This window comes from Talpa europaea (assembly GCF_964194135.1).
Source record: "Talpa europaea genome assembly, chromosome: 8".
Classification (NCBI taxonomy): Eukaryota; Metazoa; Chordata; class Mammalia; order Eulipotyphla; family Talpidae; genus Talpa; species Talpa europaea.
This window is the reverse complement of record NC_140075.1, coordinates 10,508,899-10,580,987: the sequence shown is the minus strand read 5'-3', so window position 1 is coordinate 10,580,987 and position 72,089 is coordinate 10,508,899. Positions and strand designations below refer to the sequence as shown.

Genomic DNA, 72,089 nt, shown 5'->3' with positions numbered 1-72,089 from the left:
CATCGGATGCCCCCTCATCAATGACTGGATCAAGAAGTTGTGGTCTATACACATAATGGAATATTACTCAGCAATCAAAAAGATAAACTAATGCCATTCACAGCAACACGGATGGAGCTGGAAGGGATCATGCTCATTGAAATAAGCCAGACAGAAAAAGAAAAATATCAGATGGTCTCACTCATAGTAGGAACGTAGAGGATCCAAATAAGAGAACAGGAAAAAAAAAGTAATTATAATAAAGTAAAAATCAACACCAACAGGCGACTATAAACCAGACTCACTACAATGGGGACAAGGGAGCAGGATCAAACTGGGTGGGAAGGGCACAGGGGACGGCAGTGATGCTCGCAGTTGAGTGGGTGCTGGGATCTCACAGGGACTACACCTGAGATGAGAAAGCATACATTGTGCAAAAAATGAAGAATGATGTAAAAATATATAAAAAATTACTAAAAATAGAAAAGAATCGGAGTCTATGATTGAAACCTCTATTTCATGGTCATTTACATGTTGTTGTTGTTCTGCTTTGATTAGAGTCCATTATAAGCATGTTTTTAAAAAAATGTGAACTATTTTTGAAGAACTATGTTTTGTCAATTAAGTTTTATAATTTTTAATACACTTGTTGCTCTTGTGTTTATTTTTAGGAGTCCGCATGTGAGGGGTTCACAAGGTTGGTGTTGATGTCCTGCACCAGGTCATCTTCCCCACTTTCTGGTATGTTTGCAATTATGTCACTTTTTATATTATGAAAAGTAAAGCAGGCAATACTTGTAACTTTTATTTTCCAGCAGCTTCTGTGCTGTAAACCCGGGGCCTCACGGCTGCTCACCCACCCTGAGAACATGAGCTGGGGGAGGCTCCTCCCTCACGTGTCCTCTCTGCTGCGGGACACGGTGTCTCCAAATACGCCTGATGGATCATAACAGACTCAGGCCAGACAATATTTCTCTTATAACATGCATGTTAATGACCAGACCGAGTCCATTGAGATTTCAGAGTAGAATCTGTGTGGGGAAGTCCCCCAAGTTGCTCATCTTTCCATGAACGACCCTAATGACAGGTGTCTCCCTCCTGGGCCTCCATCACTCTCAGGCCACAGCCTTTACACACTTTCTGTCTTGGCTTTGAGTGAAGCCTCTAGACTCTGTTGAGAAGAGGATTTGACCTCCCAAGTGGAGCAATGTGGGGTCATTGTAATAATCGCCATTTGTCATGTCTTTGCCGTCTTGTTTTGGGGTTCCATTTCTGCCCCTCTATGTGTGCAGTGCCCCATGCACACTCCACGGAACACCCATGTGAACACCCTCCTGCCTCCACAATTCAAGGACAGGGAACCCCATGGGTAATAAACAAGCTGCCCCTCCACATTAGAGCACTCCTGGGCCTCAGAAACCGCTTGAGCACAGGCCCTATGCGGGGAGAAGCCACGTGCACCCCACACTCCTGACAAGGGCAAGGGTCCATCCACACACGTGTGTCCCCATCACAACAGGGAGCAGCACCCCAGTCCAGACAATGGCCAGGCCTAGGCGGACACTCTCTAGGGAGGACACCCAGTGCCTGCAGAGTCGCGGGCAGGTGGATTCAGGTCCAGACCCTGCTCCGAGCTAGCTGGCACATCCTGACCCCCACATGGATGTGTTTGTTCCTGTCCCAGGATGGGTTCATCCTGAGGGGCCAGCAGAGTCCAGGGCGTGAACGTGTCATTATTCAGTTCTAAGGTCTAATAAGCTGGGCAGACCCGGTTCTGCTGCTTCCTGGGACCTCTGAGAGCTGCCGGTGATGACACGCCAGCTCCTCACACTCAGCCCACACTTTCCACCATATACCCTTCCCTCAGCGGGTGCTGGACACTGGGGTCCACACAGTGGACAGACTCGAATCTGTGTCTGGAGAGATTAAATGTGGGATGTGTTCCTGGGCTGAGAAGCTTTCTCAGCCAGGGTGAGCAGGAAGGACTGACCATTCTCTTCATGGGCTGAGGTGTTTCAACCAGAAGAGTTTATGTGAGTACGTGGGATCCCCCACAACCCGCGTGAGCAGCACCCCAGTCCCTCAAGCCCCCACAACCTTCTCCCTGAGGCCTAAAGGACTCCCCGCCCAGTGCTGACCCCGCCTGCCCCTACCACGCAGGCAGAGCAGGAAGAAGTGAGTGTTGACTCCCGGGTGGTCTAGGACATCCAGAGCATCAGTGGTCACAGTGCCCAGAGGCAGGATCCCCCAGGGGTAGGCATGTGTCATCTGCAAGGCCAAGGCTGGGGGACATGTGGGCACATGAGCGGGCAGACGTGGCATGGCGTCTGTCCCCCTAAATGGCACACACGGGGATCCCCAGAGTTGGGTGGCACAGGCAGAGCCAGACACCCGCCCCCCAGGGGACCCTAACCCAGTCGTGTCCACCCCATGCCAGGCGGGCAGGACTGTCCACGTGAAGGCGATGTTCATGCGAGGTCAGTAGCAAGTCAGACTCTCAGGCACTAGAGGGGCCGGCGGGAGCATCAGGACAGGGAGAGTAGCTGCGGCGCCAACACTCGCACTTCAGGGCATCAAGCCTCTGCCCCGTCTCCTCCCAGTTCGGGGTGTCTGCTCATTGTCCTGCTCTCCCTGTCCCCCACTTGGCCCCTCCCACCCGCAGCACATCACCCAACACCTGCCAGGCCCAGGAGGTGCTCGTGGGTGGCAGCGACTTTCCTGCTCCCTGTAGCTGGGCTCATCCTGGCTCTGACCATGGGGCCACAACAGTCCCTGTGGAGGTCAGGGGGTGATGGGCCTGAGGAGGGACCAGGTCCTGTCCTCACTGGGGTAAAAACTAAGGAAATGGCTTCTGACACACTCAGGGCACTAATGATCACTGGGATGAGCCATAAGGTGACACCAATTAAGACAGTGACCTGCAGAAGTGCTCTTGTCCCTCTGGAGGAAAGTCACTTGATGGATGGATCTTGGACAGTGTCCAACACACGGACACCAGCTGCAGAGCTCAAATAGCCCAGCCCTGAGGCCCTGTTCTGTCCATGAGGTGGCACAGGATGGGGTGGAACATCCTGTGAGTGCTAAGAGGCTCCCAACGAGCCCCGACCATGGAGTGAAAGGCCGGGACGCCCTCTGTCCTGCCATGGGGACAACCTCAGGACACAGACTCAACATGGCAGCGGGAACTTCCCCCCAGACTGCAGGTATCTGCCCCTAGCTGTTTGCAGGGGAGAATCCACTCATACTTGAGGGTTTTCAGATCAAGCTTCATTTTAGATATGAGAATGTGCCACAGTTAAACTATTCACTTTGTAAATCACGACAACTGATGCTGACGGGGCCCAAGTCATCATGTCCCTCTGCCCTGTCAGCCTGGGTGAGGCTCGGTGAGAGAAAACACATTCTCTTGTAATTTACGATGCTCAAAGATACTGACTTTTTTTGAGGCCTTAAAAATAGACAATATACTACATTTAAAACAAGATTGCACTGAATATATCAGAATTGCATTATTATTTCATAAATTGTTCTTTTACTAAACATGCTGCCATGTCCAGCTATCCCCGGATGTGAGTGAGTGTGTTTTTCTTTTTGGTATTCAAATTTAAGGAAGAAAATCATGGTCCTTTGGGTTAGCATCTATGTTTTCCACCTTAATTAACTAGATCTTTGAAAATGGAAATGGAAACCTTCTCTGACAGCAGAATTTATCTGGCGGAAGGATAAATAATTCTCCAGAGTGAAGTGTTGCTAGTCTATTAGGAGACGTGCCAGGTGTGACCTCACGCATGGCTCCTCCGCCGGCCCGTGACCACCGTCTGCCGCTCCTCCGCCCCCCCGGGCCTCCCCTGAGCGCGAGGACCCTCGGCGGGGACCGGCTCCGCCCCTGGGAGCTGCCTTCTGCACGCGCCGCTCTGGGCTCCTCAGGGGTCGGGCAGGTCCGAAGTATCCACTATGACTTTAATAAAAATGGTGTCGTCTTTGATATAGGTCCCGTTCTCCAGCACGGTCTGGGCCACGAAGACTGGGCAGCCGGAGGCGATGTTCATCTCCCCGGTGGGCTTCTTGAAGCTGCTGCTGTTGGGATCTGGCTTGAAGGCGTCGCCCAGGTGGCGCCGGGAGGAGCCCTGGTCCATCAGCATGAGCGTCACCTTCTGCTTGAAGGGCCAGGGCAGCAGTGCGTCGTACTCGCCGCACATGATGACGAAGAAGAGCGACAGGTGCGTGCTCATGACGGCCTCCTGCTTCCACCGCTTGTAGTCGCGGATCTTCCAGATGAGCACGCCATTGTAGCTGGCGGTCTCCAGCACCTGGAAGCGCAGGTCCATGTCGGCCAGGCAGATGTCGTGCACGCTCAGCATCTGGTCGTGCCGGCTCAGCTGGGACTCCAGCAGGCCTGTGTTCCTGGCAGCCTGCCCTGCAGTCTTGTCCACGCTCTCCAGCTCGGTCACCCGGTTCTGCAGGGACTCCACTCTGCTCTTCATGCTGTCGGCTTCCTCCCAGTTCTGCCGGAAGGGGCGGATCTCCTTGTCCAGCTCTTTCAGCTTTTCCCCCTGGCTGTCTATCACTCGCTGTAGGTGAAGTATTTTGGCCTCGTTGTTGCGCAGCGTCTCCTTCTGCCTCTCGATCTCGACCTCAAAGCTGCAGATCTGGTTGTGCAGGCTCTGGATGCTCTTATTCTTCTCCGCACTCTCGTTCTGCAGCAGGGAGACCTTCTTCTCCAGGGAGCTGCTCCACTCCTTCAGCAGGTTGACGTGCTGCACGGCAGAGCTGGCCTCATGGGCCTTGATCTGCTGGTTGGTCCCCTGAAAAACGCAGCCATAGCGCTTAAAACTACAGGTGCTGGGGGCATTGACGCACTCTGACAAGTGTGCACTCAACTCGCGCTTCAGGAGCGTCTGGACGCTGCACTTGTGAGGGCAGGACACCACCATGCAGGGACACTCGGTGTCCTCGTGTTTCTGCAGCGTGACCTTGGGGACCTGGCTTTTGCAGTGCGTGCACGTGGCCTCTCAGTAATTGCAGGCCTTGTCCACGTGGTCGCGCGGGTCTCTCCGCAGCACCCTCTCCTTGCAGTCTGCACGGACAAAAGGAAGCTCTTCAAACTGGCAGTGGTTCTTTAAATGCACCAGCAGCTGTCCCAGCGTGAGCTGCTCTGTGCAGCCTCGACTCTCGTTCATGCAAAATATCTGAAGCGCCAGAATCACTCTCTTGCAGCAATTATCAAAGATACTGACTTTTAATACAATGAGCATATTAGAAGATTGTGACTTATGGGAGACGTGACAATTTCTGCTGCACACCTGGGATGAGCACCAGCACACTCAGTGTGTTCTGGGCGCTGAATAAAATAACAAGAATTAACAGAATTGGATGGTGAGGAAGACATTCCAGAGGGAATTAAAAATTACACTATTGTTCGATTCAGAATGTTATGCCTTTTCTCCTGAACATGATAACAGATGAGTCAGGTAGAAATTGAATAACTTGTCAGCGACACTGTTGACGTCTTCATGGCTCTGGCACTAACATCGGTCTATTTGTGGACGTAAATTTGGGATTTTTCCCCAAATCCACACTCAGGGATTGTCGGTGTAATTGTAAAATGAGTCACAGTATTTAATCAGGGCTGGGAGGAGATATGTCAAGTTATTTTATCCATTTTAAAGATGTATTTAAGGTCACTTGACAGATGTCAACATTTTTCACCACCACGTACCCTGATTTATTTTTGTGTATTCATGAAATTTCTGGAATTATCCCCACCAATGTGTGGCAATAATTTTATATTACTATATTCTCCTAAAAATCCTGCCTCCACAGGGCCTGCCCCTGCGTCACCCACAAAGTGAGGAGAGGGTGAGATTGTGGGGAGGGGAGTGGGCAGGACTGTCCCGTGTCCAGACGTCCCCACACACGCACGGGCCTGGGGGGAGGAACAAACCTGCACCCGGGGGACCCGGGGCCCTGGACCAGCAGGCACAGCCACATGCACAGACCGTCCAGCTTGGCCCAGGAGCGGCCTCCTCCCTGCAGAAATGTGCATGGATCTGAGGGGGACAGAGGGGACAGGCGGGGCCCTGGACACTCCCCCGAGGAAAGGGGGCGAGGCCGGCATCTGTGGGCAGCGGTACAGGCTGAGGCAGGTCCAGGCTCTGAGCTGGGCCCGGGCGCAGGAGGATCTGGCCGGACCCGGGGCATCAGGCGGTGTCCGGAACCCCTGAACCCCTTTCCTGGAGCTGCCCACGTTGGGGGTTCGTGGCCTCCCTCCTAGGCTCCCCCACCACGAGCTGCTCCTGCCCTGGCGCCTCAGGGCCCTTTTATGGAGAGCCGCACTTCCAGGGCGGGGCTTGGACCAATCAGGCGCCTGGGCAGACGGACCCGGCCCAATCAGACACAGGGTTGCGACGTGGTCCTATGGGGCTGGGGGCGGGGCAGCCCGAGCGGCTCCGCCCCGGCGGCTGAGGGGAGGAGCCCGGGAGGGGGCGGGGATGCGGCCTGAGGCTGGAGCCGGCGCCGGTGAGGAGAACAGGACAGGCTCTGAGGAGAGAGGGGGGACCTGGACGGGGATGCTGAGGCTGAGGGAAAGAGGCGCCGTTGGCACTGCAGTGGCAGGCAGAGAATCCGACGCCCGTCCAGGCGCAGGCTCGGGTCCATCCTGCGTCCCTGCTGGCCGAGGCGGCCCGAGGCCCGGCCCGCACCTCAGAGCGGGGCGCAGTCCGGGGCCGGAGCGGGGGACACTCCGGCTCGGATGCCGCCCCGGGCCAGGAGGGACCCCGCACGAGCGCCCCTGACCCGTGCGCCCAGCCGCCAGGTGACCGGGGGTGACCACGACCGCTGGCCGGAGCTGCCCGGCGCCTGGGGCAGCGCCCGCTTCTGGGCGCCATCGGGCGAGACCCTGGCGCCTGCACGGCAGCCGCTGGCCGGCGGGGCGGGTGGACGCGGGGCCAGGGAGGCGCCGAAGCCCGAGCGGCCTGTGGACAGGCCAGACTGACCCCGCCGGGCACACGGGGCCGAGTGTGGCCCTCGGGTCTGGAACCGGGTGTCTCCAGCGGCCCCGGGGTGGGCGGGTCCTCGACGGGGTTGGAGACTTTGGGGGTCAGGAGCCGGTGGCAGCGGGGCCTGGAGCGGCGCCTCTGAGCACAGCACAGCCCGGGCTGCGTCTCCCTCCCCCCACCCCAGGGTGTCCAGCTCAGCCCACCCCCGGGGCGGGCACCATCTTGCTGAAGCAGCCGTAGGCTGGGCCTGGCGGACACCGGGCCCGGGGCAAGACGGGGCATGTGGCCCAGGACCGCCCCGTCTCCCTCCCAAATAGCCCCTTGTCCGTGCACCCTGCCCCGGTGGGTGTGAGCATGCGGGGGACACCCCTGGGAGAGGGTCCCCCCAATGCTGTCTCAGAGCCCAAGACACAGACCAGGAAGTGGACAAGAGAAAGACAGTAGCCCTCGGGAGGCGCCCAAATTGTAAGATAAACACAAGATTTAGTAAAACACGAGGACTCAGGTTGTATCACATTTATAGGTGCGGAGAATAAAATGGCATTTAAATAAAAATATTTAGTAACATGAACATATTCACATTTTTCTTGGTTTTCCTCCCCCCACTCCTGCCTCCACATTTCTCCATCCCCCTCACACCCATCTCCCAGGTCTCCCCATGGAGGGCACACAGTGGGTGACAGTGACTTTCCAGAACCCTTTGGACGTGGCTCATCACAAGGCCCACACCCGGGTCCCCCTGGACTGGTCAGTGGAGGGTGATGGAGGCTGGAGGAGGAGGAGCTGCGTCCTGTCCACAGAGGTGTGAACAACTAAGGAAATTCCTCTGACAACCTCAGTGCAGTAATTGCTCCCTGAGATGTGGTACTGGATGATGTCCATTAACACGGTCAACTCAAAGAGGGCACTTGTCCCTCTTGAGGAAGGTCCCTGAAGACTGGAATCTGGACAGTGTCCAACATGCGGACGCCAGCTCCAGAGCTCAAATAGCCCAGCCCCGAGGCCCTGCTCTGCACTTGAGGCGGCATAGGACAGGGTGGAACGTGCTGTGAGTGCTCAGAGGTGGCCCCATGAGCCCCGACCATGGAGTGAGACGCCGGGATGCCCTCTGCCCTGCCATGGGGACAACCTCAGGAGAGAGACTCAATACAACAGCAGGATGGTTCCTCCCAGACTGCAGGTATCTTCCCCCAGCCGTTTGCAGGGGAGAATCCACTCACACTTCAGAGTTTTCAGATGTCAAGGCTCATGTTAGACTTGAGAAAGTGCCGTAGTTAAACTATTCATTTTCTGAATCATGACAACTAATGCTGATGGTCCCCAAGTTGCTCATGTCCCACTGCCCTGTCAGCCTGGGTGAGACTCAGTGAGAGAAAACTTAAGTTATTTGAGGATCTTCCACAAATTATGCCATTTTAATGCAGTCATCATAGGGTTACATTTTTATGATTATGTGACAGTAATATTACATACTGATTTTAGTGTTCACTCAGTATGTATTAAATATTGTATGAAATCATTATAATTAATGATTATTTTGTAACTAAGATGAAATTTCAAAATCCTTATTGTTAAATTTCAATTTATTTGTTTTTGTTCCTAATATTATGACAGATATGAAGTAAAAATTCAACAACTTTTATAATGATATTTTTGACTATCTCAGGACTCTCACACTGAAGAGAGGCTGCCATGGACATCTGACTATTTGTGGAAATGAACTTGGGATTTCCCCAGTTCCACAGATCTAGGACTGCTAGAGAATTGGAAAATAAAGTCACAGTAGTTAAATATGGAAGAATATATATCAAAACTTACATCATTGTTACAATATGTACTTTGAATCTCACAAAAGATGTCTACAAATTTGACAATGTGATCCTTATTTTTTTTATTAAACTATTTGGAATTATTTCTACTAATGCATTTCTATCAATTTATTTCCTACATTTTCCATTAAAACTTACTGTCACAAGGACTGTCATCCTAAGGGAGTGAGGTAAGCATGAGATTGGTGGGGAGAGAAGAGAGGGTAGGGCTGCCCCGTGTCCAGACATCTCCACTCACACAGGGACCTGGGGGGAGGAACAAACCTGCACCCCGAGGGACCCAGGGCCCTGGGACTGGCAGGGACAGTCACACACACAGACCGTCAGGCTCAGCACCGGAGCAGCCTCCTCCCTACACAGATGTGCATGAGTCTGAGGGGGACAGAGGGGCCAGGAGGGACCCGGGGTGGAAGAGCCCATCCTGCAGGAGGGATGTGTGTGTGTGACCCAGGAGGAGACTCTGCAGGAAACGTGGTTTCTGAGTCCTCAGATGTGGGGAGTCAGGGGCAGGGAGATGAGGAGATGAGGGGACGGACCAGGAGGCAGCAGTGAGGCCACAGGGGCAGGAATCTGACAGAGGAGGCATCAGGAAACACCGCATGGGGACGCCGAGCCCAGATCATTCAGTTCCAGGACAGTGTCGGGTCCTGGGGAGCAGGAAAACAGGGACGTGCACACCCCATCTCACTGCAAACCCGTCCCTGTGGGGTCTCCTCAGACCGGGGCTGTGCTGGAAGAGCAGGGACAGGCTCTCCAGGGTGGGGAAGGGCTGGGCATGTTCACGTGTCCTCTGGGGCTGTGCCCTGGACAACCTCTGGGAGGTGTGCTGGGCAGAGACGCTGGGCATGGGCAGGAGCTGGGAGCTGCGGGACTGGAATGTTGTGGGGGAGGGCTGTCAGTCGGGTTTGTTGACACATGGGAGATTCTAATTTGTTAAAGTTGTAGGGGAGAGATGAAATTTGTAGTCTTTATAAATTTCATAGACAAGTTGGACTGCATAATAATGACACAAGAGATGGAAAAGAAAAAGGTTGAAACAGCAGGACACCCAGATGAGGATATTAGACTCTGTAGGACCTAGGAGTAATTACCCAGTAAATAGAATGAAATATTATACTATGCTGATAACCCATTTTATGCTCAGTACTTGAAGATTTGACAATGTTTTTTAATCCTCTTATTTTTTTTTAAACAAACGATGGCTCCAGGGGTGACCAATCTCACAGCCGTGAGAGAATTCGTGCTCCTGGGGTTCCCCACCCAGGGGACCATGGGCTTCTTGCACCCGCTGCTTTTCTCCCTGGTCTACCTTTGTGCCCTGCTGGGGAACGGGCTCATCGTCCTCATCACCACCCTGGACCGGCATCTCCACACCCCCATGTACTTCTTCCTGAGGAGTCTGTCCTTCACAGACCTCTGCCTCATCTCAGCCATGGTCCCCAAATCCATTGCCAACTCTCTGAGGCACAGCAGCTCCATCTCCTTACCGGGCTGTGTCCTCCAGGTCTTCATGATGATTATGTCAGCAGGTACAGAGATGCACCTGCTCACGGTGATGAGCCTTGACCGCTATGCTGCCATCTGCCACCCCCTGCACTATGATGTCATCATGAGCAGGGACAGGTGTGTGCAGCTGACAGCTGTGTCCTGGGTGGGTGGGGGTCTCTATGCTGCGATGCTCACAGCTGGAACCTTCTCCTTGTCCTACTGTGGGTCCAACGTGGTCCACCAGTTCTTCTGTGATATCCCCCAGTTATTGGCTATTTCCTGCTCAGGAAATTTGATGAATGAACTTGTCCCCATGCTCATTTGTGTGGTGTTGAGTATCTGCTATTTTATTTTCATCATCATTTCCTATGTCCACATCTTCTCTGCTGTCAGGAAGATCCCATCCACAGAAGGGAAGGCCAAAGTCTACCCCACCTGCCTTCCCCACCTGCTGGTTGTGGTGCTATTTCTCTTCATGGCATCCTTTGCTTATATGAAGCCAACGTCAGTAACTCCATGCACGTCTGACCTAATCATTTCTATGTTCTACACGGTGGTGCCCCCCACCTTTAATCCCATCATATACAGTCTGAGGAACCAAGCCATGAAGATGGCTGTGGGGAGAATGATGAAGGGCTATTTCACCAGCAAGTAACACTCACCCTTTTTTAATTGATTTATTTATTAATACAAGCACTGGGTACAGTCAGAAGCGTGGGAGGGTGAGAGGATTCACCAGAGACAGAGCTGGGAACAGAACAGGCAGACTGAAAAAATACAATGCTGAGGGGTGCAGCGGGCACGGTAGGAGATGTCTGTAGCGCCCTGTGTGACCCTCTCTGCTGGCCGGGGATCGAACTGGCACTGCAGAGGCTGCGGGCACCTTCAAAGCCCAGCACTCTACAGCTGCGCCACCAGGGGAGGCCCAAACTCACCCTTCTTTTCATCAGCCACAGAGACTGTTTACAAGTGCATGCCGGTGTCCTGCTGCCAGACACATGTGTTTGTGCCACAGGGACACCAGACCCTCTTTGTCCCCTGTCCCCTCCCCTCCCTTCTCAGAGACCTCAGGATGTTGTTCCCCAAGTCTATTAATGTGTTTCCCTTCTCAAATGCCTGTTCTCTTTCCCCACACCCCCTTCCACCCCCTTGTGTGTGTCCAAGTCTGACCTGCTTTGCTGCGTGTATTTTTCACACCCTCTCCTTTCACAGGACTCTGTCCCAGGTGAAGGGTGTCTCCTTATCTCAATCCACCTGTCTGTCTCCTGTGTGTAGTGGGGCAACTTGTTACCCCATAAACTCAAGGTTCTACAGGGGGAGCCGCCCTTCCCACGGGCAGCCCAGTCCAGGCAGGTTGGAGGGCTGATGTCCTGGGTGGCCTGTCTGGGTCAAGCACTATCCTTTGTCAAAATCCCAGGGGGGTCCATCATCAGACCTGGATGAGTGACTGTGGCCTGGGCTCCGGCTTCCTTGATGGCCCAGGGCCCAGCTGAGCAGCCCGGCCTCTCGCCACACAGAAGCTGTGTCCCAGGCACTCGGGTACAGTTTGTTGGGGATTTAAGGAACAAGAGAGAGCAGTCAGGGAGGTCTGGGACACGGGTCAGGTGGGTCTACTCTCAGACTCGCACACAGCGGAGCTTCCCGCCCTCCTCAACGGACACAGGACTGGGGTGGACGCTGCATCCTGGATTGGGTTGGATCGGCCCAGGTCGACCCCAGGACCCTCATGGGTGTGGGTGCACACCCCATCAGGAAACTGTTTTTGGTTTGTGATTTCAGGGAGGACGGGCCTGGAAGAGGGTGAGGCTGTCAGAGGGTCCAGGGGCAGGGGCTGTGGCAGGGCCTTGGGAGCAGTGCCCCCGAGCACCCCAAGCCTGAATGGGCCCCCCAACCCGCCTACCGGGGGCTCCAGCTCCACTTCCCTCAGGATGGGGCCATATTTCTTGGCAGTTATTGGCATGTCCTGGCACACGCTGCAGAGAGTGGCAGAACAGTGGGTGGGCCCTGGGACTGTCCTGCCTCTCCTTCACCAATAACCCCCGTTGTGTGCACCTGAACTGGTGAGGCCTGTGAGCAAACATGTAGTGCCACACCCGGGAGAGGTTCCCCCCACTCTGCTGTGTCAGACCACCCCGTGGACATGCCAGAGACCCCCCTCAGGACGGACCCGCATTGGAAGATAAACACAAGCTTCTGTCATGAACACAACTGTTCAAATATAGTGACAGATTTATAGGTGCTGAAAATAAATGGTGTTTTTAAATAAACAAATTCTGAGACATGAACAAATTCTCGTGCCCAAGATCCAGGGGCTTCCCCTTCTCACTCCTAGGGAATTTCTTCCTAGTTTTTCTCCCTCCTCCTCTCCTGCCTCCACCACTGCCCCATCCTCCTGACCCACCTCCCACCTCCCCCATGAATGGTGAACAGGGGGTGACAGTGACTTTCCAGATCCCTGTGGACGTGGCTCATCCGTGGCTCTGACCACAGGCCACACCTGTCCCGGCGGCGGTCAGGGGATGGGATGGGGCCTGAGGGGGGACCAGGTCCAGTCCTCCCTGGTTAAAAACTAAGAAAATCGCCTCTGGCACACTCGGTGCCCTAATTGCTCAGTGGTTGTTATTTGAGGTTGAGGCCAAGTAAGCAGATGAGCGGGAGGGAGCATGGCCCTCCTCCCCGGGGATGACCTGGGTGGGTCTAGCGGATGGAGAGCACCTGTGAGACCAGCAGGAAGGTCAAAGCTCCTCAGGCCCCTGCCCTGGATTCAGACTCGTGCTGAGTTTTCTGAGGCCTCAGAGCCTGTGTCACTGCCGCGCAGCTGGAAACTGGCACCTCCTCTGTGGATGCCACTTGCTGGCTTCGCAGGAAGCAAAATTTAAAAGACAACTTGCCTCACAGGCTGCGGGGGCTGTGCTGGCGTGTGTCCCGGAGAGTCACTTGGGTTAAGTAGATGGTGCTAAGTCACGGAAGCCAGAGTTGGAAGAGACCCAGAGGCCCTCCGTGGGGGGCCCAGACCCGAACGCGAAACTGACCCAGTCACCGACATGCCGGGCAGGACCACAGGCTCAGGGCATGGGGCAGCGGCCGAGGTGGGTGAGGCCTGTGGTGCTGGGGTGGTGGGTATGGAGACACTGCAGCTGGGGGGCTACCCCCTAGGTCGTGTGCACCCCGTCATGCAATGTTACCTTAGCGATGAAAAGACCACAATTTAAAAAAATCCATAGATTTAAAAAATTCTAGATTTGAGAACAAAGTAGAAATTGTTCATTTCATGATAAAAGTGGTGATAGCTAAAGGGGTATTTTATTGTCTGGCGCAGCAATTGTGCAGTTTTCACAGCCAACGTTCGGAGCAGTTTCAGTGGAGAAAATGTTTTTTTCCCTTTAATTGAAGGTGTAGCTCTGATTGTGGTTTTAATAGATTTGCCCCTTTCCTGCTACATGTGACAACTATCTGGTTCCAGGGCTGCCCACTATGTGTTCAGCCCATGAGCACACTAAGGGACTTTGTGTTCAATTCTCAGTGAAATCATAAGAATGAATGACAAGACATTAAACTCAGTGAAACGGACAAACAAGGCTAAAGCTAAAACGTTAACACTGTACTTCCCAGTCCCCAGTTGATCAATGACATATCTGATTCGGATGGAAATTCAGGAGCATGGAGGCAATGCCTGACGAGTTGAGACCTTTCATGTTGTGGTGAATATTGACTCTGTGAATGAGTCGAGCACAGCCAGGTCAGTGTCTCCTTAATCTCCTAGCAAAAGCCCAGATGGTAGAGCCCCTGTGTGGGGGTTTTGTAGACAGCAGGTGGAGACCTGTCACATGGGGAGTGTTGAGCAGGTTGTAGAACAGGGTGCTGCTCACCAGGCCTTGCTTACATTGGATTCCCGGATGGTGTGCACACAGACTGGCTTGGCAGGGCCCGGGAGGAAGGGACAGACACAGGCGGGCCTGGTCCACTGGTCGTTCTTTCCACTGACTGGACAACATGAGAGGGTTTCCCAGGTCTTGTTAGTATAAGATGAAATTTCAAATATTTGTGTCTTTCATATGAAAAGCATGGAAAATGTAACAGGGCACAGTCAGGGTGAAAATGCAATTCTTTGACAGGATGAAGCTACTTGGAGAATGACTGGGGATGAGACCGGGGAGGACCAGGAGTGTGGGTGGTGAGAAGCTGCTGTGATTGTTTTACGAGGCACCCAGTTACTCTCAGTCTGGGGAGACTGGACAGCACTGATTTCTTCCTCACAACATTTTCATACAGTGATGTCTCCAGAGGTGACCAATCTGAACATCGTGACAGAATTCATCCTCCTGGGGTTCCCCACCCAGGGGACCATGGGCTTCTTGCATCCGCTGCCCTTCTCCCTGGTCTACCTGTGTGCCCTGCTGGGGAACGAGCTTATAGTCCTCATCACCACCCTGGACCGGCACCTCCACAGCCCCATGTACTTCTTCCTGAGGGGTCTGTCATTCTCGAACCTCTGCCTCATGTCAGCCACGGTCCCCAAGTCCATTGCCAACTCTCTGAGGCACAACAGCTCCATCTCCTACCCGGGCTGTGTAATCCAGGTCTTCATGATGGTTATGTCAACAGCTACGGAGATGCACCTGCTCACGGTGATGAGCCTCGACCACTGTGCTGCCATCTGCCACCCCCTGCACTATGACATCCTTATGAGCAGGGGCAGGTTTGTGCAGCTGACAGCTGTGTCCTGGGTGGGTGGGGGTCTCCATGCTGTGATGCACACAGCTGGAACCTTCTCCTTGTCCTACTGTGGGTCCAACATGTTCCACCAGTTCTTCTGTGACATCCCCCAGTTATTGGCTATTTCCTGCTCTGGAAATTTGATGAGCAAATTTGTTCCCATTCTCATTAGGGTGGTCTGGAGTATCTGCTGTCTTATTTTCATCGTCATTTCCTATGTCCACATCTTCTCTGCTGTCAGGAAGATCCCATCCACAGAAGGGAAGGCCAAGGCCTACTCCACCTGCCTTCCCCACCTGCCGGTTGTGGTGCTGTTTGTCTCCACTGCATGCTTTGCTTCTCTGAAGCCAACTTCAGAGACTGCGTCCATGTCTGTCCTGGTAATTTCTACATGATGGTGCCCCTCGCCTTTAATCCCGTCATATACAGTCTGAGGAATAAAGCCTTGACGTCGGCTGTGGGGAGACTGATCAATGGCCAGTAATCAAAGATGTGAGATATCAAAAGCTAAAATTATAACCTCTCATTAATTAAGGTTTTCCCCCATAACTCTTAACATGCTATTCATAAAGCACAGATTTCTTGAATTAGGATTATTTTTGTTCCAAATTCATATTCTCATATTCTTCAATAAAATCTGTTTCCTAAAGTTTCCTGAAATCCTTTGCCAACCGTCTCCCTGTGTTTTGTTCATAAACTGAATCAGCTTATGATTAAAACCATGAATTTGCTGTGGAAAGAATGTTCTGGAACTCACATATCACCAACCTTTACATGAAATGAAGCAGTGTAAATGGGGGTCTGTTCTTGGGTGCACAAGGTCATGGGACCCCAGTCCTGGGCACTCAGTACCCACAGCCTGTTTGTGTCTCCACTGGGGGGGTCCCATCCCTGTGGAGGGGAGGGGAGCACAGCTTAGTGTTGGACCCCCATCCCTCATGATTCCTAATGGGGTGTCTTCCTCTAGGAGAAGGTCATGTTTCTGCTCACAGGACAAAGGGAAACCACACTTGACTCTGCCAGAGGTGGAAGGATGGAACCTTCCTTGGTTCGTAGGAATCTATGACTGAATCCTGGAATTGATAGAATATCAATTTCTATGATGCCTGTTTTGATGCCAATATGACTGCATCCCCTCGATGTGGCATTTCCAAAAGTAAAGTTTTATGAATTATTTTTGAAGAACGACATTTTCACTTAAAAATTTTTAATTTGTTATTGTTTAATTTGTTATTGTGTTTTAATTCCTTTAGTTTTCCATATTTTAGCTTGATCCTATACTAGGTCTTCTTCTCAATTTTCTTATAGATTATACTTAAGTTCACTTTTTTTATACTTGGGAACTATGTTTTTTTTATTATGTAAAACATCATGCAAACTAAAGCCTGGTGATATTTGCTGATTTTTTTTTTATAATCCTACACATCTGCACAGCATGTATGGAAGTTCTCACATTGTTCCCTAACACTGAGAACGTGAGCTGGGGTGACGACCCTCCTCTCCGGAGCAGCTCACTGTGTCCCCAACTCTCCTGGCCGATGAGCACATATTATTCATGAAACTATTTGTGATAATAAAATGTAGTTAATCACAATACATGCCTTGTCCATTCAAATTTCAGAATGAAACCTGCGCTAGAAAATCACTCACAGTAATAGTCATTTCAGTCATAGTATGAGGTCAGAGTCCCCATCCCTTGGGATATGACTTTGTTCCCTGGTCAGATTCCTGTTAATTTTCTATTTTTCCTTTGAATGAATGCACTGAGTGTCTGCTGAGAAGGGATCTTTACCATGAGTGTTTCATCACACCGTAACGTTAATTTGTTATTTGTTCTTATAAAAAGAGGACACACATTTACACTTTTTACTGTTTTCACTGTTTACTGTGGGTCACTTTTCACTCCCCCACCTTTACAAGTGTCCACTCAGAAGCTACTAAGTGCCTTGCAGTGCCTGCCCTGTACATCCACACACCTATCTCCTCCCCATTCCCTCTCCCTGTTCTCTCTGATAATGAGCGAAGCGTTGCACTCAGTCCAACATTTCCTTTTGCTGTTTGCCACTATATTTTCTCAGTTATTGGCCTTTTTATATTGTAATCCACAGATGGGTGAGACCAGCCAATATATTTCACTTTTTGACTTATTTCACTTGCATAAGAACCTCAAGGTTCACTTTTGGTCCCTAAGGGCACTAGTTCACCTTTTTAATAGCTGTGTAGTATTCCATTGTCTGTGGACCCACGTTATTTATATATTCACTCCACTGTGCATAGCAATTGGGTTGAGACCATGGCCAGTAACAGTGGTCAGCGCTGCTGTGAACACTGGTGTGCATGGTGCATCAGAGAGTCTGCACATCTGGGACAAACACCTGCAGAGGTTTTTCCAACCTGTGGTGGTTCTGTTTTCATTGTCTGAAAACATCTCCAAGCTGTTTTCCCATCAGAGGTGAGAGGCCCTTTCTCTCTCTCCTCACCTCCTTGCTGTGTCTAGTCTCCAGCTTGGTCCCTTCTCACGGGTGACAATACATTACAGTTTGGATTTCTATTTTCCTTATTATTAGTGCAGTTGAACAATTTGGAATGGATTAAAATCTGCATTGACGAGGGCTTTAAATACCAGAAAGAACACCTGGGTGTTGCTCACTGCACATCCACCCCACAGATGAACTTGGGGACACACGCCAAGGACCAGGGAACAAGGGCACATAGGAACAAGTGGCCCCCCCACACTAGAGAGCTTCTGTGCCTCAGAAAAGCCATCCCCAAAATGGGCCCCTGAGCTGGGAGAAAACTGTGCACATCACACACCTAACAAGGCGAGTGTCCAAAGTACACAAAACCTATAAACCCAGCACAAAAAGAGACACCCCAATCCAACACGCCTCAGACACCCAGAGACATTTTCTAGGAGAAATGCTCAGTGGCCCTGCAGAGTCATTTGCAGATTTTATTCAGGGTCTAAACCTTCCCTGCTCCGGAGCTTGTCTTCATGTCTGAAGTGACATGAACGTGCTTCCACGAAGGCTCAGGTGTTGGTGTGCACTACTTTCAATCTCTCACCTCCTCTCTGCTTCTTTATCATTTCATCATGCGAGTATAGTCTATCCCGAATTAGTTCTGCCTGGTCATTTCCTGCGGCTCTGATGGTGACAAGCTCTTCCTTTCCATCCCGCCTACCAGCTGTGCCCTGTGCCCCCTGGGCCTCCGGGGCGACGCCCCCCCGAGTCTGTTCTCTGAGCCGCACCCACGGGCGCCGGGGTGGACACCGAGTGCTGGGACCGCGGGAGGGACGGACACACCCTCGTTGGTCAAGACACGACCCAGTTTCTGCACCAAGCGGGTTCTCCGAGACCCCGCAGGCAGCGCCCCAATCCTGCCCCTGGGCCGGACCCCCTGGGCCGGGCAGGGTCATGCTCCAGGCCGAGGGCAGACAGGGTCGCGGCGTCCATCCCCCAAACACGCCCGCAGGGATCCCCAGAGTTGGGAGAAGCGCCAGGCGCCCTCCCGGCCGCGGCCTGGGCCCGTCCCCTGGGCAGCGCGTGTCCCCCCCGGCCTCGGCCAGTCCCAGGATCCGCGTGGACCCCCCTGACCCCGCCTGCCCTTGGGGCCGCGTCAGCCTCGCGGAACCCTTGGGGCGCAAATACCCAAGTTTCAACCAAAGGCGCACACGATGGGGGGCTCTGGACTGTCCTGTGTGACCTCCCGGCCCGCGGGCCCAGCCGGGACCCCACATGAAGGGGTTGCCCCATCAGGGAGGACGCGGACTTCGGTCACGCCGTGTCCTGCCCCGGCCTCACGGTCAGCGTCGCCACCCTGGGTGGCCAGTGCCACGCTGACCCCTGCCCGGCCGTGGGGGACACCGCGGGGGACCCGCTCGGCAGCCTGTCCGGGAGGAGCCCCTGCCCCGGGGTTGGCACGGTCAGCCCGGGTAACCTCATACCTCCGCGGCCACCCCCCCCACGGCTGCCGACCCAGGCTCGGGAGGCCGAGGAGGGATCTGGTCGACCTGGCGGACCCCGACCCCCGGCTCCCCGGGCCGCGCCCTCGGCCATGTCCACCCCGGGCGGGACTGTCCCCGTGAAGGCGACGACCACGGAGTCAGCAGCAAGTCAGACTCGCAGGCGCCGGAGGGGCCGGCGGGAGGTCGGGACAGGGAGAGGTGTCGGGACCCCGCAACTCGCGCTTCGGGGATCCGGTTCTGCCGTTCTGGCCCCGGCCCAGGCCGACACACTGACAAGTGAGATAGCACAGTCTCAGTTACAAGCCCTGCTTTACTCAGGTTTCCCTCTAACTCTCACATGTCCTCATTTCCAGATAGACTTTTCTCTTAATGTTATTGCTTTGTCTGAAATTTATATTCTCATATTTTCCTTAAAGTTTGTTCTTTAAGTTAATACAATCTTTTTTTTTAAGATATATTTATTTATTTATACAAGCACTGGGTACAGTCAGAAGTGCGGGAGGGTGAGAGAATTTACCGAGCCAGAGTGGGGAGCAGAGCAGTAAGACTGATGAAGCACACCCCTGAGGGGAGCAGCGGGCGGCAGGAGAGGTCTATGTGCCATGTGGGACCCTCCTCCGGTGGCTGGGGAGCAGCCGGGGATCGAACCAGTGCTGCAGAGGCCGCCGGCAGCTTCGCAACCCAGCGCTCAACCACTGCGCCACCGGGAAGGCCCAGTTAATACAGTCTTTCACAAAACCCTTCCCCAAGTGAAGCTCATAGCCCAAAATCTATGCCATGTCAAAAACATGTGATGAAGGGTCTCCCTGGTGGTGCAGCGTTTGAGCGCTGGGCTGGGAAGCTGCCGCAGCCTCTGCATCGCTGGTTCGATCCCCACCTGCCTGGTGAGGGTCCCACATGGCGCGCAGACCTCTCCTGCCGCCCGCTGCTCCCCTCAGCAGTGTACTTCGGTCCTTCTGCCTACTCTGCTCCCCGCTCTGGCTCTGGTGAATTCTCTCACCCTCCTGTGCTTCTGACTGTACCCAGTGCTTGCATAAATAAATAAAAAATAAATCTTTAAAAAAAAAGTAAAGTAGATGAATTATTTTTGAGTCAGTGCATTTCTACTTCAAAATTTAATGTTAAGACCTTTGAGGTTGGGCCTCCCCAGTGGCACAGCAGTTGAGTACTGGGTTGCGAAGCTACCTGCAGCCTCTGCAGCGCTGGTTCGATCCCTGGCTGTTCCTGGACCACCTGAGGAGGGTCCCACATGGCGTGCAGACCTCTCCTGCCACCCGCTGCTCCCCTCAGCAGTGTGCTTCGGTCCTTCTGTCTTCTCTGCTCCCCGCTCTGGCTCTGGTGAATTCTCTCACCCTCCCGCACTTCTGACTGTACCCAGTGCTTGCATAAATAAATAAATAAATATATAAATAAATACATAAATCTTTACAAAAAAAAGACCTTTGATGTTGTGTTCATTTTGAGGTTCTCTGAGTTTTCCAAATTGTATCTTGATTCCTCTACCAGGATTTCTACTTGACATTCTTTTAGATAACACTTAAGTTCACTATTTTTCTACTTCAGGAACCATGTTATCATTTCATATGATGTAAATCTTTATATAAAGTAAAACACTACAGTATTTATGAATTTTTATTCTCCAGAAGCTTCTGTGTACAAACCCTGAGGCCTTATGACTGTTTACCCACTCTGAGAACATGAGCTGGGGGGATGCTCCTCGTTCAAGCATTTTCTCTGGAGCAGGTCACTGTGTCTCCAAATGCTCCTGAGGGATCATAGCATACTCCCTCCAGAAAATACTTCTTTTAAAAAATGTATGTGAATGACCAGACTGACTCCATTCAGATTTCAGAATAAAATCTGTGTCGGAAAATCTCTCAAGTGAATAATCTTTCCAATGGAAGACCTTGATCTTCTGTTTCTCCTCCTGGGACTTCATCACTCTCTGCTCACGTCCTTTACATACTTTCTGTCTTTCCTTTGAAGAAAACTCTAAACTCTGTTGAGAAGAGGATCTGACTTCAGGAGTGGGGTAACATGGGGTCATGTTAATTAACAATTGCCACTTAAAGGAAACGCTCATTGTCACATCTCTGTTTTCTTATTGCGGGCTGCATCTCTGCCCCTCTGTGTGTGCGCGTCTCTCCTCACACTCCGGGGAACACCCACATGAATACCCACTTGTTTCCACTCCTTATGCCTCTCCTATCCCCAGTCTCGACTGGTAACCGTGAATTTATTCACTAGTGCAAATAGGTTTTGCTGTATTTTGTAATGTCAGTTTTCTGTATTTTCTTTTTTTAAAAGATTTATTTATGCATACAAGAACTGGGGCACAGGTCAGAGTTGTGGGGGGTGAGATGATTCATCAGAGACAGAGTGGAGAACAGAACAGATGCACTGAGTGAAATACACTGATGAGGGGAGCAGCAGATGAGGCAGGAGAGGTCTGTTGTGCCCTGTGGGTAGCTCCCTGGCTAGGGATCGAACTTGTCCTGCAGTGGCTGTGGCTAGCTTCATAGGTTGAATCTTAACCCCTTGGGCTACCAGGGAGGCCTGGTTTTCTTTTTTTTTTTTTTTTTTTTAATAGAGGCATGTTTTATTTATTTATTTGTTTGTTTGTTTTGTTTATACATGCACTGGGTACAGTCAGAAGCGCGGGAGGGTGAGAGGATTCACCAGAGTCAGAGCGGGGAGCAGAGCAGGCAGAAGGACTGAAGTACACTGCTGAGGGGAGCAGCGGGCGGCAGGAGAGGTCTGCGCGCCATGCGGGACCCTCCTCCGGTGGCCGGGGAGCAGCCGGGGATAGAACCGGCGCCGCAGAGGCCGCGGGCAGCTTCGCAACCCAACACTCAAACACTGCGCCACCGGGGAGGCCCTCTTTTTTTTTTTTTCTATCCCACAAATGAGTGAGACCATCTGCTATCTGTCTTTCACTATCTGTTATTTTTTTACTTAACAAGATAACTTTAAGGTCTACTCAACTTGTCCCAAACATATGATTTGTTTTTTTTAATCCCTGTGTACAATTCCACTAAATATGGACCCACAATTACTTATTCACTCCTCTGTTGAAATTCCTTGGGCTGGTTCTGCAATGGTGCACGGTGCTGTTGTGACACCAGTGCACATGAGTGTCTCTGTATTGTAGAGTTTTCACATTTTGGGATAAAAACTTAGCAAAGGGATTGCTAGTTCCTTTGGGATTCCCATTTTTATTTACTTAGGACATCTCCAAACCATTTTCCTAGAGGCTTTACCTACTTACATTCCCAGAAACAGAGGTGAGAGTTCCTTTCTCTCCACATCCACACAACATCAGTTGTGTTCAGACTTTTTGATTGGCCCATTCTCATAGGGGTGTGTGACAAGTCATTGCAGTTTTAGTTTGTGTTTTTGTTCCCCTTATAATTAGAGCTACTGAATATTATTATTTGGATTAAAGATTTGAATGTGACAAAGCCATAAATACTTGAGGAACTATGCCATCCTACTGCACATCCACCCCACCGATGAACTTGTGGACACAAATCCAAGGCCCCGAGGACAAGAGAAATGAGCATGTAGGAACAAATGCACCCCACCACACTAGAGAGTTCATAATCCACTATAAAAACAGGCCCCTGCACTGGGAGAAAAATATGTGCACATCATGCATCTGACATGGGGCTGGTTTCCATTAATACAAGGTATGTCACAGCCCAACAACAAAAAACAGAAACCCCAATCAAGAAGTGGGTAAGAAACCAACATAGATATTTCCAAGGAGGACAACCAGTTTCCCTGTAGAGTCGTTGGCAGATGTTACTGGGGTTCTAAACCATGCCTGCTCCTGAGCTTTGCCTGCATGTCCTGACACTGGCTGACCTCAAATGTGTTTTGTTAAATCCCGAGAGATTAGCACATCTTACATGGAATAGCTGTAGTCTATTTCATAATTTTATAATTATATAATATAAACTAATAATGATGCATTAGTTCTGTCATACTGTTTCCTTGTGATTTTGAGTGATGCAAATTATGGTGTTTTAATTCATCACATCTAATATATACTTTACAACATTTTCATTTTATCTTCACATATTGTACATGTACACCTGAGTCTGTTCCCTGATACAGCATGAAAGCTCTGTAAATATCTACTGAAGTCTCCAAAATTATCTTTGCGTCTGTGAGAGTTGACAACGAATCTACCTGGCTTTGAATGTTTGAAAAACAATTGGCATAGTTGGCAGGATATGACTCCGAGAGCAGACATACCAAGTGGCATCTACAAATGGAGTGAAAGACAACATCAGAGTTGCAGGAGACAGGTGGTGGCCAAAGTCCAAGAAGAGCTAAAGATGCTGCAGGAGCACAGAAGGTGGACAAGGTCTGGCAGATGGAGGACAAGCACTGGGAAACATCTCGGACCTAGTGGGAAGTAGAACAAAACCTTCAAGACCCAGCCCACCATACCCCTGAGGCAGCAGACTGTCAGGAAAAAAAAGGATCCCATCCATCATCTGTAGCTTGCCCAGTGACAAAGATGACACTGACTGACTTGCACAAACAATCCTGCCACAAGGCGGAGAACTTTGGGACCTGGGTTGGACAGAATAATTTGTCCATCACAGGAGATGAAGAACAAAGGATGGGCCTGTCATCCTTGGTGGCTTAAAGCATGCTTATCTGCTGCCCGGCACTCCCAGGGCAACAGGGTGGCTTTACCAGGCACTAGGGAGAGGTGAAAAAATCCTGACGGGATGGATAGTGGGGTATATGAGGTAAAAGTCAGGCTTTTTGCCCCCTCCTGTCATTAGCCTCTGTGGCTGGCACCCAAAGTCTTGTACATGTACATGTGAGGGTGGACACCCGGGCCTAGAGAATTTTGGGTATGTGTGTATGTAAACCAAGGGATGAGGCAGTATAAGGGCAGTGTCACTCTGAATTCCAAAGCATTTCACACAGTGAAAGCCACCCACAAAAGGCCTCTTACCATGTATTTGAAGACACAATAGTCATGACATCAAACCCCAGGAATCTCAAACCATGAAGAACCATCCACCAGAACCACTCCAACTGCAATGGCCCCTCTCCTTGTGAAGATAAAGGACACACTCACCAGCAGTAGCAATTCAGATTCAAAGAAGACTTGTAGATGCTGAGAACGGACCATTAAAAATAAACCAAAGCACACACATGGTAAATTTGTGATGACAGGAACCATTTCTACTTCAGAAGATTGTTTTCTTCCCATCTATCGTTCAGTTATGTTGAATTTCTTTTTGTCTTCCTTCCCACTTTCCTTTCTCCCTTAGTTCCAGCCTACTTTATTTCCCTTCCCCCTTCCCCAACCTCCTCACAACCTCCTCTGCAGGTTTCCCCGTGAGGGAGCACAGGGTATGATGGTGACTTTGCAGTTACCTGTGGACATGGCTCTGATAACAGGGCCACACCTGGGTCCCCATGGCCACTCACTAGAGGCTGATGGAGCCTGAGGAGGGGGAACCACAGTCCTGTTTGTGGAGTCTCCTGTGGCCCCCTGACTGCGCTGATGACTCAGGAGGCTCATTACTGGGGACACCATTAAGAAGTCCACAGGGATAATAGACACCTGGTCCTCTCAGGGTGAGGTCCCTGAGGAAGGGGACCTGAGGATGGTGTCAGGGCCTGGGGTGCAGTAGGATAAGGAGATAGTGAGCCCTGCAGCCTGTCTGCTGGAGTGTGTGAGCCAGAGGCCTGGACCCCAGACACTAGAGGCCAGCACAGCAGAGGGCAGCTGGTGACCGGGACATCAAGTGAGGTTTGCTTTTCCTCCTGTCTCTGTGAGGGTGAGAATTTTGTGGGAAGCAAACTGGGACAGTGGGTGTGTCACGCCAGACTGAGGTGTCTGTCAAATAATTTTAAAAGGTAAGTTTTTTTTTAAATCTTAAATTTTTAATTTACTGGGGAGTGATTTGATTACAGTCTCAGAGACCATACTTGCTGACCTGTGCTTTTTCCCAGTGGTTCTCTGAGAAATGGAGAATGGGTGGAGGGGAGCACCTCAACACAGGGACTCTTATTCAAGCTGGGTGTTCTGTCTGCCCCATGTTCACCGGGTGCTGTGCCCACAACTATATGGATCCCATGCCCTGAATTCTGTTCTGTAGGTCTCTGTTTCAGGGCTAACAGATTCAAAATGCTGGCTGTCACTCTGCAGTGCCTGCTGCTATGGCACGTCCCTCATTCTGGATCCTGCTCCTAGCTCTCAGTTCCAGAATGTGGGTTTTGCTCCATGCCTTATTTCCCTTCTTATCCCCATTTTCATGGCCCTTCCTTTCTCAGAGCCTGAGTGTGTTATTGGGATCCCTGGTTTCCAACTATCAGGATGTTGGTGATTTTGCTCTGGTCGCTAGGTGGCACAAGAGATGTTTCCCAGTGTCCTTGGGTCTGGGGATAGAGTGGGGGGTGTCGTGGAGCACCTCAACAGCGTGGGGGTGCCATGTCTTCCCTGTGCCCACTGTCATGGGTATCCCTCACCCTGTTTTCGTGTTCCAGTTCTCAGTTTTGAAGCCCTCAGATACAGGCTGCGGATGGTAGCCCAGTTCAATGTTTGCAGAAATGGTGCCTTTTGCACCCTGCTCCCATGTCTGGGTGCCTGATTTATGATTACTCAGTGAGGGACATTCACCTCAGTGACAGCTCCAGTTCATCTCCCCACAAACCTAGGTTGTGGGCACGGGGACCTGGGCAGTTGTGATACACGTATTTTTTTTTAAGATTTAATTTATTTATACAAGAACCAGGGTACAGGCCAGATGCATGGGAGGGTGAGAGGATTCACCAGAGACAGAGCTGGGAGCAGAACAGGCAGACTGACAAAATACATTGCTGAGGGGTGCAGTGGGCGCGACAGGAGAGGTCTAAGCGCCATGTCGGACCCTCGCCTGCCAGCCAGGATCAAACCCGCATTACAGAGGCTGCGTTCAGCTCCACAGTGCTGCGCTCAAACACCTGTGTCACCAGGGGAGGCCTGATACACGTGTGCTTTTCCAGCGTGTGTCGTTTTTCTGCACAAGCTTACAAGCTGGCCTTGGGCTATTTGCAGGTCTCTCCACAGAGTCCTTGTCTTCCTCTAATGGTGCCTGGAGCTGTTCTCTCACTTCCTGGCGATTCCTGCATGGTTGTCCACAGTTCCCATTCACAGGGTCGGTGCCTGAAATAGCTCTTTTCTACACAGAGTCCCCCTTGATCTGTAGTTTGCTCTTGTTTTATTTTCTTTCTTTATTTTTTCCTACTTTCTGTTGGTCAGAGATGCCCACTTTGTGGGTGGGGAGGGTAGCAGGGTTCTCTGATCTATCATGTTGATATTGCTAGTTCCTTCACACTAACGTAGAGACTCCTGTGGAAATCTATTATGGATATGATCTTGTTTTTATTTTAATTCCACACAACAGCAGAATTATGTAAAATCTAATTTTGTCAATATAAATATGGATTCTAGACCACTGAAAAAGCTTTTTCCCTAGGCTACAACATTTTTTGAATTGATTTTTTTCTTGTTTTCCTTAAATTAGCTGGGATTGTTTCTCTTATATCTTACAGTAATTATATACTACTACATTCTCCTAAAAATCTTACAGTCACCAGAACCTGCCCCTCCATCACCCCCAAGAGGGAGGAGAGGATGAGATTGGGGGGAGGTGGGGAGTGGGCGGGGCTGCCCCAAGTCCAGATGTCCCCACTCACACATGGGCCTGAACAAACCTGCACATGGAGGGTGAGCAGCGGTGCTGGGGCCATAGGGAGGGACTGTCGGTCAACTATGAGATTCAACCGGAGTAGAATCCTAAGATCAAGTGAAATGTCCCTCATTTTCCAATCCCAGATACTGTGTGATAAAGGCACATTTCTGGAGCTGAACACAAAAGGCTCAACAGAGAGCGAGAGACACGAGGCTGCTCCACTCCACACCCTGAGAGTACCTCGGGGGCACTCCTGTGACTGTATTTGCAGGTGTCATGTTTTATTCTGCTCAATATTTTTATGCAGATGACGGCTCCAGGGGTGACCAATCTCATGGCCAAGACAGAATTCATCCACTTGGGGTTCCCCACCCAGGGGACCATGGGCTTCCTGCACCCACTGCTCTTCTCCCTGGTCTACCTGTGCACCCTGCTGGGGAACGGGCTGATCGTCCTCATCACCACCCTACACCGGCACCTCCACACCACCATTTACTTCTTCCTGAGGAGTCTGTCCCTCACAGACCTCTGCCTCATCTCAGCCACAGTCCCCAAGTCCATTGCCAACTCTCTGAGGCACAACAGCTCCATCTCCATCCTGGGCTGTGTCCTCCAGGTCTTAATGGTGATTATGTCAGTAACTACAGAGATGCACCTGCTCACGGTGATGAGCCTTGACTGCTATGCTGCCATCTGCCACCCCCTGCACTATGATGTCATCATGAGCAGGGACAGGTGTGTGCAGCTGACAGCTGTGTCCTGGCTGGATGGGGGTGTCATCTCTCTGATGCACACAGATGGAACCTTTTCATTGTCCTACTGTGGGTCCACTGTGGTCCCCCAGTTCTTCTGTGATGTCCCTCAGTTTTTGTCTATTTCCTGCACAGAAAATCTAATGAGCAAACTTGTCCCCATTCTCATTAATGTGACATTAGATTTGGGTTGTTTTACTTTCAATGTCATTTCCTATGTCAACATCTTCTCTGCTATCAGGAAGATCCCATCCACGGAAGTGAAGGCCAAAGTCTACTCCACCTGCCTTCCCCACCTGCTGGTTGTGGTGTTGTTTCTCTCCACTGGAAGCTTTGCTCATGTAAAGCCGACCTCAAATACCCCGTCCGTGTCTGACCTGGTTCTTTCTGTGTTCTACACGGTGGTGCCCCCCACCTTAAATCCCGTCATATAAAGTCTGAGGAACCAAGCCATGAGGTCAGCTGTGGGGAGACTGCTGAAGGGCCAATACTGTAAGATGTGAGATATCACAGTCTAAAATTACAGCCCCTAATTTATCCAGCTTTTCCCTTTAACTCTACATGTTATCATTTATAAAGTATAGATTTCTTTTTTTTTTGTGTGTGTGTGTTCGATAATGCTTATTATTAAAAATATGAAAAAGTCCAGCAAATTTTCCCGTGGTTTAAATTAAGTAAGTCATTCATAAGAGATACTATTGTCAAGAGAAATGATAAATGCAAAATTTTGTGCATATAATTAAAATGTTTCCTTTTTTGTTTGTTTCTCCTTCCAAAGGGAATAGTTTTTTTTTTTTTTTTATAAATTTTATTGTTATATTCCCCATACAATTGCAGCCCCCCATTCTGACCCCAATCCCTCCCCTCCCGCCCCCGCCCCCCTAAAAGTGTCTCTGGTTCATAGTTTTTTGTTGATTTTGATTTTCACTTTCTTATAGTTATTCATTTTCCTGGTCCCTTATTTAAGTTTTCTAGATTCCTACTATGAGTGAGACCATCCGGTATTTTTCTTTTTCTTTTTGGCTTATTTCGCTGAGCATGATCCCTTCCAGCGCCATCCATGTTGCAGCAAATTGCATGTGTTTATCTTTTTTGAATGCTGAGTAATATTCCATGGTATATATGTACCACATCTTCTTGATCCAGTCATCTATTTTTGGGCATTTGGGTTGTTTCCAAAGCTTAGCTATTGTAAACAGTGCTGCTATAAACATAGGGGTGCAGGTGTTCTTTGGAATTGATGTTTCTGTGTCCTTTGGGTAAATACCTAGGAGTGGAATTGCTGGGTCATATGGAAGCTCTATGTTTAGTAGGTCCAGAAATCTCCACACAGCTTTCCACAGTGGTTGGACCAGTTTGCACTCCCACCAAAAGTGCAGAAGAGTTCCTTTTTCTCCACACCCTCGCCAACATTTGTTGTTGCTAGTTTTTTTAATATGTGCCATTCTCACTGGTGTAAGATGGTATCTCATGGTAGTTTTGATTTGCATTTCCCTGATGACAAGTGATGTTGAACATTTTTTCATATGCCTGTTGGCCATTTGCATTTCCTCTTCAGAGAAGTTTCTTTTAAGCTCTTCTGCCCATTTTTTGACTGGATTATTTTCTTTGTTGTTGTTGAGTCTCATCAGCTCTTTGCAGATTTTTGTGATCAGTCCTTTATCATTAGTGTTGGGTGCAAAAATGTTCTCCCAGTTGGTGGGGTTTCTCTTTGTTTTTGTTATTGTCTCTTTTGCTGTGCAAAAGCTCTTTAATTTGATGTAGTCCCACTGTTTATCTTTGCCTTCACTATCACTGCTTTGGGTGATGTGTCTGTAAAGATGTCTTTGATGTGCAAATTACGTAGTGTTTCGCCTATATTTCCTTCTATATATTTTATGGTTTCAGGTCTTATGTCTAGTTCTTTAATCCATTTTGAGTTGATTTTTGTGTATGGTGTGAGGTGGTGGTCAAGCTTCATTCTTTTGCATGTAGCGACCCAGTTTTCCCAGCACCATTTATTGAACAAACTTTCTTTGCTCCAATGCATAGTCTTTGCTCCTTTGTCAAAGATTAGTTGACCATAAATCTGTGGGTTTATTTCTGGATTTTCTATTCGATTCCATTGGTCTGTATGTCTGTTCTTGTTCCAATACCATGCAGTTTTGATGATTATGGCTTTGTAGTATAGTTTGAAGTCTGGGAGTCTGATGCCTCCATTCCCTTCTTTTTTTTTCAGGAGAGCTTTGGCTATTCGGGGTTTTTTGTGATTCCATATGAATTTCATCAATAATTGTTCTATTTCTTTGAAGAATGACATTGAAATTTTGATTGGAATAGCATTGAATCTGTATATTGCTTTTGGAAGGATGGCCATTTTAATAATGTTTATTCTTCCAATCCATGAGCAGGGGATGTCTCTCCATTTCTTTGTGTCTTCTTCTATTTATTTTAACAGTGTTTTATAGTTTTCTTTGTATAGGTCCTTTACCTCTTTTGTTAGATTTATTCCCAAATATTTGATTTTTTTTTTGTTTCAATAACAAAAGGGATGGTCTTTTTGATTTCTTCTTCTTCAGATTTATTGTTTGTGCATAGGAAGGCTACTGACTTTTGCGTGTTGATTTTGTATACTGCCACTTTACTGAACTGATTGATGAGTTGAATTAGCTTTTCTGTGGAGTTTTTGGGGTTCTCTATGTATAATATCATATCGTCTGCAAATAGTGATAGTTTGACTTCTTCTTTTCCTATTTGGATTCCTTGGATGTCTTTCTCTTGTCTTATTGTCCTGGCTAGGACTTCCAGTATTATATTGAAAAGCAATGGTGAGAGTGGACATCCTTGTCTTGTTCCAGATCTTAATGGAATTGCTTTCAGCTTTTCACCATTGAGAATGATACTGGCTGTTGGCTTGTCATAGATGGCCTTTATGATGTTGAGGTATGTTCCTTGTATCCCAAGAATTTCAAGGGCTTTTATCATGAATGGGTGTTGCACTTTGTCGAAAGCTTTCTCAGCATCTATTGATATTATCATATGGTTTTTATATTTCTTTTTGTTGATGTGTTGGATAACGTTGATTGATTTTCGGATGTTAAACCATCCTTGTGTCCTTGGAATGAATCCTACTTGGTCGTGGTGAATTATCTTATGGATACATTGTTGGATTCTGATAGCTAAAATTTTATTGAGGATTTTTGCATCAGTGTTCATTAGGGAGATTGGCCTGTAGTTTTCCTTTTTTGTGTTGTACTTGTTCGGTTTTGGTATTAGTGTAATGTTGGCTTCATAGAACGTGTTTGGTATTGTCCCTTCCTTCTCAATTTTTTGGAAGAGTTTGTGAAGGATAGGCACTAATTCGTCTCTGAATGTTTGGTAGAATTCATTTGTAAATCCATCAGGTCCTGGGCTTTTGTTTTTGGGGAGGTTTTTGATTACCATTTCAATTTCGCTAATTGTAATTGGTCTGTTTAGGTGTTCTATTTCTTCTTTATCTAGCTTTGGGTGATTGTAGAGTTGTAGGAATTTGTCCATCTCCTCTAGATTGTTAAACTTGTTTCCATATAACTGTTCATAGTAGTTACTGATTATTCTTTTGATTTCTGCTGTGTCCGTTGTGATTTCTCCTCTTTCATTGATGATCCTGTTTATTTGTGCTTTCTCCCTTTTTTCCTTTGTGAGCCTGGCTAGGGGTTTGTCTATTTTATTGATTTTTTCAAAGAACCAGCTCTTGGTTTCATTGATCTTTTGGATTGTTTTTTTAGTTTCAATTTCATTTATTTCTGCATTGGTTTTTATTATTTCTTTTCTTCTACTGGTTTTGGGGTTTTTTTTGTTGTTCTTTTTCTAGATCTTTGAGCTTCGAGATTAGGTTGTTTCTTTGAGTTCTTTCTTGTTTCTTGATGTGAGCTTCTATTGCTATATATTTTCCTCTTATTACTGCTTTTGCTGCATTCCATACATTTAGGATATTGGTGTCCTCCTTGTCGTTCAATTCAAAAAAATTTTTAATTTCTTCTTTGATCTCCTCATTAGTCCAATGGTCTTCCAGTAGTGTGGTTTTTAATCTCCATGAGGTAGGAAAGTTCCTTGCCTTCTTTTTATGGTTTATTTCTAGTTTGATGCCTTCATGGTCAGAAAAGATGGTTGATATGATTTCAATCTTGGTGTATCTGTTGATGTTTGTCTTGTGCCCCAGTATGTGATCGATCCTGGAGAATGATCCGTGTGCGCTTGAGAAAAATGTGTACTCCGTTTTTTTGGGGTTTAGTGTTCTATAGATGTCTGTTAAGCCCAATTGCTCTAGGTCTTTATTTAGAGCTTTGGTTTCTTTACTTATTTTTTGTCTTGTTGATCTATCCATTGTTGATAGTGGTGTGTTGAAGTCTCCCACTACGTATGTGTTTTCTCTGATGTCTGTTTTCAGAGAGGACAACAGTTGTCTGATATATTTTGGTGCTCCTTCGTTTGGTGAGTATATGTTAATGAGTGTTATTTCTTCTTGAAGTATTGTCCCCTTGATCATAATGTAGTGACCATTGGGGTCTCTTTTTATCTTTTTGAGTTTGAAATCTGTTTTATCTGATATAAGTATAGCTGTTCCTGCTTTCTTTTTTGGTCCATTTGCTTGTAGGATTGTTTTCCATCCTTTAACTTTGAGCCTATTTTTATCTTTTGTAGCTAAATGTGTTTCCTGGAGACAGCAAAAGGTTGGGTTTTGTTTCTTAATCCAGGCTGCAACTCTGTGTCTTTTTATTGAAGAGTTTAGTCCATTTACATTTAGAGTTAATATTGATATGTTAACATCTGTATTTGCCATTGTGTTTGTCTTTCCTTTGATTTTATTTATTTATTCTTTTAATAACTTTTTTTTTTTGGCCTTCTTTCATTGTTATTCGTCGCTCTGAGGTTCTGGCTTTAGGACTCCTTGTAGTATTTTTTGGAGTGGGGGTTTAGTTGCAATGAAATTCCGGAGTTTCTGTTTGTCTGGGAAGGTCCATATTCTTTCTTCAAAGAGGAAGGAGAGCTTTGCGGGATAGAGTATTCTTGGTTGGCATCTGTTTTCTTGGAGTCTGTTGACTATGTCCCTCCACTCTCTCCTTGCCCGTAGTGTTTCTTCGGAGAAGTCTGATGTCAGCCTGATTGGTTTTCCTTTGAATGTTATCTGTTTCTTCCCTCTTGCCAGCTTCATTATTTTTTCCTTGTCCTGGATTCTTGGGAGCTTTACTATTATGTGTCGTGCTGTATTTTTCCTTTCGTCGTGGAAGTTTGGTGTTCTTCTTGCTTCTTGTATATCAATTTTCAGCTCCTTCTTCACATTTGGGAAGTTCTCTTCAATTATCTCTTTGAATATTTTCTCTGTTCCTACATCTCTCTCCTCTCCTTCTGGTATTCCTATAACTCTTATATTTCCTTTCCTCATGGAGTCAGATAGTTCCCGAAGTCTTTCTTCGTTCTTTTTCCTTCGTACTTCTCTTTCCTTTTCTGTTTTGGTTCTTTTTATTTCTGTGTCTTCAAGATTACTTATTCGTTCTTCCATTTCATCTATTCTGCTTTCATTGCTTTTCCCAGAATTCTTTAGTTCTTCCATTAATTCTTTGATCTCCTGCATTTCTTTTACTTCCCTCTTTAGGGACTCAATTTCTTTCTTCTGACCATTGTTTTCCCTCTCTAGGGACTCAATTGCATTCTTCTGATCGTTGATTATTTTTCCCTTATCATTGTTTTCCTTTATGACTTCTGTCAGTTTTTTTAATCACGGCAATTTTAAATTCTCTTTCTGGAAGGCTCAGAAATTCTTCCAAGTTATTGTCGTTGCAATCTGGGGGCTGGCTTTCTTTTTGTGGTGTGCTTTTTCTCTGGAGAGTTGCTAGGTTGCGTGTGGTTCTTCTCCTCCCTACTGTCTGTTTTCTAATTTGCCGTATGCGTTGGGACACTGTGTTGTTGGGACTTGCCGGCATCTTGGGTGGGCTTCTCTGTTCCCCTCTGGTTCTTCCAGGAGTCATCTGTCAGTTTCAAGCAGCCTTTAATGGAGAAAGGTCCCTGTTCTAAAATGCCGATTTGGGGACACACTCCCCTGTGCGCCTGGTCTGCCCCGGCGGTGGGTTCCTGCTCCCCTCTGGGCTTGGACTGCAGGCCAGAGGGGGTCTGGCGTGGGCGAACTTCCCCCGCTCACCTCTGGCTCCTGAGGAGGCCTTCTGCAGGTAGTCTTTACTGAAGAAATGTCCCTGTTCTAAAATGGTGATGTGGGACACACTCCCTGCGCTTCTGGTCTCAGGCACACTATTCTGCGCACCTGGTCTGCCCCGGCTGTGGGTGCTCGCTCTCCCTGTGGTCTCAGACTACTTGTTCAGAAGGGGCCCGGTGTGGGCTAACTCCCCAGCTGGCCACTAGCTCCTTCAGGAGCCTGTGCTGGGGTCAAGTCGCTAGGTGGCACCAGAGATCTCTCCTAGAGCCCTTGGGGAGCTGATTTTCCACCCCGTGGGACAGGGAGCAGAGCGGGGATGGTAGGGTACACCTCAACGGCTTTGGGGTGCTGTGTCTGCCTTGTGCCCCACCGTCGTGGGGAACCCACGCCCCTAATTTCGTGCCCTGGGGCTCAGTTCCAAAGCCCTCAGTTCCAGGACGCGGGCTGTAGCCCAGATCAGTGGCGCGGGAATGGCGCCTTTTGAATCCCGCTCCCCTGCCTGGGCACCTTGTTCCTGCTCACTCAGGGAGGGCCTCCGCCGTCTCCCCGCAAGCCTAGGTCGCAGGCGCAGGGGCCTGGGCAGCTGCAATCCGAGCGCCGCTTTCGCGCAAGCTTACCGGGCGGCCGGGGCTGTGTGCTGGTGCTGGTCTCCTCCTGGGGGGCGGGGCTCTCTTTAATGGCGCCTGGAGCTCACCTCCGTGGCGGATCCTGCAGGGTTCGCCTCAGCTCCCGTTCACGGGGTGTGGTGGCTGAAATAGTTCCTTTCCACTCACAGTCCCACTTGCTGCATCCGTTTTTCTTGTTGGGCGTTTTGGTTTGTTGTTTCCCTCGTCTCTGCCGGTCGGAGAGTGCCGCCTCTGTGGGCGGGGGAGGGGAGCAGGGTTCTGCGCTTCCCTCCCTTCTCGTCCTCTTTTATGGCAACTTTCTTCTTCGGGCAGTTTGCTGGAGTCGTCTGTTTATCTTCCGTGTCCCAGTTCTCACTGGGACCTGCCGCTTTTCCTCCCTATTAACTTTTTTTAATGGGAGATCTTACTCGCAGCGTCTCCTCGCCGCCATGTTGCTCCGCCCCTCCCTAAAGTATAGATTTCTTGCATTAGGATTTTTTCCTTTTCCAGAAATTTATATTCTCATATTCTTCCATAAGCTGTGGTCTCCTGATTACTGCTATCTTTTGCCAAATCTCCAATTATATGATGTTCATAAACTGAATTCACACTTATGTTTGAAAACATAGAAAAAATGGCATAGGGAGAATGATCTAGAACTCACACATCCTGTGGAGGGGAGGGGTTACAGCTGAGTGGGTTCACCCATCCCCTACAATCATAATGTGGCATCTTCCTCTAAGAGACATTCATGTTTCTGTTCAAAAGACAAATGGAAACCACAGTTGAATCTGCGAGAAATGGAAGGATGGAAGCTTCCTTGGGGAATTGGAGTCTATGCTACACCCTACAACTGATGTGAATATTAATTTCTATGATGCCTGATTTGATTGTAACAGGAGTACACTGTTTAAGTACTACAATAAAAGTATAAAGTGTATGATATTTGTTGAGGAACTACATTTTTACTTTTCAAATATATGTCTTTTTTTATACACATAATTTTTTATACACATCAAATAAAGGGTTTATTTTGGGGTTCCCTTAGTTTTTGAAATTGTATTTTGAGTCTCACGCCAGGACTTCTTGTTGACTCTGGTAGATGACATTCACTTCCCTTTTCTTCTACTTTGGAAATAGCTATTTATTATACTATGTAAAGAACATTATTATACTATGTAAAGAACATTATGTTAATGATCAGCATGACATTTATTCTTGCACATCATTTGTACCCTAAATAATCAGCTTCTCATTATTTTCTTCCTTCCACTGTGACCATGAGTTGGGTTGATGTTCTTCCCTCAAGAGTATTTTCACGGAGCAGGTCGCTATGTCTCCACAGTCTCCTGACTGATCATTACATACTCAGTCCAGGAAACATTTCTTTTAAAAATATATATGGGGGGCCTCCCCAGTGGCACAGCGGTTGAGTGCTGGGTTGCGAAGCTGCCTGCAGCCTCTGCAGCACAAGTTCAATCCCCGGCAGCTCCCCGGCCACCAGAGAAAGGTCCCACATGGTGCGCAGACCTCTCCTGCCGCCCGCTGCTCCCCTCAGCAGTGCACTTCGGTCCTTCTACCTGCTCTGCTCACCGCTCTGGCTCTGGTGAGTTCTCTCACCCTCCTGCGCTTCTGACTATACCCAGTGCTTGTATAAACAAACAAACAAACAAACAAACAAACAAACAAACAAACAAATAAATAAATAAATAAAAATAAATCTTAAAAAATAAAATAAAATAAAATAAAATAAAATAAAATAAAATAAAATAAAATAAAATAAAATAAAATAAAAAAATATGTATATGGGAATCACCAGACCAAGTCCATTCAGATTTCGGATTTCTATCACTAACATGTGCTAGAAAATCACTCAAATAAGCATTCATTTCAATGAATGTATTTGAGCAAAGATCTATCCCCTTGGGATCCTTATTTCAGTCTCCTCTGTTTTTTTAAATATTTTCAGTTCTTTACTTGGACAAAACTTCTGTCTTTTGAGATGGGTATTTGAGTTCATGAGTGACATAATATGAAGTCATGTGAATTTATAACTTGCCACCATAAAATAAATGCTTTATTCACGGGTTTTGGTGGCTTTCATTTGGGGGTTAGTTTCCCACTCTGTAATCACAGGGCCCCTGCACTCCACAAAACACCCATTACTACCTCATCCACTTCCATGCCCACCCTCCACCCTCTGTTACCTCTGGTAACTACATGTTTTCCTTAGTCCAAGATTTGCTTTTGCCGCATTGTGTACTATAGGATTTCTGTATTTTCTATTCCCAGATGAGTGAGACCATCCACTATCTGTCTCTTGCTGTCTGTTATTTCACTTTAAAAAATCACCACATAGTCCATCCGTGTTGACCCATATACATGATTTCATGTTTTAATGGCTGTATAGTATTCCATTGAGTGTGGACCCACATTATTGATTCCTTCCTCTGTGCATGACACTGTGTTGGGGCCATGAACAGCAATGGTGGACGGCGTGTCCGTGAACATAGGTGTACGTGGTCTGCCTTGTAGTGTCTGGGCATCTGTAACAAACACCTAGCAGAGGTTGCTCCATCCTATGGTTGTTCCGTTTTTGTTGACTGAAGAAATCTCCAAGCCATTTTCCCAAAAGAGGTGACAGGCCCTTTCTCTCCCTCCCTCACCTCCTGTTGTGTCCATTATCTTGATTCGTCCCTGCTTGCAGGGGAGAGTGACAAGTCACTGCAGTTTAACTTGTGTTTTCTCACCCTTAGTGCTGTTGAACAATATTGTGTGGATTAAAATCACGATAGGACCCAAAACCATAAAATTGCAGAAAGAAAACATGGGGTGATGTCATAGAGGACACATAATCCACAATGTATACAGGGACACAAGTTCAAGGAGAAGGGAAGAAGAGCACGTAGAAACAAGTGCCCCCCCCCCACACTAGAGTGCTCCTGGGCCTCAGAAACTGCTGTGAGCACAGGCCCTGCGCAGGGAGAAGCCACATGCACCCCACACTCCTGGCAAGGGTGCATGTCCATCCACACACGTGTGTCCCCACCACAACAGGGAGAAGCACCCCAGTCAAGACCCGGGCCAAGGCCAACATGGACAGTCTCTAAGGTGGACGTGCCGGTGCCTGTAGAGTCACGGGCAGGTAGATTCAGGCTCCAGATCCAGCTCTGAGCTTCGCTGGCGCGTTCTGACCCCCGCACGGATGTGTTTGTTCCCGTCGAGGGATGGGCTAATCCTGCGGGGCCAGCAGAGTCCAGGGCGTGATCTTATCATTATTCAGCCTTAACATCTAATAAGCTGGGCGGACTCTGTCCTGCTGCTTCCTGGGACCTCTGAGAGCTGCTGATGACGACACTTCAGCTCCTCACATTCAGCCCACATTTTCCACCATGTCACTTTCCCCTCACAGAGTGTGCTGGACACCCAAATTCACGTGGTCCGAGTCTGTTTTCCGAGAGACTTAAATGTGGGGAATGTGCTCCTGGATGCCGAGAAGATTTTCTCAGCCGAGATTAGCAGGAAGGACTAACTATACTTTTTCTCAAGTCATGAACAGAACTTTCAGATGACACAGATTACCCCATGATTCCCTGGGGCAGCAGCCCCAGTTGCCCCTCCCCCAGTTACCCCACAACCTTCTTCCTGAACCCCTATGTGCCGGGGACCAGCCTCTGACAAAATGTCGTGTCAGGGGTTCCTGAAAGGATTAGACGGCGTCAGCAAAAACGAAAGGGCTGAGGGGAAGAGGATGAGGAGACACTGACACTTAGTGAGGTGTTAGTATCTTCTGCCGAGAGACTCAGCAGGTCTTTATTCGTTTTTAGTAAGCAGGAAAAAAAAAAAATACATTGTCATGTGTAAAGCAGAAACAATTAGTGTATTTTATTCCCATGGACTACTGTCTCCTATGGGTCCCAGCTAGACAGTAGCCTTCAAGGTTAATAGATAAAAAAACAGACCTAACACTAAAACTTATTATTTCAGCTAGACAATTACCTAAGACAGTGGATAGCTGCCAGTGCATCCCTATCAGCTAAAGCCTCAGCATCAAAAGACTATTTTATTCACATGGCCTTCAGCCAGAGACCAGCTGCTGCTCAGCTGTCAGAACTTTTTCTACCTAGAAACTCCTTAACTCAAATAGCTTCATTTAAAAACTTTCCCAAGAAACTTCAAGGGAAGGAAAAAGAAGGACCCACTATAATTATTGTATTGTAAGGCTTGTCAGGCATGTTCAACAAACCATCTCCCATTGTCAAGTGGGCCAAAATGCCCAAAAACTAATTTCTAAACAGACAATTTTCCGTGCCATTTACTGACAGTATGCTGATACATATAATTTATTGCCTAATATACTTTTTGATAATTTTTTTCTCTCTCTATGACCAAGAACAAAAAGCAAAGGGATGCCAGATCTTCAGCCCCATGGTGTGAGGCCTTTTCTCTTAGCTGCTTGATTTTAGCATTTTTCTCTTAGCTTAACTGATTTTAGCATTCAGGACAGTGAGTGAATATCACATATTAAATAAAATCACAACTAATGGAATTATAATGATTAAGAAATATAAGATGAAAAAATAGAAACATAAGATGAAAATTAAAATACTTATTGTTAAAATTCAGAGCTTTATGCCTTTTTGACCCCAAATTTACAACACATAGGTTTCAAGAAGAAATTCAAAAACATTTTAAGCAACAACTGTTGATGGTTTCATGGCTCTGACCCTAATGTGAGCCTGGCAGGGATGTCTATTTATGGACATGAACTTGGAATTTTTCCAAAACTTCATCACTCACAGATTGTTACTGATATTGTAAAATGAAGAAGTGACAGCATTTTAACAGAATTATATGTCAAAATTTATCTTATTATTATAAATATTTAAATCAATGAAAATCTTTGATATCTAGACTACTTTGTGCCCTTATTGATAATATTATTTTTATTAAAGTACTTTTAAATGTTCAAACTAATGTATACCTACAAGTTTATTTCCCACATTCTCCATAAAAGTCCTGCCTCCCCAGGGCCTGCCCCTCCGTCACCACACAGAGGGGAGAGAGGGTGAGCTTGGGGAGGGGGAGGAGATTGGGCAGGGCTGCCCCATGTCCAGACGTCCCCACTCACGCATGGGCCTGGGGGGAGGAACAAACCTGCACCCAGGGGACCCGGGGATCTGGGACCAGCAGGGACAGCCACACACACAGACTGTCCGGCACAGCCCTAGAGCAGCCTCCTCCCTGCACAAATGTGCATGACTCTGAGGGGGACAGAGGGGCCAGGAGATACCCGGGGTGGATGAGACCACCCTGCAGAAGGGATGTGTGGGCTTGAGGAAACTCTGTGGGAAATGTGGTCTCTGGGTCCTCAGATGTGGGAAATCAGGGGCAGGGAGATGAGGAGATGAGGGGATGGACCAGGAGGCAGCAGTGAGGCCACAGGGGCAGGAATCTGACAAAGGAGGCATCAGGACATGCTGCACGTGGACGCCGAGCACAGATCATTCAGTTCCATGACTGTGTCATGTCCTGGCGAGCAGGAAAACAGGGACCCGCACAACCCACCTCCCTACACACCCGTCCCTGTGGGTTCTCCCCAGACCAGGGCTGTGCTGAAGGAGCAGGGACAGGCTCTCCAGGGTGGGGAGGGGCTGGGCATGGTCATGTGTCCTCTGGGGCTCTTCCCCGGACAACCTCTGGGAGGTGTGCTGGGCAGAGAAGCTGGGGCCTGGCAGAAGGGGAGCCGCGGGCCTGGTGCAGTGGGGATGGGCATTCACTTGGGTTTACTGACACATGTGAGATTCTAATTTGTTCAAGTTTGTAGGGGAGAGATGGAATTTCCTGGTCATTACCAAATTTCAGAAACAATTTGGACAACATAATAATGACACATGAGATGGAAATAAAAGGTTGAATTAGCAGGACACACAGAGGAGGACACGAGACTCCATAGCGCCTAGAAGGACGAATTACCTGGTAAATAGATTGAATCATTATCCTATATTTACAACTCATCTTATGCTCAATACTTGAAGATTTGACAATTCTTGCTCTTCTCTTTCATACAGATGACATCTCCAGGGGAGACGAATCTCACGGCCGTGCCAAAATTCGTGCTGCTGGGGTTCCCCACCCAGGGGACCATGGGCTTATTGCACATGCTGCTCTTCTCCCTGGTCTACCTGTGTGCCCTGCTGGGGAACGGGCTCATCGTCCTCATCACCACCCTGGACCGGCACCTCCACACCCCCATGTACATCTTCCTGAGTAGTCTGTACTTCTCAGACCTCTGCCTCATCTCAGCCACGGTCCCCAAGTCCATTGCCAACTCTTAGGCACAGCAGCTCCATCTCCTTCCTGGTCCGTGTCCTCCAGATCTTCATGATGATTATGTCAGCAGGTACAGTGCTGACCCTGTTCATGGTGATGAGCGTTGAACGCTATGCTGCCATCTGCCACCCCCTGCACTATGAGGTCATCATGAGCAGGGACAGGTGTGTGCAGCTGACAGCTGTGTCCTGGCTGGGTGGGGGTCTCTATGCTGTGATGCACACAGCTGGAACCTTCTCCTTGTCCTACTGTGGGTCCAGCGTGGTCCACCAGTTCTTCTGTGACATCCCCCAGTTATTGGCTATTTCCTGCTCTGGAAATTTGATGAACAAACTTGTTCCCATTCTCATCAGTGTGGTCTGGGGTATCTGATGTTTTATTTTCATCATCATTTCCTACGTCCACATCTTCTCTGCTGTCAGGAAGATCCCATCCACAGACGGGAAGGCCAAAGTCTTCTCCAACTGCCTTCCCCACCTGCTGGTTGTGGTGCTGTTTCTCTACATTGGAAGCATGCATATCTGAAGCCGACCTCAGAGACTCCATCCATGTCTGACCTGGTCATTTCTATGTTCTACATGATGGTGTCCCCCACCTTTAATCCCATCATCTATATTCTGAGGAACCAAGCCTTGAAGACGGCTGTGGGGAGACTGATAAATGACAAATACTCTTAGATGTGAGATTTCATAATGTAAAATTATAACTCCTCATTAATTCAGCTTTTCCCCTCTAACTTACATGTCATCATTTATAAAGCATAGGCTTCTTGCATTAGAATTTTTCATTTTCCAGAAATTTATATTCTCATATTCTTCCATAAACTCCTGTTTCCTAAAATACTACAATCCTATCCCCAACCCCTCCCTACATGGTATGCATCAATTAAAAGCAGCTCTTGGTTAAAAACATGTATTTGATGTAGAAAGAATGTTCTAGAACTCAGGCATCACCAACTTTACAAAATGAAGCAGTGGTTAAAGGGGTAGTCCTTGAGAGCGCATGGTCACAAGATCCCAGTCCTGGGCACTCGGTTCCCACAGCCGATGTGTGTCTCCAATGAGAAGCCCATCTTTGTGGAATGGAGGGGAGAATAGAGTGCCCCCCCATCACAAACAATTTCTTTTTTTTTAATGCTGATGAACTTGGCCCCTCAAGTTTCATTTATTTATTTATTTATTTATTTATTTATTTAAGCACTGGGAACAGTCAGAAGCGCGGGAGGGTGAGAGAATTCCCCAGAGCCAGAGCAGGGAGCAGAGCAGGCAAAAGTACCAAAGCACATTGCTGAGTGGAGCAGCAGGTAGCAGGAGAGGTCTGTGGGCCTTGTGGGACCCTCACCAGCTGATGGGGATCGAACCGGTGCTACAGAGGCTGCAGGTAGCTTCAGGGCCCAGTGCTCAACCGCTGTGCCACCAGGGGAGGCCACCTCATGAGGCATGGGCTCATCTTTTTAATAGCTGTGTAGTATTTCAGTGAGTGTGGACCCACATTGTTCATTCTTCTGTGCACTGCACTTGGATTGAGGCCATGGCCAGCAACAGTGGTCAGTGCAGCTGTGAACACAGGTGTACAGGGTCTGCACTGTAGAAACTGCGCATCTGCTATAATACCCGGCAGAGGTTGGTCCAACCTGTGGGAACTCTTTTTGCATCATCTGAAGACATCGTCTGAGGCCCTTTATTTCCTTCCCTTCTCACAGGTGACAACTCATTACAGTTTGTATTTCTATTTTCCTTATTAGCGCAGTTGAACAATTTGGAATGGATTAAAAATCTGCATTAGATGAAGCCTTAAGATACCAGAAAGCACACCTGGGTACTGCCCACCGCACATCTACCCCATAGATGAACTTGGGGATACATCACCAAGGACCAGGGAACATGAGCACGTAGGAACAAGTGACCCCCCCAACACTAGAGAGCTTCTGTGCCTCAGAAAAGCCATCCTCAAAATGGGCTCCTGCACTGGGAGATGATTGTGCACATCACACACCTGACAAGGGTGAGTGTACAAAGTACACAAAACCTACAAACCCAGCACGGAAATAGACACCCCAACCACACATGGCCGGGGCCTCTCCAGCCCCGCCCACCCGTCGGGGAGGCTGACCCAGGCCCTGCCTGTCAGCGACCTGCACCCGCCCTTGGCACCGTCGGGTGCCCCCTCTCATGCTCCAGGCTGACCTGGAGCTGTTTGGGGCCTGCCATCTTGGATCGTGTCCTATCCATATTCTGCATGCGGCTGCCCCTCCCTGGACCAGCTGTCTGTAGCCTGGAAACCAGGTCACTAGGCACGTGTGTAGAAGCTGAGCACGGCTAGCGCCTGACCGCAGAGGACGCCTGCTCGTCCCACACCAATGAGCCCACGCGGGTTGGCGCAGGTCGCGCTCTGGCCGTGTCTCCCAGGCCAGGCTGCTGTCAGCGTGCTGGCCCCGAGCGTGCTGAGAGGTGCCGATGGGCCCCCGGGTGACTGAGGGGCTGCAGAGCTGCCAGCCCTCCCGCAGGGCCGCTGCCCCCCGCCCCGCTGCTGCTGCTGCTGCTGCTGCGGCCATGCTTCCCTCGCTCTGCCAGGGGCGGTGCCAGCCGCGCTCCAGACCTGAGGGGAATGTAGTGCTAACTCTGCTCGAAGCTTCACGAGGAGCGGCTGCGAAAGCTGTTCACTGCGCGTAAAGCAGGATTACGAAAAAGTTGTGAAAATGTATTAGGTGGAATGTTGGGGAACAATAAGAGGATGTAAGTTTGTCATTATAACAGCAAAAGCAGAAAAAACAGCCTCCTCGTAGTCTAGTGTCTCCAGACATCGCCAAGGATGGCCCCGCAGCCTCGCCTGCACCTACACGTGTTTGTCCCCCTCTGTTTATTTTCTTCTGCTGCGCAGACCAGTACAGTATCCCGAGGGCACCTCGCTGTTGGGCTCTCACCCAGAGGCCGGAGTTTCCCAGTAAGGGTCGAATTGACAAAATTACAGGATTTGCGTGCATTAATATAACACCATCATTTAGTGTAGACATAAAGACATGCAAAGAATATTAATAAAGGCCTCCCTGGTGGTGCAGCGGTTGAGCGCTGGGCTGTGAAGCTGCCTGCAGTCTCTGCAGCGTCAGTTCGATCTCCGGCCCCGGTGAGGGTCCCACATGGCGCGCAGACCTCTCCTGCCGCGCCCGCTGCTCCCCTCAGCAATGTACTTCATCATTCTGCCTGTTCTGTTCCCCGCTCTGGCTCTGGTGAATTCTCTCACCCTCCCGCACTTCTGACTATACCCAGTGCTTGTATAAATAAAGAAATACATCTTAAAACAATATTAAGAAGATTTAAATTTGGGAAGATAAAATGCTCAGTGTGTGTTGCTGGCTGTCTGGCTACAGATCCTCTCTGCTGACTCCATCGATCTTTCCCATCTGTGATGTCCAATATTTCAAAATTTCACACCCAAAATTTCATGATAAAATGTAGTTCCAATTGGATATCAGACATTTAATTCGTTCTCAGACATTCACTCTGTTAGAAGCAAGGCAGGCTGATCTTGCCTTTGGCCCAGGGGAGTTCCAGGTGGGCACAATATAAATTTGGAGGCAGCCAGGAATGGTTAGAAGAAATGGCAAAATCTTGATATTTGAACTTCTGGGTTGACAACTTCTAAATGACTGGCATTATTAACTTTATATTTTTTGCCCATAGATAATTTTGTGAATATTATTCATTGATTCTGTCATAGTTTACTGGTCAATAAAAGTTATGGTATGCAATGAGAATTCAATATGCATACTGAATTATGAAACTGAATTAAACCATTATAACCTCATACTGAGAATATTCATTGCCAACATTTTTTGCCAAGTTTGTATGACATAATTAAAATATTTAAATTAATCAAACATTAATTGTCTTAACGTTGTATGAATTCAAATTCATACCCATTTATTCACAATTAAAACTATTGTGGATAGCATGATAATATACACTAAGATCTCTCAAAAATTTGGTTTCATTTTTTTGAATGTCAACGACCAGTTCTCCCAACCCCACTTATTGAAGGCTCTTCACTTGCTACAGTGTAAATTCCTAGCTCCTTTCTCAAGATTAATTGTGTCAAACTAGATCAGTATCTCATATTTCCATGCAAAAACTAATTAAAACAATAAACCATTTCAGTTAAGTTGGAAGGTTACAAAATCAACACATGAAAATCAGTTACCTTCCTATATGCCAAAAAAAAAAAAAAAGAGGTAGAAGAGGAAAGAATTAAGAAAACAATCCTATTGTAGTCACAAAATTAAGCACCTAGGAGCAGGGCCTCCCCTAGTGGCGCAGACAGTTGAGTGCTGTGCTGTGAAGCTGTCCACAGCCTCTGCAGCTCTGGTTTGATCCTGGCCGACTGGTGAGACCTCTCCGGCCGTGCCCGCTGCTCCCCTCAGCAGTGTGTTTCATCAGTCTGCCTGTTCTGTTCCCCACTCTGTCTCCGGTGACTCCTCTCACCCTCCCACACATCTGGCCTGTACTACCATTCTTGTATAAATAAATACATAAATAAATAAAAAGAACCTAGGAGCAAACCTAGCAAAAGAGGTGAAGGCTCAACACAAAGAAAATTGTAAGATATAGTTAAAGATCTGGAAAATGCAAATAAATAGAAATTTATTCCCTTGTCAATGATGACAAGAATCGGCATTGTCAAAAGGCCATCCCACCCTATGCAATGTACAGATTCAAGGTAACCCCAGTGAGAACTTCAATAGCATCTTCAAAGATATGGAACAAAATTACTGAAATGCATATGGAACCACAAAAGACCCCAAACAGACAAAACAATCCTGACAAAAATGAGGAAAATGGAGGAATCTCACCACCAGACATGTATCTATACAATAAATCTATAATAGTTAAAACAGCATGGTAGTGGGACAAAAACAGACACACAGACCTCTGGAATATAATGAGAGCCCAGGGATACACCCACATCAGATGGACAGTCACTCTACGACAGAGGAGCCAAGACTATGACTGCAACAAGGAGAGTGTGGAAATGGGGTTGGGAAAACTGGCAGCCACATGCAAAAGAATGAAACTATATCACTATCTCCCAGCAGGCACCTCCAAAAATACCTCAAAATGGATTAAATAACATTTTCCAAATATGTGAAGTCACCATAGTCGTGACAGTGAAACTCAGCTAACAAGACCGTACGTACAGAAGCCCCATTAATCACTCCTATATGTTAAGGATAAATGAATAATTATTCAAACATATAATAATTATTATAATTTAAATGCAGAGTCACAAGTGTAGAAAACAGAACAGAATTACATGAATAAACAGGTTTTAAGCGACAAGAATAAATCACTTTCTCAGATGATTGTGTATTCATCCCCTGGCCAATCCCTTCTGCTGAGTTTCTCCTTGTCCCCCCTCCTCACTCTCCCTCCCTCGCCCCTTCCTTCCTTCATGTCTTCCCTTCCCTGCTGCCTCCACAGTTTCCTCACTTTGCCTCACACCAAGCTGCCCTGGTATCCCCATGAGGGGCACACAGTGGGGACAGTGACTTTCAGCACCCTCCTCAACACGTACTCTGAGGACAGGGCCTGCACCCGGGTCAGTGGAGTCTGATGGAGCCCACACAGGTGCAAACCACCAACAAACTGCCTCTGACACACTCAGTGCTCCAATTACCGGCTGATTGTGCCACAGGATGATGCCAATTAAGACAGTCAACTCACAAAGGGCACTTGTCCCTCTGGAATAAAGTCACTTTACAGATGGACCTTGGACAGTGTCCAACATGGGGACACCAGCTCCAGAGCTCAAATTGCCCAGCCCTGAGGCCATTCTCGGTCCATGAGGTGGCGCAGGACGGGGTGCAACATCCTGTGAGTGCTCAGAGGCTCCCCACAAGTCCTGACCATGGAGTGAGAGGCCAGGATGCCCTCTGTCCTGCCATGGGGACAACCTCAGGAGAGGAACTCGACACGGCAGTGGAATCTTTCCCCCCAGACTGCAGGTATTTAGCTCTTAAACAGTTTTCAAGGAGAATCCATTCAGATTGAAAGATTTCAGATTTCAAGCTTCATTTCACATCTCAGAAAGCACCGTAGTTAAAATATTCCTTCAGAAAAGAACTACACAGTGTCAAGTTTCCCAAATATTTCCGTTTCAAACCACAATATTTTTATGGGATCAGTTTCGAGAGAAATTAACTTTTTCATTAACTCTTCCAAAGTCTGTTACATTTAATTCATTTTTCATAGATAATGTTTTGAATTGTGGCCAATGACAATATTATTTAATAACTGATTTTAGCATTCAGCACAGTGAGTGAATATCAAGTATTAAATAAAATCACAACTGATGAAATTATAATGATAAAGAAATATAAGATGAAAAAATAGAAATATAAGATGAAATTTAAAATACTTATTGTTAAAATTCAGAGCTTTATGCTTTTTTGTCCCAAAATTTACAACACATAGGTGTCAAGCAGAAATTCAAAAATATTTTAAGCAACGACTATTGATGGTTTCATAGCTCTGACACTAATGTGAGTCTGGCAGGGATGTCTATTTACGGACATGAACTTGGAATTTTTCCAAAACTCTGTCACTCACAGATTGTTAGTGATATTGTAAAATGAAGAAGTGACAGTATTTTAACAGAATTATATGTCAAAATTTATCTTATTATTATAGATATTTAAATCAACGAAAAAATTTGATATCTAGACTACTTTGTGCCCTTATTGATAATATTATTTTTATTAAAGTACTATTAAATGTTCAAACTAATGTATACCTACAAGTTTATTTCCCACATTCTCCTTAAAAATCCTGCTTCCCCAGGGCCTGACCCTCCGTCACCCCACAGAGCCAGGAGAGGATGAGGTTGGGGAGGAGGAGTGTGGGCAGGGCTGCCCCGTTTCCAGGCATCCCCACTCACACATGGGCCTGGGGTGAGGAACAAACCCGGGCCCTGGGACCGGCAGGGACAGCCACATGCACAGAACTTCCAGCTCAACCTCGTAGCAGCCTCCTCCCTGCACAAACGTGCATGAGTCTGAGGGGGAGAGAGGGGCCGGGAGGGACCTGGGGAGGATGAGCCGATACTGCAGGAGAGATGTGTGGGCGTGACCCAGGAGGAAACACTGAGGGACACATGGTCTCTGGGTCCTCAGTTGTGGGGAGTCAGGGGCAGAGAGATGAGGAGACGAGGGGAAGGACCAGGAAGCAGCTGTGAGGCCACAGGGGCAGGAATCTGACAGAGGAGGCGTCAAGACACGCTGCACGGGATCACCGAGCACAGATCATTCAGTTCCAGGACAGTGTTGGGTCCTGGGGAGCAGGATAACAGGGACCTGCACAACCCACCTCCCTACACACCCGTCCCTGTGGGGCCTCCCCAGATCAGGGCTTTGCTGAAGGAGCAGGGACAGGCTCTCCTGGGTGGGGAGGGGCTGGGCATGGTCATGTGTCCTCTGGGGCTGTGCCCTGGACAGCCTCTGGGAGGTGTGCTGGTCGGCGACACTGGGGCCTGGGCAAGAGTGGGAGCTGAGGGCCTGGGGCAGTGTGGAGGGCATTCACTTGGGTTTATCGACACATGTGAGATTCTAATTTGTTAAAGTTTGTAGGGGAGAGTTGAATTTTATGGTCTTTACCAAATTTCAGAAACAATTTGGACAACATAATAATGACACATGAGATGGAAATATAATGTTGAATTAGCAGGATATGCAGAGGAGGAAATGAGATTCCATAGTACCTAGAAGAAGTAATCACCTGGTAAATAGATTGAGTCATCATCCTATACTTATAACTCATCTTATGCTCAATACTTGAAGATTTGACAATTCTTGCTCTTCTCTTTCATACAGATGATGGCTCCAGGGGTGACCAATCTCACGTCCATGAAGGGATTCATCCTCCTGGGGTTCCCAACCCAGGGGACCATGGGCTTCTTGCACCCGTTGCTCTTCTCCCTGGTCTACCTGTGCGCCCTGCTGGGGAACGGGCTCATCGTCATCATCACCACCCTGGACCGGCACCTCCACACCCCCATGTACTTCTTCCTGAGGAGTCTGTCCTTCTCAGACCTCTGCCTCATCTCAGCCACGGTCCCAAATTCCATTGCCAACTCTCTGAGGCACAGTAGCTCCATCTCCTTCCTGGGCTGTGTTGTCCAGGTATTTGTGCTGTTTCTTTCAGTAGGTGCTGAGCTTCACCTGCTCACAGTGATGAACCTTGACCGCTATGCTGCCATCTGCCACCCCCTGCACTATGACATCATCATGAGCAGGGACAGGTGTGTGCAGCTGACAGTTGTGTCCTGGCTGGGTGGGGGCATCATCTCTGTGATACACACAGGTGGCATTTTCTCCTTGTCCTACTGCGGGTCCAACGTGGTCCACCAGTTCTTCTGTGACATCCCCCAGATATTGGTTATTTCCTGCTCAGGAAATTTGATGAATGAAATTGTCTCCATTCTCATTCGTGTGGTCTGGGGTATCTGCTGTTTCATTTTCATTGTCATTTCCTATGTCCACATCTTCTCTGCTGTCAGGAAGATCCCATCCACAGAAGGGAAGGCCAAAGTCTACTCCACCTGCCTTCCCCACCTGCTGGTTGTGGTGCTGTTTCTCTCCACTGCAAGCTTTGCTTATCTGAAGCCGACCTCATGGACCCCATCCATGTCAGACCTGGTCATTTATATGTTCTACACGGTGGTGCCCCCCACCTTTAATCCCGTCATATACAGTCTGAGGAACCAAGCCTTGAAGACGGCTGTGGGGAGACTGATAAATGGCAAATACTCTAAGATGTGAGATTTCATAATGTAAAATTATATCTCCTCGTTAATTCACCTTTCCCCCTCTAACTCTTACATGTCATCATTTATAAAGCATAGGCTTCTTGCATTAGAATTTTTCATTTTCCAGAAATTTATATTCTCATGTTCTTCCATAAACTCCTGTTTCCTAAAATACTGCAGTCCTTTCCCCAACCCCTCCCTACATGGTATGCATAGACTGTAACCATCTCACGGTTAAAAACATGTATTTGGTGTACAAGGAATTTTTCTAGAACTCAGGCATCAGCAACGTTACAGAAAGGAAGCAGTGGTAAAAGGGTTAGTCCTTGAGAGCGCATGGTCACGAGATCCCAGTCCTGGGCACTCGGTTCCCACAGCCGATGTGTGTCTCCACTGGGAGGCTCATCTTTGTGGATTGGAGGGAGACAGAGAGTGGGGTCCCCCCATCCCTCACAATTTATTTTTTTAAATTCTGATGAACTTGGCTCCTCAATATTTTTTTAAGTTGCATTTATTTAGTTATTTATTTATTCATTTATCTACACAAGCACTGGTTACAGTCAGAAGCGCGGGAGGGTGAGAGAATTCACCAGAGCCAGAGCAGGGAACAGAACAGGCAGAAGGACCGAAGTATATTGCTGAGGGGAGCAGCGGGTGGCAGGAGAGGTCTGCGCGCCATGTGGGAACCTCGCTGCCTACGGGGATCGAACCAGCGCTGCAGAGGCTGCAGGTAGCTTTGGAGCCCAGCGCTCAACTGCTGCGCCACTCGGGGAGGCCCCCTCACAATTTCTAACAGAGCATTTTCCTCTAGGAGAAGTTCATGTTTCTGCTCCAAGTTCATGTTTCTGCTCTCTCTGACTCTGCCAGTGTTGGAAGGATGGAGGTTTCTTGGTTAGTCGAAATCTGTGATTGAATCCTGGAATTGATGGGAACATTAATTATATGATGCCCTGTTTTGATGCTAATGTAACTAACACTCCCTTGATGTGGAATTTTCAAAAGTAAAGTTATTGGAATTATTTTGGAAGAACTACATTTGTACTTAAAAATTTATAATTTTAATTGTTGTATTTATTTTTAGGTTCCTTATTTTTCCAGATTGTGTCTTGATCCTATTCCAGGTCATCTTCTCATCCTTCTTGTAGATTACACTTAAGCCCAGTTTTCTTCTACATGGGGACTATGTTATTTTTTTTATTATGTAAAACATCAGGCAAAATAAAGCAGGGATATATTTGTTAATTCTACACATATGCACTCAGTGTTATTGTTTCCCTAACCCTGAGAATGTGAGCAGGGCTTGTTGTTCTTGCTCTCAAGTACTTTATCTGAAACAGGTCACTGTGTCTCCAAACTCTCCTGATTGATTATCACATATTTGTCCATAAAAATATTTCTTATACTAATATATGTAGTTAACCACAAAACTTGACTACTCCATTCAAATTTCAGAATTAAACATGAGTTAGAAAATCACTCAAATTAGGGGCTTCCCTGGTGGTGCAAAGCGATGCAACCTATGAAGCTATCTGCATCCACCGAAGCACCAGTTCAATCCCAGGCCAGGGAGCTACCCACATGGTGCAGCAGACCTCTCCTGGCTCTCCTGCTGCTCCCCTTAGCAGTATATTTCAGTACATCTGCTTGTTCCGCTCCCCACTCTGTCTCTGATGAATCTTCTCACCTCTGCACGCTTCTGGCCTGTACCCCAGTTACTGGATGCATAATACATCTTTAAAAAAAAAAGGAATCTGAGGAAAAAAAAAAGAAAATCACTCAAAGCAATATTCATTTCAGTGATAGTATGAGATCACAGTCACCTTCCCTTGGGATATGACATCATTCCCTGGTCAGATTCCTGCTAATGTATTTTCTATTTTTCCTTTGAACAAATCCAGTGTCTGTTGAGAAGGGATCTTTACCATGAGTGTTTCATCAAAATGTCACATCAATTTGTTATCTGTTCTTATCAAGGATGACATTTACACTCTATACTGTTTTCACCGTGGGTCACATTTCTCTCCACTCAGAATCTACTAAATGCCCTGCAGTGTCTGGCACCTCTGTCCACACTCCTATCTCCTCCCTGGTTCCCTCTGGTAATGAGCAAAATTTTGCACTCAGTCCAACATTTCCCTGTGCTGTTTGCCACTATACTTTTTCAGTTAATGAATTTTTATATTATCTTCCACAGACAGGTAGGACCAGCCAATATCTTTCACTTTGTGACTTATCTCAGAAGCATATGCAGCTCAGTGTCCACCTTTGGTCCTGAAGGGCATGGGCTCATCTTTTTAATAGCTGTGTAGTATTCCACTGAGTGTGGACCCACATAGTTTGTTCACACTTCTGTGCACCACACTGGGGTTGGGGCCATGGACAGCAACAGTGGTCAGTGCAGCTGTGAACACAGGTGTACGTGGTCTGCACTGTACAGTCTGCACATCTGGGATAACACACGGCAGAGGTTGGTCCAACCTGTGGGAGCTCTGTTGTCATCGTCTGAAGACATCTCCATGCCATTTGGCATCAGAGGTGAGAGGCCCTTTATTTCTTTCCCTTCTCACAGGTGACAACTCATTACAGTTTGGATTTCTATTTTCCTTATTAGTGTGGTTGAACAATTTGGAATGGATTAAAAATCTGCATAAGATGAAGCCTTAAGATACCAAAAAGAACACCTTAGTGCTGCCTACTGCACACTCACCCCACAGATGAACTTGGGGACACAACACCAAGGACCAGGGAAGAAGAGCACATAGGAACAAGTACCCCCCCCCATACTAGAGAGCTTCAGAAGACCCATCTCCAAAATGGGCCCCTGCACTGGGAGATAATTGTGCACGTCACATACCTGACAAGGGCGAGAATCCAAAGTACACAAAACCTACCTATTGTAGTCACAAAATTAAGCACCTAGGAGCAGGGCATCCCCTGGTGATGCATGCAGTTGAGTGTCATGCTGTGAAGCTGTCCACAGCCTCTGCAGCACCGGTTTGATCCTGGCCAACTGGTGAGGGTCACACATGGTGTGACAGAACTCTCCTATCTACCCGCTGCTCCCCTCAGCAGTGTACTTCAGTCCGTCTGCCTGTTCTGTTCCCCACTCTGTCTCTGGTGACTCCTCTCACCCTCCCACACATCTGGCCTGTACTACCGTTCTTGTATAAATAAATACATAAATAAATAAAAAAGAACCTAGGAGCAAACCTAGCAAAAGAGGTGAAGGCTCTACACAAAGAAAATTGTAAGATATAGTTAAAGATCTGGAAAATGCAAAGAAATGGATATATATTTCCTTTTCAATGATTACAAGAATCGGCATTGTCAAAAAGCCATCCTACCCAAAGCAATGTACAGATTCAAGGTAACCCCAGTGAGAACTTCAATAGCATCTTCAAATATATGGAACAAAATTACTGAAATGCAGATGGAACCACAAAAGACCCTAAACAGACAAAACAATCCTGACAAAAATGAGGAAAATGGAGGAATCACACCACCAGACATCTATCTATACAATAAAGCTATAACAGTTAAAACAGCATGGTAGTGGGACAAAAACAGACACACAGACCTCTGGAATATAATGAGAGCCCAGGAATACACCCACATCTGATGGACAGTCACTCTACAACAGAGGAGCCAAGAGTATGACTGCAACAAGGAGAGTGTGGAAATGGGGTTGGGAAAACTGGCAGCCACATGCAAAACAATGAAACTACATCACTATCTCCCAACAGACACCCCCAAAAATCTTCAAAATGGGTTAAATGACTTTTTCCAAATATGTGAAGTCACCATAATCATGACAGTGCAACTCAACTAACATGACCGCATGTACAGAAGCCCCAATAATCACTCCTATATGTTAAGGATAAATGAATAATTATTCAAACATATGTCCGTAGCCATCCGGAGCAAGTGTAGTGTTGTGCAACATGTGCCATCAATTAAGTTTCCCTTTACCGTTTCGCATTCTGAGAAACCACAGGTTTTTCCTGTTAATCAAATGAGACTAGGAGTACGATGGGAGGAGCTACCAGGATATAAGAGGAGAACGCGGGAGAGAGGAGAAGAAGAGATATATAAGAAGAGAACCACAAGAGAGTAAAGGGGGTTTACTGCGAGAGGAGCAGAGAGAAGGCCAGGTAAGGTAGAAAGACAGGGAAAAGTAAGACATGGAAAAGTAAGAGAAGGAAAAGGAAAAATAAAGAAGCATGTGCTAGCGTCAAGTTGTCTCAAGCCACTCATTTCAATCCTCAGCCCTTCTCTTTTTGTGCCTACGAATCCCGCAGGTCGGGACAAACATATAATAATTATTATAATTTAAATGCAGAGTTGCAAGTGCAGAAACCAGAACAGAATTACATGAATAAACAGCTTTTAACAACAAGAATAAATGACTTTCTCAGATGATTGTGTATTCATCCCCTGGCCTATCCCTTCTGCTGAGTTTCTCCTTGTCCCCCCTCCTCACTCTCCCTCCCTCGTCCCTTCCTTCCTTCATGTCTTCCCTTCCTTGCTGCCTCCACAGTTTCCTCACTTTGCCTCACACCAAGCTGCCCAGATCTCCCCATGAGGGGCACACAGTGGGGACGGTGACTTTCCAGCTCCCTCCTCAACATGTGCTCTGAGGACGGGGCCTGCACCTGGGTCAGTGGAGTCTAATGGAGCCTGGAAAGGGGATGAATTACATTCCTCCCCACACAGGTGTAAAACACCAACAAACAGCCTCTGACACACTCAGTGCTCCAATTACCCGCTGATTGTGCGACAGGACAACGCCAATTAAGACAGTCAACTCACAAAGGGAACTTGTCCCTCTGGAATAAAGTCACTTTACAGATGGGTCTTGGACAGTGTCCAACACAGGGACACCAGATCCAGAGCTCAAATAGCCCAGCCCTGAGGCCCTGCTCTGTCCATGAGGCAGCGCATGACGGGGTGGAACATCCTGTGAGTGCTCAGAGGCTCCCCATGAGCCCCGACCATGGAGTGAAAGGCCGGAACACCCTCTATCCCGCCATGGGGACAACTTCAGGACAGAGACTCAACACGGCAGCGGGAACTTCCCCCCCTGATTGCAGGTAACTGCCACTGGCCATTTACAGGGAATCTTTTCAGACTAGAAAGTTTAAAAACTTCAAGCTTCATTTTAGACTCGAGAAAGCATAGCAGATAAATATTCATTTTGCAAATAATGAAAAGTAATGGATTCTATTTTTTATAATAAATTTTATTTTTATATTCCCCATGCAATTGCAAACCCCTTATTTTGTCCCCAATCCCTCCTCTCCCGCCCCCTACCCCCCATAGAGTGTCTCTGGTTCATAGATTTTTGTTGATTTTGATTTTCACTTTCTTACAGTTATTCATTTTCCTGGTCCCTTATTTAAGTTTTCTAGATTCCTGCTATGAGTGAGACCATCTGGAAAGTAATGGATTCTAAATGAGCACAAGTTGCTCAGTGTCCCGTAACTGCATCATCCTGGGGTGAGTCTCAATGAGAGAAAATAATTTATTCTTAATTTAAGGAGCTCAAATGACACTGACTTTTTAGCACATTTATAATATGAGAGGATGTCGATTTATGGTGCATCACATGGCACAGGATGATTATTGCTTTGGAACTGTGATGTCAGCGTGGAGCGCAGTGAGTGTGTCTAGAAAGTGAAGGAGCCACAACGGTCAGGGACACGCAGCCACGGGGGGACTCACGGGGAGACCAGGGAAGCTGCTGGCGGGGACAGGGCCGTGAAGAGCCCAGCCTGGCTCCGGGCCGCAGCAGGTCCCGCACTCAGAGGAGCCAGTTCCCTCCAGAACCAAATGTCCTCTCCTGCCCAGGGGAGATGGGAGGGCGGGGGGGGGACAGGGAGCAGAGACACGGAGCAGACATGGGGCCCCTCTCATGTGGAGCCCCCCCTCAGTGGGGCGGGGCTGCTCTGAGGACAGGGGTGCCGGGTCTGTCCGTCGCCAGCAGGCCGCAGCGTCAGGGGAGCGGCAGTCAAGGGGTTCGAGGCAGCGTCTGGGGAGACAGATCTTTCTCTCAACACGTGGCGAGGCCGCGATTGTGTCTGTTACTGGACACGCACTTCGGGGGAATCCGACATTATCACTCCCTGACACTGAGGCGTGCAGGAGTCCCAGTATCTGATCAGGGCCAGGGGCAGAGATGTGTCATGGCTAAATTTGTCATGAGAAATTTATGTTTTATGTCACTCAGAAGAATCCCAGCCCCTGATGACAGCATGTCCTAAACTGATCCCTTTTGTTCTTCAAACATCTGGGTCATTTCCACGAAACTTTCACAGTTATCTCTTATCAGAACGTTCTCCTCAAAGTCCTGCCTCCCCAGAGCCTGCCCCTCCGTCACCCCACAGAGGGGGGAGAGGGTGAGATTGGGGAGCAGGAGAGAGGGCAGGGCTGCCCATGTCCAGACGTCCCCACTCACACACGGGCCTGGGGGAAGGAACAAACCCGGAACCCAGGGACCCGGGGCCCTGGGACCGGCAGGGACAGCCACACGCACAGACTGTCCGGCTCAGCCCTGGAGCGGCCTCCTCCCTGCACAGATAAGCGTGAGTCTGAGGGGGACAGAGGGGCCGGTTAGGGACCCGGGGTGGACAAGCCCATCCTTCAGGAGGGACGTATGGGTGTGACCCGGGAGGACACTCTGCGGGAGACACTAGAGATGGAGGAAGGTCCTTTAATGGGACATCACAGCGGGACAAGGTGGTGTCTCGGTGCCCACAGCCAGGGCCCACAGAGGAGGAGTGTGGTGACCAGTGACCGGAGAAGCATCATTGCAGGAAGTGGATGTTAAGACAACTCCTTTCATGAGTGTCTGTGTATGTGCTGGGGACTGTGAGAAATTTGGGTTGACAACACTGCAGTGACCAGCGGGGGTCATGCAGCCACCCACAAGAGCAGGATGCTGGGGAAATAGCAGACCCTGCCTGCGTAGTGGTAGCGTCATCCCACAGCACCCGCTGGAGATGCAGGGGTGACACTGAAAATGTGTTTACTCACCGAGGGCTTCGGGGGTACATGAGTCTGTGACAAGATATTTTTTCTACTCCACAAACTGGTGTAATGGAAACCAGACCCCAGGCCTGCCATGTTTCCAACCTTATCGACAAGGTGTCCTACTGCCCAGTTGCTGGGGCCCGGCCTTCCCGTCATACCTCCTGATGTAGCCATTTCTCCAGGGCATCAGCTCCTGCTCTTGCTGCATTTCAACGGAGTCTGCGGGGTCTGGTGTCCTCCACTCTTGCAGGTCGCATCACTGACCATGCTGTTCTCTCCTCATATTGAGGGCAGAGCTCCATGTACCCCACATGGCAGCCCATCAGGCCCTGTAAGTCCAGCAGACCCACATGGCTGCCGAGTGTCTACTGAGTCCTTGATACGAGTGCAGATGTTGGCGGTCTCCACAGTGAGTGTCTTGAGGGCAGGACATGGATCAAAGGTATCTAGGTGGAGGGAGGAGGTTCAGTGAGTTTCCTCCTCAGATGTGGCTTCAGCTCTGGACAGGCCTGACCTGGGATCCTGAGGGGCTGAGGGTGTGGGAGCAACAGGAATAACAGCAATGCTGGGCAGGTTATAGAGAGATGTGGGAGGACAGTCTAGCGGTTTCTGGGGGAAGGGGAAGTGTCCAATCTCAGTGTTTCTAACATGAGCTGTTTGGACAACATAACAAATTTCTTTCAGAAGAACTGGAAATATAGTAGTTTGTCAGGACACAGTACTCAGAGAATGAATAGAGGTGGAGACACGTGAGCACCAGGGGTGTGATTGTCATATGAGAAGCCCAGTTATATTCAGTCTGTGGAGACGGGACGGTGGTGATTTCTTCCTCTCCATATTTATTACACAGATGATGGATCCAGGGGTGACCAATCTCACAGCCGTGACAGAATTCATCCTCCTGGGCTTCCCCAACCAGGGGACCATGGGTTTCTTGCAACCTCTACTCTTCTCCCTGGTCTACCTGTGTGCCCTGCTGGGGAACGGGCTCATCGTCCTCATCACCACCCTGGACTGCCAACTCCACACCCCCATGTACTTCTTCCTGAAGAGTCTGTCCTTCATGGACCTCTGCCTCATCTCAGCCACAGTCCCCAAGTCCATTGCCAACTCTCTGAGGCACAGCAGCTCCATCTCCTTCCTGGGCTGTGTCGTCCAGGTGTTTATGGTGGTTATGACAGCAGGTTCAGAGCTGACCCTGCTCACAGTGATGAGCCTTGACCGCTTTGCTGCCATCTGCCACCCCCTGCACTATGACATTATCATGAGCTGGGACAGGTGTTTACAGCTGACAGCTGTGTCCTGGCTGGGTGGGGGTCCATTTGCTATCATGAACACAGCTGGAACCTTCTCTTTGTCCTACTGTGGGTCCAATGTGGTCCACCAGTTCTTCTGTGACATCCCCCAGTTATTGGCTATTTCCTGCTCTGGAAATTTATTCAACGAACTTGTCCCCATTTTCATTGGTGTGGTGATGGAGTCCTGCTGTTTTACTTTCATCGTCATTTCCTATGTCCACATCTTCTCTGCTACCAGGAAGATCCCATCCACAGAAGGGAAGGCCAAAGTCTACTCCACCTGCCTTCCCCACCTGCTGGTTGTGGTGCTGTTTGTATCCACTGCATGCTTTGCTTATCTGAAGCCGACCTCAGGGACCCCGTCTACATCTGACCTGGTCATTTCTATGTTCTACACGGTGGTGCCCCCCACCTTTAATCCCGTCATATACAGTCTGAGGAATGAAGCCATGAAGTCCGCTGTGGGAAGACTGATGAACAGGAGACTCACCAAAATGTAATAGAGAAGATGACTTCATGTCCCCTTTATTAGAGACTTATTTTAAATTTTCACACTATACTTCCTTTTATGTTTTTGCAATTATATAAACAACATATATCCTCACGTTACCTTGTGTCTCAGATGGCCAGGATAGTCTGCTGCTCATATGCTCTATTAGCATTGTTTGTTCCTCTTTTTAACCCTGATATGCTCTTTGATATTCTGTGTATACTGGCGGGAACTGAACTTCCAACCACTCTTTGCTGGTCTCCATTTCTGTAGCTCCCAGCCAAGAAAGGCGACGGTTGGGCTTCATCTCAGTTGTCAGAAGTTCTCTCACTGGGGCAGCATCTCCAGTCTCTAAGGCAGCTTCCCCTCTAATGTCACTGACCCTCTCGGTCATGTGTGGGTCCTGGGGCCCCTGTTGGGGCCCAGACCCCTGTACTTAGTGAGTGAGGTCTTCATAGAATAAACAAGGCCTTAGGGTACAAGTTAGAATCTGAATAGTCACCATCTACTGTCAATAAGGACCACAAGTGACGTGGTAGAGACCCTCCTGGAAGCACTGGTGTGGGTGCCGCCGGCATTTACATAAACACACTTAGAAATAAGAACGTTAATTTCCTGTGCAGTACATTTACTAAAATATTACAACAATATTTTAAATATTTTAAATAATGAATTCAAAAATATTTTAGATAATATTTAAATTTAAATATTATCTAAAATATTTAATTTAAATATTATTAAAATATTAGTATTTTATAATAAAATTTTAAATAAACTTTTTAAATAAAATTTAAATACAATTTTAAATATTTTAGATAAAATTTAAATCATTAAAATTTTAAATAATAAAACTTTAATATTTTAAATATTAAAATACTAAATATTGAAATTTGGAGATAAGCCTGGGACTGTAGATGAGGTGGCAGAATCCTGATCTTTGAACTTAGGGCTGACAACTTGCTATATTATAAAGTGTTCAAATGATTGGCCATTTCATGTTTTCTGTCGATAAATAACTTTGTTAACATTAATTGTTGATACTATTATAATTTACCCATCAATATTTAAAATTGTTAAACATTAAAATATTAAAATATTTTAAATAATATTTAAAATATTGCAAAAATGTAAAGCATACAAATTTTTGGGAACAAATAAGAGAAATTAACAATTTATATTTATTAAAGCAAAATTAAAAGAGTAACCTTCATCAATTCTAATATTTACAGAAATCACTGAGGAATGGCACCACAGTATCACCCCACACTTACACAAGTTTGTCCCCATCTATTAGTTACCTGGGAGCCTGGGAATTTGGGGACAAGTCCTGTGGGCACCTCATGGGATTCCTACCCAGAGTGTCTGCATTTCTATGGACATATTAAAACGAGAAAGCTCATCAGATTAGTGTACAATAAAATAATACTATTATTTAGTGTAGACATAAAGATGCAAAGGATTTGAAGAAGATATAATTTGGGGAAGTGAAATGCCCATGGGTGTGGCTGATGTCTGGCCTCAGCTCCTCTCTGCTGACTGCATCCACCTTTGCTTTCCTGTCTGTGATGCTTGATCTTTGAAAAGTTAACACGAAATATTTCATGATAAAATGTAGTTCCAATTGGAAACCAGACATTCGGTCACTCTCAAACAGTTTGCCCTGTGAGGAGTGAGTCAGGCTGAACTTGTCTCCAGACCAGGAGAGTTCCATGTGACACAAGGGAAATCTGGAGACCAGCCAGGGACAGTAGAAGAGGTGGCAGAATCTTGATCTTTGACCTTCTGGGCTTACAACTTGCTATACTATAAAGTGTCCAAATGATTGGCACTTTCATGTTTTCTGTCAATAAATAACTTTGTTAACATTAATTGTTGATACTGTTATAATTTACCCATCAATGAAAGTTATGGGATATAATAAGAATGTAATATATGTATTGAATTAAGAAGCTCAATCAGACCATTATAAACATATGCTGAGACTATTCATTGCCAACATTTTTGCCATCTTTGTACAACATAATTAAAATGTTTACATTAATAAAATATGAAATGCCTCAAGATTGTATGAAATAAAACTTAATTTCTAAACCATGGGCACAGGGAAATGCCCTCTGGACTCGCCATTTTAGACCAGGTATCTTTGCATCCGGAATCCACCTAGACTGTGTGGAACTGGGAAACTGCTGCTCCCACAGCCAGAGGTGAGCCAAAAAGCCCCACAAGCCAGGCCCCTGTCTGGCAGCCAGTCGAGCCCAGGTCGGGGATCCAGTGATTTGGAGCCAAGTGGATGATCCAGCCATGGCCAAGGCAGTCTGTGGTACTGCCAGACCTACCTCTGGAATTAAACAAATACAGAAGGAGGAGATTTTCTGTGACAGCAACCACTAACATATTCGTAGTACCACTGCCCTACTGGACTTCTGGTATAACAGTTTTTGACTTGACTGGACCACCAGTTTCCAACATCCCAGAAAGAGCACACCAAAAAAATGCCGGCCAGTACCAGTGACATTGTGTCCCAATGCATAGGACAAATTAGAAAACAAGCAGCAGGGAGAAGAAAAACTACAAGCAACCAAGCAAGTCCTCAGGGAAAAGACACACCAAATTAAGATAATCACCCACCAGATTGCAACAACAGTGACGTGGGAGAACTTCTGAGTCCTCCAGATACAGAATTTAAAATTGCCATGATTAAAAAACTGAAAGAAGTCATAAAACAATGATAAGGGAAAAATAATCAATGATCAGAAGAATAAAATTGAGTCCCTAACGAGGGAAGTGAAAGAAATGCAGGATATCAAAGGATTAATGGAGGTGTTAAAGAACTCTGGGAAAAGCAGTAAAAGCAGAATAGATGAAATGGAAGAACAAATAAGCACTCTCGAAGACCCAGAAATAAAAAGATTCAAAACAGAAAAGGAAAGAGAAGTACAAAGGAAAATGAGTGAAGAAAGACTTCAGGAAATATCTGACTCCATGAGGAAAGGAAATATAAGAGTTACAGGAATCCCAGAAGGAGAGGAGAGAGACATAGGAACAGAGAAAATATTCAAGGAAATAATTGAAGAGAACTTCCAAAACATGAAGAAGAAGCTGAAATAGATGTAGAAAAAGCGAAAATAACACCAAACTTCCACGATGAAAGGGAAAATTCAGCAAGACATATTAGAAAAGCTCCCAAGAATCTGAGATAAGGAAAAAAAAAATGATGCTGACAAAAGGGAAGAAACAAATAACATACAAAGGAAAGTCAATCAGGCTGACATCAGACTTCTCTGAAGAAACACCATGGGCAAGAAGAAAGTGGAGGGATATAGTCAATAGGCTCCAAGACAACAAATGCCAACCAAGAATACTCTATCCTGCAAAGCTCTCCTTCCTCTATGAAGAAAGAATAAAGACCTTCTCAGACAAACAGAATCTCTGGAATTTCATTATGACCAAACCCCCATTACAAAAAATACTGCAAGGATTCCTAAAGCCAGAACCAACAGAAGGATGAATAAGAATGAAACAAGACCAAAAAATTAATAAAAAATAAATAAAACCAGAGAAATACAGACACTAGCATATCAATATTAACTCTAAATGTAAATGGACTAAACTCTTCAATAAAAAGACACAGAGTCGCCGGCTGGATTAAGAAACAAGACCCAACCTTTTGCTGTCTCCAGGAAACACATTTAGCTACAAAAGATAAAAATAGACTGAAAGTAAAAGGATAGAAAACAATCCTAGAAGCAAATGGACCAAACAAAGAAGGTAAGAACAGCTATACTTATACCAGATGAAATAGATTTCAAACTCAAAAAGGTAAAAAAAAAAAAAAAAGACCCAGACAGTCACTACATCATGATCAAAGGGACAATACTTCAAGAAGAAATGAAGAAATAACACTCATTAACATATACTCACCAAATGAAGGGGCACCAATATATACCAGACAACTATTATCATCCCTGAAAACCAACATCAGAGAAAACATGTATGTAGTAGGAGACTTCAACACACCACTATCAACAATGGATAGATCAACGAGACAAAAAATAAGTAAGGACACAAATGCTCTAAGTAAGGGTCTAGAGCTCATGTGCTTAACAGACACCTATATAACACTAAACCCCCCAAAAATATGAGTACACAGTTTTCTCAGGTGCACACAGATCATTCTCCAGGATCAATCACATACTGGGACACAAGACAACATGAACAGATACTCCAAGGTTGAAATCATACCAAGCATCTTTTCTGACCATGAAGGAATCAAACTAGAAATAAACCATAAAAGGAAGGCAAGGAACCCTTCTACTTCACGGAAATTGAAACCCACACTACTGGAAGACAACTGGACTAATGAAGAGATAAAATAATAAATTAAAAACAAAATACTTTGTGTTGAATGAAAAGGAGGATACCAATTTCCTAAATGTGTGGGACACAACAAAAGCAGTAATAAGAGGAAAATAAATAGCAATACAGGCTCACATCAATAACACCAACAACAACAACAACAAAAAAAAAACTCAAAGAAACAACCTAATTACACATCTCAAAGCACTAGAAAAAGAACAACAACAACAAAAAAACCAAAACCAGTAGAAGAAATACTAAAAATCAAAGCAGAAATAAATGAATTAGAAATGAAAAAAAAACAATCCAAAAGATCAATGAAACCAAAAGTTGGTTCTTCAAAAATAAATAAATAAATAAACAAACAAATAAATAAATAAATAAATAAAATAAAATAGACAAACCCCTAGCCAGGCTCACAAAGGAAAAATGGGAGAAAGCACAAATAAATAGGATCACAAATGCAAAAGGTGAAATATCAACACACACAGCAGAAATCAAAGAAATAATCAGAAACTAATATGAACAGTTATATGCAAACAAACTCAACAATCTAGAAGAGATGGACAAATTCCTACAACTCTGCAGTCACCCAAAGCTAGCTAAAGAAGAAATAGAACACCTAAATAGTCCAATTTCAAGCAGTGAAATTGAAATGGTAATTAAAACCCTCCCCAAAAACAAAAGTCCTGGAGCAAATGGATTTACAAATGAATTCTACCAAACATTCAGAACGAATTAGTGTCTATCCTTCTAAATTCTTTCAAAAAATTGAGAAGGTGTTTACTTTCTTATAATTATTATTTTTCCTGGTCTCTTATTGAGGTTTTCTAGATTCCTGCTATGAGTGAGACCATCCGGTATTTTTCTTTTTCTTTCTGGCTTATTTCATGGAGCATGATCCCTTCCAGTGCCATCAATGTTGCTGCAAATTGCATGTGTTTATCTTTTTTGAATGCTGAGTAATATTCCATGGTGTATATGGACCACATCTTCTTGATCCAGTCATCTATTTTTGGGCATCTGGGTTGTTTCCATAGCTTAGCTATAGTAAAAGGTGCTGCTATAAACATAGGGGTGCAGGTGCTCTTTGGAATTTATGTTTCCGTGTCCTCTGGGTAAATACCTAGGAGTGGAATTGCTGGATCATATGGAATCTCTATGTTTAGTAGGTCAAGTAAAAATCAAAATCAACAACTATGAACCAGAGACACTGTATGAGGGTTGCGGGGTGGGGAAAGGAGGGATTGGGGTCAAAATAAGAGGGTTGCAATTGTATGGGGAATATAAAAATAAAATTAAAATTAAAAAATTAAATAAAATGGATATCAAATGTGAAAAAAAAAGATATGTTGGAGTCCTAATCCCTAGTACCTCAGAATATGACCTTATTGGGAAATATGATCTTTATAGTGATTCTCAAGCAAAAATAAGAATTTTTTTAGGTGGACTTAATCCAGATGTCTTATTAAAAAAAAATCTGAACACAGAGACAGATGCACACAGAGGGACGATGATGTGAAAATACAGGGAGAAGGTAGCCATGTGACTACAGATATGTACCTACAAGCCAACAGGATCTTGAGACTACCAAAAGCTATGAGAAAGGCAAGAAGCAGTTCCTTTCCCAGAGCATGACAGAGAACATGGCTTTGCTATCACCTTAATTTTGGACTTCTGGACTCCAGAAGTATGAGACAAATAAATTTCTGATGTTTTATGTCAAAAAAAATTGACAAGGTGGCAATAATGCCAAACATGTTCTATGAAGCCAACATTACACTAATACGAAAACCAAACAAGGACAACGCAAAAAAATAAAACTACAGACCAATCTGTCTAATGAATACTGACTGATTCAAAAATCCTTAATAAAATCTTAGCTATCAGAATCCAACAGTGCATCCATAAGATAATTCACCATGACTAAGTAGCATTTATTCAAGGGACACAAGGTTAGTTCAACATCCGAAAATCAATCAACATAATCTAACACATACAAAAAGAAACACAAAAACCATATGATAATATCAATAGATGTTGAGAAAGCTTTTGACAAAGTACAACACCCATTTATGATAAAGGCCCTTGAAATTCTCGGGATGCAAGTAACATACCTAAACATCTTAAAGGCCATATATGACAAGTCCATAGCCAGTATCATCCTCAATGGTGAAAAGCTGAAAGCATTTCCATTAAGATCTGGAACAAGACAAGGATGTCCACTCTCACCACTGCTTTTCTATATAATACTGGAAGTCCTAGCCAGAGCAATAAGACAAGAGAAAGACATACAAGGAATCCAAATAGGAAAAGAAGAAGTCAAACTATCACTATTTGCAGATGATATGATAATATACATAGAGAACCCCAAAAACTCCACAGAAAAACTAATTAAACTAATCAATCAGTTTAGTACATTAGCAGAATACAAAATCAACACGCAAAAATCAGTAGCCTTCCTATACACAAACATTAAATCTGAAGAAATCAAGAAAACCATCACTTTTATTATTGAAACAAAAAAAAATCAAATACCTCTGAATAAACCTAACAAAAGAGGCAAAGGACCTATATAAAGAAAACTATAAAACACCGTTAAAAGAAATAGAAGAAGATACAAAGAAATGGAAATATAACCCCTGCTCATGGATTGGAAGAATTAGCATTATCAAAATAGCCATCCTCCCAAAAGCAATTTTCAGATTCAGTGCTATTCCAATTAAAATTTCAATGTCATTCTTCAAAGAAATAGAACAAATACTGATGATGATGAAATTCATATGGAACCACCAAAAACCATGAATAGTCAAAGCTCTCCTGAAAAAAAAAAAGAGAAAAAGCTTCCTTATAAAATAAAATAAAGAATGGAATGTAGTCATCACTCTCCCAGATTTCAAACTGTACTACAAAGACATAATAATTAAAACTGCATGGTATTGGAACCAGAACAGACACATGGACCAATGGAACCAAATAGAAAACCCAGATGTATGGTCAACTAATCTTTGACAAAGGAGCAAAGAATATGCACTGGAGCAAAGAAAGTTTGTTCAATAAACGGTGCTGGGAAAACTAGGTCGCTACATGCAAAAGAATGAAGTTTGACCACTACTTTACACCATACACACAAACCAACTCAAAATGGATTAAAGTGCTAGACATAGGACCTGAAACCATAAAATACATAGAAGGAAATATAGGCGAAACACTACGTGATTTGCACATCAAAGACATCTTTACAGACACATCACCCAAAGCAGTGATAGTTAAGGAAAAGATAAACAGCTGGGACTACATCAAATTAAAGAGCTTCTGCACAGCAAAAGAGACAATAACCAAAACAAAGAGAAGCCCCACCGACTGGGAGAACATTTTTGCACACAACACTAATGATAAAGGGCTGATCACAAAAATCTACAAAGAGCTGATGAGACTCAACAAAAACAAAGTAAATGATCCAGTCAAAAAGTGGGCAGAAGAGCTAAAAAGAAACTTCTCCAAAGAGGAAATGCAAATGGCCAACAGACAGTTGAAAAAATGTTCAACATCACTTGCAAAACTACCATATGACGCCATCTCACACCAGTGAGAATGGCACATATTAAAAAAAGTAGCAACAACAAATGTTGGTGAGGATGTGGAGAAAAAACTCCCACCAGTTTGCTGGTCGTGGGGTCACCCTCAACTGTGTCACCGCGGTAGGGGCACCCCGGAGGACAAGTCTGGAGAAGGGGGTGATGGGGCAGGGCTGGGGTGCCGGCTCTGTGCTCAGAGCACTGGCCCGGTTCTGCTGTTGACCCGCCTTGGTCCTGTCGCCTCGTCCTGGCAAGGGGACCTTGGTGAGGAGCCCATGGGAGGGGGGATGGAGGGAGGAGAGAGAAGGGCCTGATTGGGCTGTCTGGGGCCACTGGGGTCCACGGGTCACAAGAATCCATGGGTCATTGGAGTCAGGTGTCACTGGGGTTCAGAGGTTGGGGCTGCAGGGGTCACTGCGGCTCAGGGCTCACTGGGGTTCAGGAGCCACCCCGACAAGGTCCTCTCTTACGTTTGCTGTCCCTCGACGACCACGCAGAACACGGTGCTGACAGCCACGACCCCACCCGGGGCCTGTCCCCACCCGGCCACAAGTGTCTCCGGAGTCCGGACAGCTCTTGGGCGCGTCCCCCGCGAGGCCACAAGGAAACCCCGTCCAGATGCCCACGGCCCCGATGTGACACCAGCCCAGGGAGACCCCCGCCGTGGCCACCCGGGGGCGTACGCAGGCCACCTGGCCAAGGGGAGACACACCCGGCACAGGTCGTCTCCGCGGGGAACCCGGGTTCTGCAGGGACAGGAACATACCTGGCCTGCGCAGTCTCCATCCTGCTGCCCTCCGGTTCTGCTGCCCTCCTGTCTCTCCCCTCTCCTCCCGCTCTCCCTCCTCCTGTCTGTTCCCTCCTCCTGCCCCAGGACCCCAGGGGGACACACTGGGGTGGCGGGGACTTTCCAACCCCTGTGGACGGGGCTCGTCTGTGGCTCTGGGGGGCCTCACCGGCCCCGCGGTTATGGTCACTGATGGGGCTGAGGGGGCGGGTCCTGCTCGCGGGATCCCCAAGGACCCCTGACGGCGCCGCTGACCCAGGAGGCTCATTACCGGGCGCTGCCGAGAAACCCCCGGGGACAGGACACCGGGGCCCCGGCAAGGCCCCCACGGAGGGCGCGTGTCAGTACCAGGCTTACACCAGCAGGGGGACCTGGGGTGGTGGTCGCTTCCGCCCAAGGATGAGTCACTTCCGCCCAAAGCGGAGGCTGATGCAACAGTAACTGGATGTTGCAAATCCACGTAAAGTGCATGCGCAGGCTTTCCGAGATATAGCCCCTGCCCTAAAATAAAGAGAGTTCCTGCTTCCAGCCAAGAGAGTGCACGTGTCTTTTCATCCCCAGCCCCTCTGCCGTGTTCCTGAACCCCGTCGGCCTGCAGGCAGGACCGGCAAGTGGCGCCCGAACGTGGGACACGAGTATGAGGGATCCTCTGAGGGACCGATCAATCAGTAAGGTAAGGATTAGGTAAGTGATTGGCATCATGGGCAATACCATGTCCAAGGGCCAACTTGTTAGAGCCCTACAACTTCTGCTTAAACATTATGGAACTCCCATTAAGGTTCAGACCCTTAATGATCTAGTCTCAGTCCTCGCAAATACCAGCAAATGGTTCTTTCATCAGGACACCGTCTCAGTAAGAAACTGGGAAAAGGTCAAAGCAGACTTCCTTCTTTACAGGGACCTTTATAGATCCCAAACAATTCCCCCCCGTATTTTTTCTGTGTGGCAGCTAGTCCATGATGCCCTTAGTGATGGGGGAGCAGCTGCTTATGAACTAGTGGCTGAGGTATTGCACTCTGCAGCTCAGTCCGAAAGCAAAAAGCCTGCCACATACTCGGCCGCAGCAAGTTCAGCCACAGAAACCCTCCCTTCTCAATCCTCAAATCCGAGGGTAGATTCCTCTTCAGACGAGGGGAATGTGGAGGACAATACAAACTATCCACCTCCCTATGATAGACCACCCCCATCAACCAAAAATCGGCGGCATCCCTCCCCCACCACTCTCCCCTCTGCCCCTCCACTTAACTCTCATGGCTCTGACCCAGACCTTCCTGGGCTTATACAGTCCCTAACTTCTGTTCTTTCAAGATTTGTACCCTCCAACTCTGAAAATTCTCGGGAATCCCTTCTGGCCTGCCCGGTCTCAGTTCAAAATGATCAGGGACAGCAGGTCCGGCAACATTTGGCACTGCCTTTCCAAGACCTCAAGCTCTTAAAAGAATCTATCAGAGACTACAAAGACCTGGCACATGACTGGGCTGTTAGTCATTCCTTGAGGAAGACACACCCACTGGTAACGGTCAGCTGGACTGATATTATTGACAGATGGAAGGGTGAAAGCAAATCAAGGGGAATCCTCAGGATGAAGAGGAATGGAGAAAAAACAATCCTTAATGTCAATGACGGCCATGGGGAAGTTCTTGGGGATTCCTGAGGGGTCGGGAAGGCCTTGCTGAACCGGGCCAAAAGGGACCATGATTTTGTTAACTTCCCGGAGATCATGTAACAGTCGCCAGCTGCCAGAGGATTTTTTGATGACAAAAATAGGGAAGTTCCATTGGGAGGTAGAGGGAACAAGGTGTCCTGCCGTTAGTTGATTCTTAACAAGAGAATGAGCCGCCTGTAGTTTTTCTTTAGATAGGGGCCACTGAGGGATCCACACTGGGTCATGTTTTTTCCAGGTGATTTTAAGAGGAGCTGGAGTAGAAGGCAGAAGTTCAGTGGCCCCTCCTAAAAAGGGGGGTTAAATCCCAGCCCTGACTTCTCTTTTCCCTGGCGGATTTGGGAGGATGGTATGGAAATGGGCAAAAGATCACCCTGAAGGTTTTTTCCCAGCCCTTTGCCAGGTGAATAACCACTTTTGACCATGGAACGAGTCGCTGGGGAGTTTGTGGTAATGATTATATCCATAGCGGACATAACATCCCTTCCCCACAGATTCATGGGAATATGAGGGAGGACATAGGGCTTAAAATACCCATTGTGACCTTCCTCTGAAGTCCAGTGTAAATGACGAGAACTGCGGGATGGATGGGAAGCTGATCCCACACCCTGAATGGAAGTATTAGTTTGAGTGAGTGTCCACTCCGATGGTCCCATTTATCAGTCTCTCCTAAACGGGTTGTATCCCCCTACCACACTCTGATAATTCAACTGATCCGGGCCTCTCTTTTTGAATCATTGACCATTTATGGTCGTTTGCCTTCAACCATTTCTGTGCCATACACAAAGCCACAAATACAAGACCTTTGTTCTTCTGATACAGATTGGATTCTCTACGCTACTCAATTCCCAGGGGAATTCATCTCACACTACCCACGATCCCCCTTGGTCACCTTTTTGCAACGTCATCCTTTTTGCTTCCCAAAGGTCACCCGCACCAGTCCTATCCCAAAGGCACTCACCGTCTTCACCGATGGGTCTTCCAACGGCACAGCCGCAGTGGTTTCTTCTAGGGGCCAACACTCTTTTGCGGTCCCAAGTACCTCTGCCCAAATCATTGAGGCTACGGCCATTATGGTGGCTTTCCAAATTTTCCACGACATTCCCATTAATTTATATACGGATAGTCAATACCTAGCCCGGACTGTCCCACTACTGGAGACGGCCCCCTATGTCTCGGACTCCAGCTCGGCAGTGACCATTTTAAAAAATCTACAAACTGTTATTCAGTCCCGTTCCCACCCATTCTTTATTGCACATATTCGAGGCCACTTACCTCTCCCTGGACCATTATCTCTTGGTAACACAATAGCAGACCTCCTTACTAGAACTTCCCCCAAGCCCACATTCTGCCTTCGAAATATTCATGGAGCTCAACAAAAACATGCCAATCTTCATACCAATGCCTCCTCCCTGGCTATTAAATTTGTACTCTCCCGGCTTCAGGCTCAAGAAATTGTCCTGTCCTGCCCAGAATGTGCACCTTTCCGTCCTACACCACCATCTTACCAGGGTGCTAACCCAAGAGGTCTTATTCCTAATCACATTTGGCAAATGGATGTCACTCACATTCCTCATTTTGGACGCCAGTCCTTTGTCCATGTCTCCACTGATACTCACACCTCCTCCTTGCATCCCCTTGTAAGGGGGAGGCGACAAAGGATGTTATCTCACATTTGTGGCAGGCCTTTGCGTACATGGGACGGCCTCATGTTATCAAAACCGACAATGGTCCGGCTTATGCTAGCCGATCCTTTGCCTCCTTTTGCTCTGACCATCATATCACTCACATTACAGGTATTCCTTATAATCCTCAGGGACAAGCTCTCGTAGAATGTGCCCATCAACACTTAAAAAATCAAACACAAAAACAATCTAATTCCACCCCACCAGACCCTCACATTTGCCTGTCCAAGGCTCTGTTTACTATTAATTTTGCCTCCTTGGACACCCAAACTAAATTAACAAGAGCGGAGGTCCATTGGCAAACACAGACCAGTCATTCTATCCGCTCAGTTGTTTGGAAAGAGCCCCACTCCCTTAAATGGCAACCACCGGCTCCGGTCCTCGCCGAGGCGCCCGGATCCCTTTGTATCTTTCCTCCAGGTCAACCTCAGCCTCTTTGGATCCCTCTTCGGCTGACTCGCTTACTTCATAGTCCGCCCTCCGATCCGCCCAATGAAGAGGCACTTTCCAAACCTTCTGAAATTGATCCTCCACCTGCTACTACTCTTCCACCTCCAACTGCAAGCACCCCCACTCCTTTGCAACATGATTCATTGGACAATAGTTAATAATCCCCCTTTCCTTCTGCAAGTTTCCAGAAAGGGGGGTATTCTCCTGTCATTTTTGTCTACCAATTCCACCACTGGACTTCCTTCTATAGTGTCTTTCAATCTGTCGTTCAACAAACAATCCTCCCTCAATTGTAGCTGTCACTTTTCCTCTTGTTGGTCCAGAACCCTCAGCAATTCCTTTGTTGTCATGTGTTTCCCTAAGGTCGTTATTATGCCTGTCAATGTCTGAGTCTACTTCTCAGGTAATCATCTGAAATCAACAAGCAGGTCTGGCATTGGTTGTTGGCACCTTGATCTCCGTCTTCTCGACGCTGGCAGCTGCGGCCGCAGTGGTCGGCGGCCTAGATCTATCCAACTCCGTACTCAACGCAGATATCAACAACCATCTCGCAGTTGGACTACTCCAGAGTCTCCAGCACCTTTCTCACACAAAATTCCATCAACAACCATCTCGCAGTTAGACTATTCCAGAGTTTCCAGCACCTTTCTCACACTAGATTCCATCAACAACCATCTCACAGTCGGACTACTCCAGCTGAATCCACAAGTTTCCTTAATACAGGAAGAAATTGACGTATTGACTTTAACTGCTCATGTTCCTTGTATTCCTACCTATGCCTTCATGTGTGTTACAACTGCCATCCTTTTCAACTATTCCTTTCAAGTTCATACCATTAATGCCTACCTGTGTGGCCCGTGGAACCAAACCTTTCTCAATTTTACTGCACAATTGGCTAATCAAATTCTAACCATTAACAACATCCGTGCTTCAGTACAAAATCCTTGGGGGAAGCAATATCACTCCTAGGTACAATCCTCTTCTGCCTGGAAATCATTTACTACATCCTGTGGTGCCAGTGGAATAGACATGGTGCCAGTGGAATAGACAAAAAATCTGCAAGTAGCTCTCCAAAACGTGTGCTTTTCTCCATTATAGCCCACTGAAAATCCCAGGGTGTGGATAAACATTGCCCTTGACCACCTGTAGGCCAAAGACGGGTAAGATGGTGGTGTACCCGTAGCAACCTAAGACAGCTACACTACCTTACCTAGGATCCTGGTAGTGGGTGGCTATGACGGGTAAGCACGTGAGTACGACTGCCACAACCTAAGACAGTCCCAGTGTGTGTCCCCCCCATCAATAAAGTAAAAACGGGGGAGATGTCAGTACCAGGCTTACACCAGCAGGGGGACCTGGGGTGGTGGTCGCTTCCGCCCAAGGATGAGTCACTTCCGCCCAAAGCGGAGGCT

At 47.1% G+C, this 72,089-nt stretch overlaps 2 protein-coding genes across 2 annotated transcripts; one reads left to right on the top strand and one right to left on the bottom strand.

Moving 5' to 3' along the window:
- Positions 1-3,902: 3,902 nt before the first annotated feature.
- LOC311175145 (TNF receptor-associated factor 3-like) lies at positions 3,903-5,234 on the bottom strand (the record flags this gene model as incomplete). The annotated part of the gene is given in 2 exon segments (XM_084240077.1): positions 3,903-4,991; positions 4,995-5,234. Coding segments are annotated over 2 exon segments (1,329 nt in total).
- A 51,989-nt stretch (positions 5,235-57,223) lies between these two features.
- LOC311175144 (olfactory receptor 14A16-like) lies at positions 57,224-58,168 on the top strand (the record flags this gene model as incomplete). The annotated part of the gene is made up of 1 exon (XM_084240076.1): positions 57,224-58,168. The coding sequence occupies one exon, from the start codon at positions 57,224-57,226 to the stop codon at positions 58,166-58,168; it is 945 nt and encodes a 314-aa protein (XP_084096202.1).
- Between the last annotated feature and the right edge of the window lie 13,921 nt (positions 58,169-72,089).